We start from the raw sequence: 72,089 nt of genomic DNA, 5'->3' as shown, positions 1-72,089 counted from the left end.
CTAAAATGAATTGGCATTTATAACTAGAAATCTCCTTGGAGATGTTCTTCTGAAGATTAGGACCCTAAGTTTTTAATTACTTTTTTATAATGAGAGAAAATACTGTTTTCCCTGATGCATAATCTTTTTGCTTCTCTGTTTGACAAAGAAGATGAAAATTCAAGATTGAAACCTTTCTCTGAAAATTAGTATTTTTCATTCAATTTGAGAAACTGCTGAACCTTCTATCAGCTAGAGTTTGGTTTCGCTTATAGACACAGAGACCAAAAAGGACTGCTGTCAATGTGATAAGTCCTTCTTTCACAGTCATGTGAAAGGAATCTGAAGTTAGGTAGTCAGGGCTTATGTGACAATTCTTATTGTTTTGTTTTTCTCTAGCTGTAGTAAAAGACATTTATCCTCAAGGTCCCTGATTGTCCAAAATCACCACCAAAGCTTTATTTACCATATCTACATTCTACTAAGAAAAGTGTAAAAAGGTACAGGGAAAGCTATTTGCACAGCAAGGAGGCCTATGCCATCCCTTCACCAATCACCAAAACAACTGAAATTCTAGTCATACAGATGTTGACAGAGAGCTAGCTAGCACTGTGCCTTAGAACCCAGCACCTGACAAAATCTAAAGGCCTCAACCACCCAGCCAATGCTCATAGATTGAGGCTCTACACCTGCCTGACTTCAAGCAGACACATGTACTCCAGTGGGTTGAATACATTTCCTTTTGCATCAAGTCTTGGGTGGGCCCAGAGGTAACCCTGGGTGCCTTGTGAGTGACAGAGACTGAGCTTCTGGTGTGACCAGCATGGGGTCAATCTGGGCCATCAGAAACCTTCTTTTATCACCCTGCTCTAACTTTGAATAGACAACAAGAGACCAAAGGACTATATTTTAGAAATCAGTGTTGTGCTAGTAATGCATAATGGGTTTCCATTACTAGGCCAGTCATTGTCTGTGGGCAGTCTGGACTTGCCCCAGTGTCAATCACAGGCCTGCACCCTAGTTGGTTGTGTGGCACTGCCAGTCTCTTTCCCATCCAGTATGTCCAGTATTATCCTCAAAAACTTGTTGGCAGACAGGCTCTGGTGGGGTGGGGCTCTGTGATCCTGGTTGAGCAGTCATACCTAGGCCAGTCTCATTGTGAATGGATAGGCGTAACCTTGAGCAGTGATCCTAGATCAGCAGGAGAACATATTGCTCACAATTTATAGAATGACAGTCAAAAAGGAAGCCAAATTTCTAAAACTAATCCCTCAGTGTGCATACAACACCATATCCTTGTAAGCATCAGGGACTTCCAGGGAATTATGACAACACCTAAACCGCACAATAAGGTGCAAGAAGCCAGCCGTGCAGGAACTGAAGTTTCCCAATGCTCAGATAAAGATTTCAAAGTAGTTGTTTTTAGGAAACTCAATGAAATTCAAGAAAACAGAATGACTTAATATTTTAACAGATTGGTAAGAGAAATAGTATTAGATCAAGCACAAATGATTCAACTGAAAGGTATACTAAGTAAAATTTAAAATGTGATTGAATGAATCATAGAATAAATCAAACAGAAGAAAAAATAAATAAGCTAGAAGACATGCTATTTGCAAATACATAATTGGAGGAGGAGAAAAAAAGAAATGAGGAGAGCATAAGGGGTAGAATAAAAAGAGAAAATATTTGTGCTATTGGGATTCAAGGACAATAGATCTCAGCAGACATTTCTCAATGATAGACAAGTGACATGTATGTGGAAAAATGCTCAACATCACTGATCATCAAGGAAATGAAAATCAAAACCATTTTGAAATGTTTCCTCACTGCTGTAAAGCCATTATCAAACAGCAGGAGATACCATTAGTTGGTGAGGATGTAGAGAAAAAAGAAACTTTTTGTACTCTTGGCAGTAATGTAAACTAGTACAGCCGTTGCAAAAAAAAAAAAAAACAGTATGAGGTTTCCTCAAAAAACTAAAAATATGACTGTTATCTGATGCAGCCACTTCTAGGTATCTACCAAGGGATATAAAGTCTATGCTAAACAGACAACTCCAATCCTCTGTTCATTGTGCAACTACTCACCCAAGCCAGGGAATGGATGACTGGATAAAGATACCATGATACATATGTTTAGTCCTATATTAGTCAGAGAAAAGGATAAAATCTTGTTATCTGCAACAAAATGTACCAATGTGGAGGTCATGTAAAGTGAAATAAGCCAAGCTCAGAAAGACAAGTGATCTATCTCACATATCTGTGGACTTTCAATTAAAAAACAGCTACTCTTATAAGAGCTAAAAATACAATCGTAGTTGCCAGTGGCAGGAAGAGGGGAAGGAGGGATTGGAAAAATTTGATTAATAACTACTAGATTTTTACTTGGTAAGTATATTCTAGTAAGTAGTAGGACGCTCTGAGATTCTTTTGTGCAGTAAATATAGAGACTGTTAATTGACTGGGTATTTTTTATGAAAATACTAGAAGATAGAATTTTTGGATATTTTAAATGTAAGGAAATGTTTGCCTACAGTGTACACATGTAAGGAAACATCACATAGTTGATTGTATAAATGTACATTTTTATGTATCTGTCTTTTAGTAAAATACATATACACCATTAGTCTCCAAAAAAAGCATTGGAATGTCATAATGCAGATAATTATAAATATCTTTTTTAAAGTTTCTAGAAATTTTGTCTCTTTTAATTGTATTTTCCATAAATTTTTGTAGCTTTCTTCTTGGTATTATATTTTTGTCTTCTTTAAAAATGGATTTGACATCTCCAGCAAGGGATAAACAATCATTTAAAAAAAATCATGAAATGGGAATGAAAATAGGAAATCAGGGGAAAAATGGAGGCAATGTAGAAAATGATTAATAACTAAGATTCTAAGACTTCAAACTCAGCAGCCTTCCTTAGTAGGGCACAGAGAGAGTGTCTGTGCTTTCATTGCTCCACCTGGAGAGGGGGCTGAGAATATCTAACAGCCTGAATAAATGAGTGGGTGTACATAAAGCTTAGAATAATACATGGCAAATAAGAGAAAATTGATTTTCAGTGTTGTTACTGTAAATTTGAAGTTAAGCTACAGTATTGAGACGACATGTATTGAGGCTTATTACAGTGTCCTTCCTTGTTACTATTTTTCCATCTGTTTTCCTACACATGTGTAAATGGGCATTGCTTTGCTTCCTCACAAGTTGGTCACGAGGATCGATGAGATGGTGCCTAGCACAGTGCTTTCCACAGGAAAGGTGCTCAGAACAGGTTCTGCTTTCCCTTCTCTGCCATTCCCAAACTCCTTTGTTTAAGATCACTTCTGTGAACTTCACAGATGACTGACTCCCATCTCCCAGCACAGTCAGAAAGCTCCAGGAAGAACCTTTGACGAATTCATTTTGATGTCTACCTGACATCCTTGATATCTAATGGAAGCTTAATGGTACTTGAATGACTGTACATTTGGTAAAGGCAAAATAAAGACATGTTGAGGGGAAAATGGAGCAGGTTAGGGGCAAGAGGGGAAAGAAGGATACTCACATTGCCTGGAATCGAAGTTTTAACTATGGCTTACCTTATTTCTCTTGTCTTTTATAAAGTAGAAGTCAGGCATCTCTTTCCGTGCATTGACCAAAGAAGGCTGATTTGGAAAATGCTTGCTCCTCACTCTGGTATAATACGCAAGTAGTATGCCACCAAAGGATGACAAAACTGTCTGCTTGAGCTTGGAGCTTTTAGTCAAGAGAAAATTTAGTCATTGATTGCTCTTTTTGTCACGTGGAGTCTGTAACTAATATCCTGTGCGAGTTTCTCTGAAATTGCAGCTTGCATTAGCATATGTTTCTAAAGAGGATATGAACCACTTTTCGCTTTCTTACATTTCCAACCGGAGCTGACTGCATCCTGAAGCTCTGAAGTTGAGAGACTCCAGTCTTGGGCTATTAGGCCCTTCCCACGAAAGTGTTGGCTTTGACAAAAGATGCAATTCACTGCTAGAATGTCATGGCAGTGACAATAATGGTCATCATTGAGAATTTTCCTTACTGATGGCACAGGATTTTTAAAAATTTTATTTTTGATAATGTTTACGCAGTTGATTGGGGAGAGAGGTCGAGGATTAGGAGAAAGTGGCTGAGACCATTATTTCCACATTTTAGTTTCCTTCTTCCTGTATCTGGGGGAAGGGAAAGAGACAAGGGAGAGCCACACCCAACCTCCCAATCGCTTCAGTACCCAGGGATGGGGACTGTCCACCTGACGTCATCTCAGTGCCTTGATGTGGAGCATGCTCTGAGGGTTCTACTCAAGTATTGATATGTTAATAGCGTTAAAATGTCAATAGCTTTGACATGCTGTTGATATTGCAGATCCAAGGATGAGGAAATCCTTCCAAAGTCTACTGACTAACATACTCCAACTTAGGGTCTCTATTCGCCCAGAAATTTGCTATCAAGCTTCACTGGGGTAGTTAACCAATTTGTTTTGTCCTCCTTCCTCTGCTGTGGTACCTGATGTCCTCTGCAGGCTCCAACGGATTGCTAAATCCTCCATGTGCATCTGGCCATGCTGTCCACTGCACCATCTTCAGCAACTAAGGAGGCCAGTTCTGACATGCATGACACTGTTAGATCCTCGGTCCTGTCATTCTCCCCATGATTGGAGTTCTGGGTGCAGAGGTTTAGTTTGGGGGCCCTTAAAGAAATCTTATATAATGTGACCCCAGAACTGACTCCCTTGTGTGCCTGCCAGTGCAGGGTCTGGCTCATTCCATCATCCACATCAGCCTACATATACACATTGGCAGTTGCAATTGCTAGGTTAGATCTGTCTCCAGCCTTGTCTCTTACACAAACTGATGGATGCTGGGATCCAATCCAACCCTGCCCATGACATAGTTGGCCCTCACATACAACATTGGGAGCTGTGGCCCAGTTGGAGTGATCCCCAATAACCCTCACTGAGCCAGTCCCCAGCTCTAGTTCCTGTGTCTAGCAGCATGTGCAGTGGACTGGTCCAGTCTGTCCCACATTCCATTCAGTTCTCTTACACATCATTGAGCATTGGAGCCTAACTCAACCCAATCGATTCCACTCACCCTCCAGAGGGGCCACTGCCCATGTAGCCAGTCCTACCCCCAGTCCTGGTTTTCATGCTCTCCATTGAGAGCTGCAATCTATCAGAGAAGTGCCCACAGAATCCCTACTGGACTTACTCCCTACCCCAGATCTTGTACGCACTGGTGGTACTGCCCCTAGTCCCAACACTTGCCAGCTGATACTGAGGCAAAGCATGACCAACCTGCTGATATAGGATTAAGCAACTTACATACCAGAATACTTCAAAAAGTTATTGAAAGTGCAATTAAAAGATAAAATTATTGTAAAAAATTTTTGTGCACAAATGTTGAAAACTGAATATGAGAGGTTATTAAAAATGTTAAAATTACATATGGCTTTCAAAATGTTTTTGCACAAGAGGCTTATAATTTAATTCAACTTTACATTAAGTTTTTTAGGCATCTTTGTGATGATACAATATTTCATTTGGTCCTCCCAAGAAAAGGGTGAGGCAGATAACATTATTATCACTATTTTTCAAGTAGCAAAGCTGACGCTTTGAGGGGTTGAATTTCCTGCCCAAGTTCACAGCTAAATGCTGAGTTTCAGCCTAGGAAATTGTTTATTTCATTGGCTGTAGCCAGAATGACATCAACAGCAAATTCTTTTGGGTTAGATTCATATAAACTTTATTTTCAAAAGAAGACAAGGAAAAGTAGCTCAGAATTCAGGGTGCCCTTGAATGAAGATTTATGGGTGGCAGCTAAGAGACAAGCCAGAAACCCTGAGACCAGGGAGAATATGAGAAGGTACCAGATAGTGAATGTTGTAGGATGGGAAGGGGTAGGCATTTATTCATCTTCTTTGTTATCTGCAAATATCCTAGATGTTGGGAATAGTAGGGGCAGGAGAGCAAGGCATAATCATTACCTTCAGAAATGTATGAGTGTGCCTAGATATCTATTCTTTACACACTTCTACAAATAACTTTGGGATTATCAATGTAAAGAATGAGTGCTTCAAAGGGTAGGGACATAATGAAATGGAACCTAGATTATGAAGGAATTTGGGTTCTCAGGTCTGTCTTGACAATTCAGTAGCTCCTACCTCATTTTCAATGGTTTCAAAAGCAGATAAATGTCATTTACTATTATTGGGTAATTCCAAAATCTCTAAGCAAACGAAATCCATCGTATCTCTGCAAATAAAGGGAGAACTTTCCACACGTTGGTTTAAACACAATGACTTCTCAGGAATGTAAGCTCAGGGAATGATAATAGGAGAAATATTCAGGAAACTAACCCTGGAGAAAACCATCCGCCATACAGGCAGCTGGTCATCTATCCAAATAACTTAAATGTTCCCTTCCATGCTCTTAGAGGCAGACTGAAGAGCAGCCAAGGTCAGAAATCACACAAACTTGCCTGACCTTGCCTGTGCTGGGGAAATTGCCTGACTCCAGAACACCTGCACTCAAATTAGTTGAGGCTGCTGCAGACTGCAGACTTTTGGGGATGAGTTGCTTACAATTGCTATCTGAAACGAGGCCTGAAAAAATGAGAATGAATAGCACAAATCATTTAGGGTTCTAATTTATGCATGGAGTGTTTAAGATGTTGAGGAAGCTTGACCCTCCCAGACTACCTATAACACCCAGGGTACCTTTGCCCTGCCATGTCTGCTGTGGGTCTGGTTCTGTGACCTGGCCTGTTAGAATTCATGCTGAATCATCAGAATATACTTCTGTATTTTTTCAATTCTCTAACTTTTCCCTTTCTATTATGAATGTGTCACACGCATCAGGAAGTCATCATTCACATTATTTCCTTTGTGAATGGTATTCTCTGAAGTTGGACAATGTAAACAACATTGTTTCCGCTTCTTGCTCTATTAACTCCGGACTGCTATTAGCAGACACTGGTTTTTTTTTTTCTCTCTTTCACTTCATTCCTAATTTTTAATTCAAGATCCTTTTCTCCTGTTTTTGAAACACCCAGATTCTTTCATCAACAGTCCTCCTGCCTGTTGCTGTCAAGCAGGAGACTTTGAGTTCTTCTTTCTACAATGATGATTTTAGCATCAGACTGTCTTTTGCTCATCACCTTCTCGAATGTTTCCTTGCCCTGTATCTCTGTACATGTTCCATTCATCGCTCTGGCCACATTTCCCTCAACTATCCAATGTTTGCTCCCTATCCAATGTTCTATCCCTTCATCCCACCTCATTTATTCAGTACTGTAATCATTATGTTGTAATCTCCAAAATCTAAAATTTCAAGTGTCGTGTCCTAATTTTTTTGTTGTTCACCAGATATTTCTCTTCTAGCTCATTTTTCCAAAGTATTAATACTTAAAAGTACTTACCATCATCAGAGTCATCAGTTACACACACACCCCACATGATGCTAAATCTCAAAATCTCAAATAGTTCCAATAGTAGATATTGTAGTTTTTTATTTAAAATTGTTTTCTTACTTGTTAACCCTTGCTCTTTGAATTTCCACCCTTGATTTGTATTTATATTTCATAAGAAAATAGGAGACCCTACACAAAGAACTTTTCTTCTCATCTCTCAACTCCCAGCCTGCCTGCTTTTGAGATGCTTTTTTCCTCTTCATGTTAGTTTGGATAAAATATTTCTGCTTCTGGAAGGAGAAAATTGTACCTCTGTTTTTTGCAAAGACTGCACCTTCATCTTTGCTCAGGATCTCAATTGCCCACTATATCCTAGAATCTACTGTGATAATTCTTTCTGTCTTCTGTGTTAGAGCTTTTTAAATTCCCATTCAACATATAGTATGTTCAGGTATGTCTATCTTAATACAAATAGCAACAATAAAAATCAGTACCCATTCCTTCAGATTCTCATCTTTTTCCTGTGCTTTCTGGGTAGTAAGCTTCTTGATCTAGTTGACCATAGTCACTGCTCTTATTCCTTCCCTGATACTCTCTCCACCATCCATTGCAAAAGGGCTTCCATCCTTACCACACTAGCAAGACAGTTCCTACTGAGATCACTCTTGATGGGTTATTTATCTATACTTATCTGACTACTTTGCATCATGAATGTTGGCCACTGTCTTCTTCATGAAATGTTTCCCTCTTTTTGCTGGTGACTCTGCCCTGAATGGAAATGCCTTGTCTGCATTCTCCTCCTATGCTTGATCTCTAAATATTGTTCACTACTGCACATCCTGGGGTGTGTTCTCTTTTTTATCCTCGCAATTTCCTCTGGATAACTAATATCTGCTGTGGCTGTTGAGTAGATGAAATGTTATTACTCAAAACTGAAATGTATTATTTCACACACATCAAATTTCAAAGTCATATATATATATAAGTCATATATATATATATATATGACTAGGGTACAAAGGGTCAAGGGCTACAGGAAAGTGGGAGGACCATTGTTTCTACACTAATACCATTTTTTTTTCTGTATCTGGGATAAGGGGAGAGACAAAGGGAGAAGCCCAACCCAGCCTCCCACCCATCCCAGGTCCCCAATGTGAGGCATGCTCCGAAGGCCCTGCTCAAGCAGTTTTGATAGTTCAAGAGTTCAGAATTGCTGCCAATCTTGCCATTCCAAGCACGATGAAATCTCTTCAGAATCCACTGGCTGACATAGTCTCTTCATGGTTGGGGTTCTGAGATCAGCAGTTCAGTTGGAGGGATCCCCAAAGAAACTTCGTGTGAGGTGATCCCAGACCTGATTCTTTCGTGTGCTTGCCAGTACTGGGTCTGGCACAGTCTGTCACTCCAATCAGCTTATGCTGGTGGTTGCGATTGCTTCGTCAGTTTTGTTTCCAGCCCTGTCTTCCATGTGAACCAATGGGTGTTGCAGTTCAGCCCAATCCTGCCCACTTCATACTTGGCCCTCACCTAAACAAGTGGGAACTACAGCCTAGTTGGGGCGATGCCCCATAATCCCTACCAGGCCTGCCCCCTACCCTGGTTCCCATGCTTGCCAGTATGTGCAGCAGACTTGTTCAGTCTGTACCACATCCAATTTAGCTCTCATACATGTCAATGGGCATTGAAGCCTAGTTGAACCCAACCAGCCCTAATATTCTGCCCACACATACTGGCGCGATGCCAATCTATCTAGCCACCCCTGCCCCAGTCCTGGTTTTCATGCTTTCTAGTGAGAGTGGAACCCCAAGAGGGAGGTGCCCACTATTTTCCTACTAGGCCACTCCCACTCCCAGATTATGCACTCTCCAGTTGTTTCTGGAGTTTAACTTGACAGAATTAGCCCCCATTGCCAGGCTCTGCTAGCTGATGCTGCAGCAAAGCCCAACCAACCCTCACCCACTCTAATTTATATTTGCACCAGCCAGAACAGTCAGCCCACCCTAGTTTTTCCCTGATCTAGTTCACATGAGACCCACAGGTGTTGTAGCTCAACCTGGTCTGGTCTGTCCCCATCCCAAGTCATGCTCTCCATTGGGAGTGGCCAGCCAGCCGGGGAGCCTTCCACATTCCCCCTACCGGCTTTGCGCCCTCTCTTCCTGGTTCTCACATGTGCTGGTTGGGGGCTGAGGCCAAGTCTGGTATGGCCCACCTTATCTCAGCATTTGCCAATGGGTGTTGTAGCTTGGCCAGGCCCAGCCCATCCCCAACTCCAGCTCCCCACTGGTAAGGGTTACAGCCTAGCCCAGTCCAGCAGGCATCCAATCCCAGATATAATGTGCACTGATATATGTTGTTACCATACCTGGCCCAACTCACTCTGTCTGGTGCTCAGATTCGCCAGCAGGTGATGTGAAATGGTTCAGCCTGGTCTGCCCCCAACCTATGCCAAATGTATGCTGGTGGGTAAATTTCCCTGGCCTGGTCTGGGTTGCTCCCTACTGTGGTTTTTGCGCTCACCTGCAGGGACTGTGTCCTGACAGAGGAATTTCCCAAGCTCCTCCATCAGAACTCCTCCCTATGCCATATCTTGCACATACCGGTGGGTCCATGGACCCAGCACTACTTAGTCCACCTCCTGTCCTGGCAGGAATAGTGGCCTTTCCTTACTGGCCTTCAACCCATTCCAGTTCTTACTGTTAGATGTTTCAGCCCAGACAAGGCTCATCCATACCCAGACATGGCTCATACATGGCTCAGTAGGAGCAGACAACTAGCTTACTCTGTCCTACATCTACCCTGGTTCTCCAGAGCACCAGATTGTGCTGGAATCTAGCCCAGCTAAGTGTGCCCAGCCCCCAGCTCCCTTGTGCCAAGGGAGACTGCAGCCATATCCAGACCAGAATGCAGCCCCAACTCTGGCCCCTGCACTCACAGTGGGAATCCCAACCCAGCAAGGGTGTATTCTCATAGCTCCCCAATCGGGTCTGTTCCCAGCCCTAGATTATGCATGTGACCCAGTTGGCTTAGCCCTTCACCTGTCTCAGCCTTTGCTTTCAATGCTATGATCTAGTATCCCTGGCTCATGCAGACCAGTCAGTTTAAGAGCCTAGCTTGGTATAACCTGTGCTCCATTCTGATTTCTATTCTTCCTTGTGAGTTAAGGTTTGCTCTGCTCTGCCTGGTTCACCCCCTTCCAGTTGCAGCTTGGCCCACCCCATATCCTGTTTTAGGATGCACATTCGGGTGCTGCTGCTTTGACATGCCCAGATTGTTGTTGATTCCTTTACCCGTAATGATGGTAGGTTCCATGATCACACCTAGCTCAGCCCATCACCACCCCAACTCTTGAGCTAACTAGTGGGACTTATATTTCCACAGGGTTGGGCCCACACTTCCCCACAGAATCTACCCCCAGACCTGGTTCTCTCACTTGTTGGTGTCTTGACCCTGCCAAGTGTGACCCGTTCCCTGTTCCACCACTCAGTCAGGTACTGGTAGCTAGCCCTGCCAGACAGGCCCCCACCCATAGTTTTGTGTGGACTACTGTGTGGCAGTCAGCGATGCTCTATGCTAACAACCCATCTCAGGATTCCCAGGTGGGCTGGTGAATCAGTCTGGCTCAAAGAAATCTTATGGGATTTCCCCTCCAAACCACAAGATCTCAGTCCCCACACTTGCAAGCAAGTTCAATGATCCCGTCACTGGCAATCACCCAGAATTCGTCTCTTACCTACACTCACACTGGCCTTATCTGTGGATGTACCTAGGCAGCAACTACATACCCTAAAAACCCTAGAGCTCACAACTGGGCGGCCAGCATGCAGAGCCTGGTGCCCAATAGCCTAGGACTTGCTCAGTGTGTGGAGACAGTGTCCTTGAGCCAAGTCCCAAGCATTGGGTCCAACCTGACTCGGCACTCTTCACAGCTGCCACACTGCAAAGGGCTCCTTTCGCTCCATCCCACAGGCCAAACACTGCCCAGACTCTTCCTGGCGCAAGATGGTGGCAGCAGAGCAGAATCAGGGGCTTAATCCAGTTCCCAAGATTCCTTCATGGTATGCTTACCCTGAGGGAAGAAGTCTCTCAGACTTGGAATCACCAGGACTCGCTCACCATGGGGCGACAGCGTCCTTGGGCTGAGTCCCAGGCATTGGATCTGACCTGGCTCAGGCACCCTTCGCAGCAGCCACACTGCAAAGGGCTCCTTTTGCCTGAACCCCTGGGTGAACACTTCAAAGTCTAAATTTAATAAAAGGTGAATTATTTCATAAACAATTTTGTTTTCTTACATTTTCAAAGCATAATGAGTATTTGATTTAACATATTATATTATTGAAATTAACTAGTGAGTTTTAAATTTTCTTAATGTAGTTATTGTGAGATTTGAAATTGATACATGAGTCAAATGTGTGACTGCCATGTGACTACTCCCTTTATGTGGTCATTATGGCCAGGATCAAGTCAGGCAACAGGCAGGGTGCATAGACTCCATCTGGGTCACCCACACGGGTAGTAGGGGCTCAAGAATTTGAGACATTATCCATTGCTTCCCAGGCACATTAACAGAGAGCTAAATTGGAAACAGAGTAGCTTTAATTTAAACCAGCACTCTGATATGGGATGCAACCATTCCAAGCAGATGCTTAACCGGCTATACTACAATGTTGCTTCTATGCTTTTTCATTAGCTGATCCTAAATGTCAGGTCCATGGGTCTTGATTCTGAGGGCTTCTACCTTCTCCAAATACTTTAAAGCTTGTTTCTGGCATTTTGAGGGTTAAGGTGGAATAAAGGTTTCCCAGGCCAAAGCAGGGAATTGGATGGTATGTGAGAAAACTGTGTACAATCTCAGAAGGAGTAAAAGACAAAAACGAGAAGGCGTTAGGAATCTCTACCACTAGGAATCTAGGAAGAGGCATTTATTTAGCAATGTAAGGGACTCTGTCTCATCCTCTCCCTCTTTGACATAGGTGTTCAAGGAATTCTCATATAAAACATGCATGAAGAAACAAAGATCAAAATAGACTGGATTTCTGAGCCTGCATATCAGGGACAATTCCCCTAGACAGTCTCATGAAACCTTAGTGATGTGCACAGGTGTGGGAAATAAACTTTATCATGTCATGAAAAACATTTTTTTTGCCACTCAACCTATACTGAATGGTGTTACATCTATCCTTTTTTGATGTTTATATTCCAATTCTAATCTCATCCCACAATCCCAACTACAATTTCACGGTACCAGGTGGAAGTTAGGAGGTGTGCAATTTACATTTATCATATATTTCTTGGTTATTCTCTAATTATCCAGAACACATCAACCAACCATGCCAATATGAACCACTTAAATTCATTGGAATGGCTACTTAACAGTTTCAGGGTCATTTGAAAAGAAGTATGAAGTGGAAAATTGTTAGCTGATTACAAATATTAAACATGTTTAGAAGAGAGAAAATAGATTTGTAAAAGCAAATACATACAACCCTAACCCTTAACGAAGAAGTGGAGTGGTTGCTGAGTCAGCTAAACTGTGTCGAATTCATCCAAAGGCCCAATGCCTTTTTATTAGGTTGGTGATTTCCAAATTTCAGTCTGTGTGTCAAAATTACCTGGAGAGTTTGTTTTTTTGTTTTTGTTGTTGTTGTTGTTGTTTACAGATTTACACTCCCAGATGCTATGTCCAGGGTACAGGATTCAGTATATCTTGGATGGGGCCCAAGAATTTACATCTTATTAAGTGAATTCAGGTGAATCTAAGACACAGGTCTTTGGAAATGTTCCCTACAGAACGTGAAGCATTGAGGCATAAATATTTCCTACTTACGTGATCTTATGCAGCAAAAGGAAATGGGCTCCTTGTTATCACAGATGTGGACTCTTACTAATCTGCAGAGCTCAGTTAAATGAAATGGCTTAATGTTCAATGGTTCCAGAATGCCAGTGAGTAAAAGTCAAATGACATGGTCTAAATCTTACACACTACTTTCAGAAGAGGGAGATTAACATCTGGGACTGAGACTAAAAACTGAAAAATTCACCTTGAAGACTCAAGAATATTAGCTGTCTGTGATAAATTCAAAAAGGGGGAAGAGAGAAACTCCTAGAGCCTTTGGAACTGTATCATAAAATTAATAAATGAATTTTTTTTATAATCAAGATAGCAGAATATGGTAAGGACATGTTTAAACATATGGAGAAACTTTGGCTGGGGCAATGCAGAGAGGGCACATTCCAAGAAAGAAGAGAGGACAGACTGATGGCAAAGGAGCACCTGGAGACTGATGGACATGGGAAAGCAATGGAGACAATGGTGTGGTGTTGGAGTGACCAGATACCACAGTGGCATTCAGTGAGTGGCAATCTGAACTTCTATGGCAGCTGGAACTCCACCAGCCGCCAGGTGGGAAACAGAGTCCACTGAAAGTTCACGAGGTAAACCTAGACAGAGAACTGCCTGATCTGACCATGAGTAGAGACAGAGCAGCAGATCCCAAACAGGTGGTGCAGGCATAAGGTGGATTTCAGAGCTCAGACCCCTACTAGAACCGAATCGGGCACCATTTTGTGTAGGGAGGAAAAGGACTACGCATGCACTAAGCTGGGAGTGAACTCATTTCACTAAGCTCAGTGAACTGCAACAACGTGGCATCCTACAGGTTCCACCCAACATAGGTCCAGGTAGCCTCCAGACCTAATGGTCAGTGGATCAAAAAACTCCACGAATGACATATCAAGCACCATTCTGCAGTGTGGCAATGGCTTTGAGACTGCAGGGACAACAGTGAGCTGTGCATGCACTGAGCTGGGAGCAAACCAACTGAGCTCAGTGCATTGCACTGGTCTCATATAGAAAATATATCAACTTTGAAATTATATAACTCAAAATAGGTCCGTGTGGCCCTCAGACCTAATGACCAATAGGTTTCAGCAAGATCAGCACCACCAGCAACCTAGCTTTTTAGGACACCTGGTGTCTCCCTAACTTGAGGAACTGCTCAAACAGAAAGTAGGAGTAAGGCTGTACAGACAAAGGTGCAACCACAGCACGGTATCACAGGAGGTGGAAAGTAGTGAGTCAGGAGCTGGGGCTATGAAGACCATGGAAAAAAATCTAACATAAGAATCTTTTTTGAAACACAATGTTAAACTATTTTCTCTTTGGCTAAGACATGTGACTGCTTGTTCAGTATCCGTTCTACTTTAATGTTAAGAATGACCACCAAGGGTCCAGTGCAATAGACTAGCGGCTAAACCCTTGCCTTGCATGCACCATATAGGGACAGGTTCATATCTCCGTTGCTTCACTTCCCATTCATCTCTCTGCTGGCCTGGAGAAGCAAAGGAGGATGGCTCAAAGCGTTAGGACCCTGCACCTGCGTGGGAAACCCAGAAGTAGCTCCTGATACTTGGCTCCTGGATTTTGATCTGCTTAGTTCTGTCTTTGTGGCCACTTGGGGAGTGAACCAGCAAACAGAAGATCTTTTTCTCTATCTCTTCTTCTCTCTGTTGACCAAATTTTCCAGTAAAAATGAATAAATCTTGGGCCCAGTGTGGTGGCCTAGCAGCTAAAGTCCTTGCTTTGAATGCACCAGGATTCCATATGAGCACTGGTTGTAATCCGGCAGCCCTGCTTCCCATCCAGCTCCCTGCTTGTGGCCTGGGAAGGCAGTCCAGGACAGCTCAAAGCCTTGGGACCCTGCACTCGCGTGGGAGCCCAGAAGAGTTCCTGGCTCCTGTCTTCAGATCAGCATAGCACCAGCCATTGTGATCACTTGGGAGTGAGCCATTGGATGGAAGATCGTCCTCTCTGTCTCTCCTCCTCTCTGTATATCTGACTTTGCAATAAAAATAAAATAAATCTTTTAAAAAAAAAACAAATCTTAAAAAAAAATAAGAATGACCACTAAAGGTGATTAGACTTTCTAGTATTTTTGTGTGTCGTAACAAGTAACCCAGTTTTATTTATACAAATAGAAACAATAATTTACCCATGTTTTAAGAATAGCCATGCACTTAGCTAGAAATTTAAAAAAATATCTAATAATGATAGCATATTGCAAATATATTGAAAACTGCCCATAGTACTATTTCTGCCCCCTCAACTGATACTTTTTAAAAATAATTCCTGTTATTTGGTAAATACAGATTATAACTTGGATCCAGATAATTTGCCTTGCATTCCAAGAATTTCACCTACAAGCCAACATTCAATCCCCTACATTTGTGAATGACAGCAGGAAAAGCCTCGGAATGAAGGACACCTAAAGACTCTAGTTCTAGTCACTGCAACTTGACACATTGCTGAGAAATAAAGGCTGTGTCTGCTGTTATCCCATGGATCCAGTTTGGAGACAGCACTGTTGCCTATCACTTCTGTTTTACTTTAGTGATGCTCCTGACCGTGTAACAAAGCAAATCAACTCTAAAAACAGCATCAATGGACTTTTCCAGATCATTGCAACACCAGGATAAGAGTCTTCCAATGCCTCCCCACTTCATTTAGAATGAAAACTGATGTCTTTCTAACATCTTCCATTGCCTCTTCTGCTCTGGATCCCTAAGTTTTATTCCTTTTCACATTACTGAGTAATTTATTGAAACAAATGAATAAGCAAAAGATTTATTTAGCTCAACGTTTGGAAGGTTCTAGGGCCCATGTCTGGAATAGCCTTCTTGGGGGCCAGCGTCCTGAAGTGGCACTGTATTACAAGCTACATGGATGTGTATTGGTGTGTCTCTCCTCCTCTGTTTCTTATAAAGCCACCAGTGTTCAGTTCCCCATGATAAATGTATCTAATCTTCAGTACCTCACAAAGGCCCATCTTCAAATGACATAGTTGGGATAAGTTTTCTCTACAATGTATCACAATGGTGACCAAATTTCAATGCATGAGCCCTTTAGGGGAGCATACCCAAACCATTCTCATACCATAGTAGTGGGTCAACCATCCAACCTCAGGTCTCACTTGTCTCCCTGATTACAGTTTCCAGTCACTCCAATCTGAAATGCTCTGGGCACATTCCTAGCTTAGATCTTGGCACTATTCCTCACTCTTGCAAAGCTTTGCTCCAGATATTTACAGGCCTCTAGCCTTTGTACAAATATTGGTCTTTCTATTAAAACCTGGTCTTGCTATTAAGTTCAACCTGACCATTCCGTTTAAAACTACAGAAGACCTCTTTCTGACTCCCAGGCTCCTTTACTCTACCAAGTGGATGCTGATGACATCCTGCCTGTAACCCCTGAGCCCATCTTTGGATCTCAATCTCAGCTATAGCAGGCAGACAACCCCTGCTGGAAACCTCCCATTTCTGACTGTGTTCCTGAGAGATATCCCCACACTAAAACTTGTTGACCATGCTGGAAACAGCCCTGAATAATGGAGGGCTTAATGCCCACAAGGGTATCTCTCAACTCATGAGGCAGTTAATAGATAAATAACTCAGGTTTCCCAGCTCTCAGGAGAGTAATGCTTAGATGCTCTGTGAGTTCTGCAGCAGGGGCTAGCTCCCTGCTCAGTATAGAAAACTGTAAACCAACACTTAGTTGACAATTCTTCGTTCTGTACTTACTCCTCCCTCTAAACTTTCTGAGAACATCTAGCAAGCTGATATTATGAAAGTCCTTTTATCTTGGTCTTCTTTTGGGTGGACCAAACATGGATTCAAAGCACTTGCCACCTTCTAATATGTAGTTTATTGTTTATTGTATATCTCCTCCTCCCATTAAAAAGCAAGTCCCATGGTGATTTTGTGACATAAAAACAAACAAACAAACAAACAAACAAATAAATGTCTCCCAGGTCATAGTGAACACATCTCCACACACTTTGGGAAAAGAAGATAAAATAGTTTTTGATCATTAAATTAATGATCTGTTAATTAGTGATAAAGAAGAAAGTATATCTCTCTGGAACAGTACAAATATAGTATTAGCTATAGATCAAAACATAGGTGCAGGTACAAACATTTATGATAGTGCTGGGGTCCATGTCCTACTCTGGAGTCCTTAGATCACATTCCCAAAGCTGGCTCCTGACTCCACAACGGTGACGATCAAATGTTTGGGTTCTAAACCCATGTGGAACACCTGGATGCCATTTGCATATCTCAGGTATTGTTGGCTGTGAGCATTTACAAAGTGAACAGACAGATGGGAATGCTCGCATCTATTTGTCTCCTTCTGTCCTGCTGCTCAAATTTAATGGAAGTGCATAGAAGGTGTGATGTGTCATCAGAAAGGAGAATGGACCACAATGAGAAGTTAAAGGAAAGGATACTGTCTTCACCAGGAACCCAGTTCTTTTGGAGTATATCAATTGCCCCAATTTTGGATTCTACAAGAAGTGGTACTGCACAGTAATCAAGCATATCTGATTTAGTCATACAAACATATTTCCAGGGCCCAGCGCGGTGGCGCAAGTGGTTAAGGTCCTCCCCTTGCACGCCCAGGATCCCATATGGGCGCCGGTTCTAATCCCAGCAGCCCCGCTTCCCTTCCAGCTCCCTGCCTGTGGCCTGGGAAAGCAGTCGAGGACAGCCCAAGGCTTTGGGACCCTGCACCCGCGTGGTAGACCTGGAAGAGGCTCCTGGCTTCGGATCGGCATAGTATCAACCCGTTGCGCTCACTTAGGGAGTGAATCATCGGACGGAAGATCTTCCTCTCTGTCTCTCCTCTCTGTATATCCGCCTTTCCAATAAAAAAAAAAAAATAATAATAATAAAAATAAATCTTAAAAAAAACCAAACATATTTCCAAATCCTGCCTAGACTAGGCCTCATCCATGAATCTTGAAACAAATTACCTGATCTTCTGAGCCTCAAATAAGGTAGACCTATAATCACATTGCAGGCTTGTTGTGGGGTTTAAATCAAACCATATGAAATTGCTTGGCATGTGCTCCTACCATAGGATAGTTGATGCTGAATGTATTACTCTTCTGAACAAGGCTGAGACTTGGAATCCTGGAGCATTCAGAAGTCCCTGTTTTGCTAGGCCACAGTAGTGACACAGTCAATCTGTCTTCCGTGATCATTCCTGTACCTCATCATATGGTGTCCTTTTAACTTTTACCTCTTGATGAAACAAAATCTACTTAGGGATTAAGGCAATGGAGTGTGTTATATTCCAACACTACATCTGTCTTGATGACAAACTATGTATCACAGCGGCCGTTTCTGTGCCTGGTTCCTTCATTTATGTGTCCACATACAAGCCCTCTCATGTAGCCACAGGCACAGTATCCCATGATCTACTGATAATCCAGGCAGTTTCCCAATGAACAGAGCTCTGTTTAACAAAAATATAAGAAATAGACCATTGAAAACAAACAAAAGGAATCAATTTCATTTACCTGGCCGACTTTATCACCCTGTTTATACTGATTGTGAATAAAGGAATAGTTGCCCAAAATCTATGTTGGCTCTCTCTGGAATGTAAAGAAGTAAATGTATTATAACTCTACAGTATCCTTTATTGCATCGTACTGAAACAAGTAACAGTTTCCTTGATATTTTTAGACAATTTGATTACGGTAAGAAGTTCTTAATTAAGACCCACAGCTCCCATGCTTGCATGGTAATAGATAGTAAGCAGAGGAAAGGAACAGGAAGGAATAGAAAGGCTCTGAGATTTCTCCCTGCTTCATGTATTTGAGCTTAAGTATCCACAATCCTTACCAGTTTGGAGTTGGCTACTCCACTCTTTCTATAATGTTGCAACCCACAGATTTCATCCAAAATCATATTTGGTGAGTTTTCTGGATTAAAAATTAAATAAAATAGTACTCTCAAGGAACAGTAAGTTTTCCCGTTTCTTCTGTCTCATCATTCAGATAATCTATATATATCCTCTTCTCTGCTTTTCAGCTTTGCTTCCACTGTGTTCTATCTGTCCCGTGAGCTCCTGAATTAACAGGATTATTCTTATCTTGAGGTAAGTTATACTTTTCCTATCTGCATTTGAACACAGGATTTGGAAAACCCCAGAAGCTTTTACTGAAAATATCATCTATTCTAAGTGGCTCCTTTGGCCTTAGGAGCTGACACAAGGCATACAGGGTGTGCCTGTATGGGACAATTAATGGAAAACAGGATACTAGGGCCCAGGAAAGCATGTGGTAGAAAAATGACCCAAAAGGCTGTGAGTAGTCCACAAGCCTTATTGAGAGTGGCTGAGGTCACAGTCACAAAGTCAGTGACCAAATTTGAAGACTGAAACGTGGGGGGATAATAAATAACATGGAGAACTAGAACATGTAGAAGCTGAGAAGGGGTGGGGAAAGTCACCCCAAGACCTAGGTGATTTGCAAATCCTAGAAATGAGGAGAGCCTAAGCATAAAGTGACCAGAAGCAAATATAAGAAACTCGTGAACAGTGAATGATGCTTTTAAAAAGAAGAAAGAACAGAGTATAGAAAATTATTTTAATCACATGGGTAGGTAGAGGGGTAGAGTGTCCAGGACCCCGTGTCTGGGGGTCTCAAAGTGCAGAAAATATTATGGTATTAGAAAAGTCGGTGTGCAGATCATGTTTGCTGGCCCTCAACAGCCTGTTTCACAGATAAGGAACTAGATGTGGAGAGGTTAACTCATCTCCAGGTCATTAGAGCTGTGGGAACAGCCAGATGGTCTTTAAGCAGTAGCTGCAGCTTAAGGAATCCTACTGATAAGGTAAGGTCTGCCGCTAAAATCAATGATACCTCTTTTTATGTTTGATTGTATTTGAAAAAAATAGCAAGCATGAAAATAATAATATAGAACCTGAAGTTTCCAGAGGTGGTGTAATTTAGGTAGAAAAACTTGCTTATGAGTGGCTTCAACCAAGGAGTATGTGGAGTGGAATTGGCTCAATTTCTCTTCCCAGAGCTCCAGGAACTCAACTTTGTTATTTGAGATTACCGAGAGGAACAATCATGCTGATTATCACTAACATAGAGCAGCAATTTCAAGTGCTGACAACACTTGGCCTGCACACGGCCTATAGTTGAGTTCTCTAAACAAATTATTCTTTCATCAACAAGCATTTACTAAGAACATATTATATCCTGAAGGGGACTGGAATTGAAGCAGAATTCTCTGTAATCAAGGCGTTGACACACATGTACACAGGTGAAATCATGAGAAGACCTCAACTCTACTCTTAGGAATAACTAGAAATTCAGAAAAAGAGGCACAGATTGAACGAGCTACCATCTCCCCACCTTCCTCCTTCCTTCCCTTATTTGCTTCCTTTGTATCTTCCTTCCATAGTATCTATGGAGATCCTATGCCAAGCACCCTAATATTCAATAAACAAAGAATATGATGCTCTGCCCTCTGGAGCTTACAATCTAGTCTGGAAAGTTCATAGACTTAAAGCATTTAAAATTTCTTGTTTTCTTTTTTTTTCATTGTATGACACATTTTCATAGGCTCTGGGATTCTTCCAACCCCTCCAGAAAACCCTCCTCCCCTACTGAATTCCTCCATATTGTTGCAGTAATATAGTTCATATCTAGTCTTGATTCCTTCAGGGAGGCTGGCTTTTATGGCAGGGTCAGCTATAGGAACAGAGGCAAAACTGGAGACCAGGGATGAAGAAAGGTAAAGGAGTTGTTGCCACATGACCTGACAATAGCATTCTAGAACATGGGAACTCTTTCACAAGAAGGCTGAGTCAAAAGAACAACTTAGGTTTCCCCATTTATCTTCTTTCCTTCCTTGCTTATATCATCCTCAAGAGAATGATTTATTTCTTAAAGATTCAAATTGCCACTTGAGTTTTTACCTTCCTTACTGTATCTGCTTTATGTTAACTGTGTACAGTAAACCTAGGTAGTTAAGGATACAGTCAGACATAGTGGAAAGTACTGGTTGACCCACATAGATACCAGTGAGTGTGGGAATATGCAAAAACAGGAAGGTGAATAGCCCAGTCATTATAATTCAAACCAGGTGGTTCAGCAGCCAGTCACCTCCTCATTCACAAACAACAAAGGCCATGATAACTCAGTTCCATTCAGGTGCTTTAATTAATCTACATAATGTATTAAATGCCCTGCTAGATAGGATAGGAGGAAAGGCTGGTCCAAGTCTCCATCTTTGCACACCATGAAGACAAACAAGGAGGCAATTGAATAATTAGTGTTGTAGAATCTAAAGTATTTGAATGGCTTGAGAAAGACTGACTATTTCAGTCAGTGTAGAGAAGCTAGGAAGGAGGGAAGAGAAAAGCAAGGAGGCCATGTTGGTATCTGCACTAAACTGCTGCTATTCTTTGACATACCACAGAAGCAGCACTTATAACAGTGTGATGCTCAATTGGCTAATCTTTGCCTTATAAGCACTGGGATCCAATAGGGGCACCAGTTCGTGTCTGGCTACTCCACGTACCATCCAGCTCCCTGCTTGTGATCTGGGAAAGCAGTCCAGGACAGCCCAAAGCCTTGGGACCTGTATCTGCATGGGAGACCCAGAAGAGTTCCTGGCTCCTGGCTTCAGATCAGTGCAGCTCTGGCCATTGTAGCCACTTGGGGAGTGAACCATCAGACAGAAGATCTTCCTCTCTGTTTTTCCTCCTCTCTGTTTATCTGACTTTAATAGAAATCAGATAAATAAATAAATCTTTAAAAAAAGAAAACACCACTTACTAGGTATAACTGGTATATATCCATACTGATTGCCCTGCCGGTGTAATACAAATGTCAGTTGAGGGCATCTAGGTATCTCAGACATAGGGAGAATCAATTACAAATGCTACTCCATGCCTTATGGAAATTCAAACCATCTATCACAAAACTATTTCCGTTTCAGTCAACTTTTATAGAATTTATATGAATTGCAATGTACATTATTTCACTTTAGAATAATCCTGGGGCCGCTGCTTTCTGTCTGTCTGGCATGATGGCTCAGTGGCTAAACCCCTTGCCTTGAATGCCCCAGAATCCTTTGTGGGTGCTAGTTCATGTCCCGGCAGCCCTGCTTCCCATCCAGCTCCTGCTTGTGGCCTGGGAAAGCAATTGAGGATGGTCCAAAGCTTTGGGTGCCTGCACCAATGTGAGAGACCTGGAAGAGACTACAGGCTCCTGTCTTCTGATCGGCTCAGTTCCGGCCATTGTGGTTACTTGGGGCGTAAACCAGCATATGGCAGATCTTCCTCTCTGTCTTTCCTTCTCTTTGTAAATCTAACTTTCCAATGAAAATAAATAAATCTTTAAAAAAAATTTTTTTTACTATTAATTACATTGCATCATGTGACACAGTTTAGTTTTATAGGCACTGGGATTCCCCGCACCCGAAAATAAATAAATCTTAAAAAATAAATAAATAAACTGCATTGTGTGACTCTGGCATCAAAAGTAATAGGCACTGGTTCAAATCCTCACTGCTGAATTTCCAGTCTAGTTCCCTGTTAAGACACCTGGGAAAACAGCAGAGTTCTCCAAGTGGGGGACTTGGGCGGAGTCCCTGATTCCTGAATTCAGCCTGGCTAAACTCTGGTCGGTGCAGCCATTGGAGTGAACTGGTGGATGGAAGATCTCTCTCTCTCACTGTTAACTCTCTGCTCCTCTTTGTCCCTGCCCTTCCCCCATCTCTCTCTGTTACTGTCTTTAATCTAAACAAATAAATATTTTAAAATGATTAGAATAAGTCTGAAACAAACATTCCCTTTATTTAGAAAACAAAATAAATAAACCCCTTGGAAATTAAAACATTTGTTCATGTAATAATTATGACTTTAATATCCCCACTAAAGCACCAACAAAAACAACTTTAAGCAGAACATTAGTCATCTCCCTTCTAAAATTGCTCTCCAGTCTCCCAACCCTGGGGAATTTGAATTGGCTGTTTGCCCATGGTGTTCTCCCATAATCCACTCCCGGCATGTTTTCTTTTTTCCTCTCATTCTTTTTACCTCTGCCTCTGCGTCTGATCCCCTTAGGATTCCCCAAAGAATTCCAAATTCTTCTTTTCCCTCTTCTCTCCCTCTGCCTTCACCTCTTCTTTCTCCCTCTCACTTTCTTTGTTCTCTTTTTTGTCATCCAGAGACATTCAATGTTGAAAACTTTAGTTAGCCATAGACAGATTAGATAAAGGAATTCTAGGGTCAGTTTGAGTTTAGCTCATTAATAATTTTGAAAATATTGACTTCTAACTGCTGTATGCTGGACTTTGGCATATTTATCAGGCTTAGAAGAGAGTTTTATAAATAAAGAGGTCATCATTGAGCAGTAAATCAGGATACATCCATGCTTTCACCTCTACCCACCAAATTCCATCATCCTGTTCCCCTGCTTGCTCTGATGAAGAGTGAGTAGACTAACAAGTCATCCACATAATTAATGAAAAAATGCAAAACAGGGAGGAGAAGGAAAGGGGAAAAAAAGACTCACCGACCTTCATCATGCATCACAGCTGCTTTTGCCAGCTACGTCATTGATCAACCCACAAGCAATATCACATGTCTGCATTCAAGACCTTGGTTTTATTCTTGTAAAATTGAGACTCCTCAGAACCAAGAGTGTTGGACCCAGCACGGTAACCTAGTGTCTAAAATCCTTGCCTTGCATGCTGCAGGATCCCATAAGGGTGCTGGCTCATGTCCCAGCTACTCCACTTCCTATCTTTCTGCTTGTGACCTGGGAAAGCAGTGGAGGATGGCCCAAAGCTGTGGGACTCTGCCATGGGACCCTGCCATGGGAGACATGGGCAGAAGCTCCTGGCTCCTGTCTTTGGATTGATTCAGCTCTGGATGTTGCAGCCACTTAGGGAGTGAACCAGCAGACGGAAGATCTCCCCCTCTGTTTCTCTTTTTCTCTGTAAATCCAACTTTCCAATAAGAAACAAATAAATCTTAACAAAAGAGTGTTATCCAGCATTTTGTTGCATTTTATGTCAAAGCAGCCAACAATGCTTACATTTTCTATCAGTCTAGTATTGAGAATGAACTTCATTCTCAAGAATACTTCTAAAGAAGATGATTGGCTCATGATTCACAGACATGATAGTGGGTATATTGAAAAATTCAATGAAGAAAAATGTTAATATCTTTTGAAATATTACTGTGTAAGTGATTGCCCACTTCATCTACCTGTTAGACCATTCCTGACAGCATGAGACTGGTAGATATCCATGGATCAAGGTTTGAGTATTGAAAAAAGAAGCAGATCAGATTTAGTCCAGACTTGTAAGAAAACTCCAAAAGCACATTTGCCCATGATTCAATGGCTTGGTCAGAAGCCTGAGGGAGTTGGCCTTTTAACATGTATCCTCTGTCAAGTGTTAATATGGATTCATTTGACTTTTGAATCAAGGGCCTATACATAGAATGAGCAGTATATGAATATAGACTTCTCCAAAATCTTTGTGTAATATTCTCAGAAGTCCTACTTAAATCTTCGACCTTCTCCAAAGTGGTGGTGTTCTGTATAAGCACCACGCCCTAACCAACTGTACTGCTGGAGCTCCATGGTGTCATTCTATAACAGAATCCGGTAAGGCTAGAAGCCACGGTTAAACTTGGAGTCAGGTGAAGTGTAGCGAAACTTGCTGAAGCCAGATTCTTATCCACGAGCCTCAGCTCATTTAACGAAACTGCTTTGTGAGACAATTCTTGTTTTTGGCCTTCCAGCAACAAAGGAAAAGCAATTGATCAGCTTCTAACCTTTTATAGATCCATCACCCTTGTGGGCTAGAGGAATTGGTTCAAGCAGGGCTCTTTCTACATATATAGTTAATACTATGGCATAAATAATATTTAAGTTGATTTGAACAGGATCGTCTCACTTTCTGCAAGAATTCTGTAAAATGTAGCAAATGTCTTAAGCTAGAATGTAGAAAATGGCCAAGGGTCAGCTAAACTTTATTTCCATTTGGCCTGAACCAAATTCCTCTTCAGTCCTCAGAAATGCTTGTCCCAAAAGTGGTAAGGACCAAGTTGTTGGAAGTTGCCATTTTCCCCTGGGTTATCAATAAAGTCTTGCCTAACCTTTTGTTTAATTAGCCGTCAAAGTAGTTGGAAAAGCTAAATAAATTTAAATTTAAATGAAAAAACTTAAATTTAAGTGGCAGGATATGCCAGGTCATCTTTACTCAAATGTGGCATTCTTATGTATAGTTATTAGAGGAATCTAGTGTATTAATTGTATATATATAACACATTATATATAATAAATGTTATATAGTGTATTTATTATATATAATTATATGTAGTATATTATATATAACAAATAATATCTAGTATATTTTCTATATAATTATATATGTAATGCAATGCACATGTATGTATTTCTTAAAGTCAGGGACTGTGTCTTGCTCATTTTTGCAATTTTCTTAATGCCTAGGATAATAAGACTGTCATTCATTCAGTGTCCAGTAAAAATTATCTTTGATGCCGTTCATACATCGAGACACAATTTAACAAACTTCTGAAAGAAATTTTAATATCCTCATTTCTGAGAAAGGGAAAGAGATCTTAAAGTTCTTTAAGTTGGCAATTGGTATAAATAAGTAGGGTCAGAATTCAAAATCAGGTCTTTCTAATTGTAAGCTTATGCTCCTAAAATTATACTATACTAAACAGTACTTAACAAAATAGGCAAGCAACAAATAGTTGATTGTTGAGTTGAGAATAGGAGTACTTTTGTGAACAGGGATAAAACTGAAATATAAAGCCAAAAATGTACAAAATACTGTGGGAAGTACTACAGATATTCCTGGTGTATTCGTCCTGTTTCTTCAAGACTGAGGGGAAAAACTAGGATCCTGAGTTTCTGGCTTATATCATCAAGGATGCTTAAAAGACTGTTGCAAACTTAGTACATGATCTGGAAATTTTTATTCAGTTGAAGAGATCTAAAAACATTTAGAACCTCCAATGTTTAATGATAATCATTCCATTACAATAGCTATCCCTCAGCTATAGGCTATAACACCATTTACATTTAAATTCAGAAAAAAGAAAAAAAAAAGCTCTTCTTCCATCATTAATAAGGAGGGTGCCAACTTCTTCAAGTCATGCCAGTAATGGGGTTTTCAACACATCCTTGGGCATATAATGAACCTGCTCTGTCACATGCCTGCCAAGGCCTGTGTTTTCACCTGGAGGCTAATGTTTCACTTGCTGCATTTGCCATAAACATTGCTGACTTCATCAGCTTTTGAGAACCTGGCTCAGGTCTCAGCAAGTAGGAGGGCTTTGAACTCACCATCTGTGTTGTAGTGCAGATTCTGCAATTTTCAGGCACTTTGCCTTTCTGCTGCAGGGGCTTAATTATTGATTCAAATAATGGAGGAAGGGGGTACCTGGCAAAGGCTGTAGTTGGGAGGACGAAGGGAAGGAGTTTCCAAAACTGTTGAAATGCTGGGAAATTCCAGCTCCTTTGCAGGAGTCAAACATACCACCTAGCCAGGAACCAGTCAATCTGTAGCTTTCCAATTCCATTGAATGCTGTTTCATGCATTGAATAGCTATCCAAGAGGGCAGGAGAAGTGGGGTGGAGCGATGGCAGAAGTATTAGGATGAAGTGATGAAGCCCATGCTGCCTCTTTCATAAGGCAGAGAATCTTGGAAAGTGCCTTCATCTGAGTCAAGGGAAAAGGAAAAGGAGGCAGTGGAGAGGAGGAGGAAATTGGAAATAAAGGAGAAATTCCTCTTCATATTTAAATTCAGTGACATCATGATGAGATTGTCAGTGCCAAGGATGCAATCCCAAGGGTAAAAGACCTATGTTCCAGCATCAGAAGTGAGCACACACACCCTTGGAGACACCAATACTGCTCAGCCACTCAGTAGTCACTTTGGGCGATCACTTCACCTCTTTCAGCCTAAGTTTGCACTTACCAACATCAAAGACTAGAACCAAACTCGTCCTTTATACATTTTGTTTATAATTTTGTGTAATTGCATATTATGATGAAGCATAAGTAAATTAAGTAAATGAAAGCTGAACTGCTTTTGCAGAAGTAGAGGTCGGGTGCTGATGTCTGCCCTGTGTTTGCCATCATCTATAATCCTCCAACTAATAGCACACAGGGACTTCAACAGGGCTCCAAAGAGGAGTTTGAAAACTTCTAGCCTGATTACTCAGAACAGCCCCTGCCCAAAGTTTACTGTTTCATAGCCAGTGATTTCTGGGTCCTCATGACTCTTGGGGAGGTGTTTGTATGAGAGTGGTATTCAGAAAAACCTGTACTCCCAGCCGTGGCCCAGTGGAGAAACTATCCTGACAGGAAATTGAGTGGAAAATGGACTATAGCATATTTGTCACAGATTCTGACAAAAGCAGATCCAGTCCTGCTCTGTAGACCCATCACACAGATTGTAGAGAGAAGCAGATTCCTTCTCTCCAAGAATGTCGAATGGCACCATTTTAGAGCCTGGCCTGTTAATGTCTTAGAATGTGTAGATTACAATGGATTGGCCCCAAAGGGCATGTGCATTTGCCAGATGAGCTGGCTCTTTGTGAGTGGTGAGAAGCAGCATCAGTTTGTGCAGTGACTCGGCTGAGTCTGTGAGTGTGCACTTGTGTTTATGTGTTGATGGTCTCTAGGCATCACAAAGCATGCTTTTCAATCACTCCTCTATCTAGCAGTCCTCTCCAAATAAATTCTAACACACTTTCCAAATATTTAACAAACTCTGTGAAATTCATCTTTGCAAAACAACTTGAGTCCCATGAAGCCTTCTTTAGTCGTTCTTCCCTTTCTTATTTACCTAGCAGTTACTAATCACTTCATACCTAGAGCTCTCCAACAATGTAATCTTGCAGGGTACTTTAATTTCCCAACAGAGCCTATCTCTGCAGTCAAATTAAACTGCTATGGAATTGCAGAATATTTAGTAGGTTTTTCTGAGTCCCCATAGTGTTATGCACAAAATAGCTACTGCACTATTATTTTACTTTAAATTTTTCTTACCTTCCCCTCTTGGACATTGGTATTAATAACTACTCTGCAGAGGTGAACATTTGTCCCAACAGTTCAGACAGTTGTTGGGAAGCTTACATGCCCTATCAGAGTGCTTGGTTTAAGTCCCAGCTCTATTTCGGATTCAACTTCCTCGTGAAGCATCCTGAGGCACCAGATGACGTCTCAACTCTCTGGGTCCCTGCCACCATGGGGAGACCCGATCTGGGTTCCAGTTTCCTAGCTTCAGCCCAGTCCAGCTCCCAATATTGTAGGCATTTGGGATAGTAATCAGCAAGTGGAAAATTTCTTTCTCTCTGTTTCTCCCTTTTCCTCTCCCATTTCCCACTTCCCTTCTTCCTTACCTATTCTCCTCCTCTCTCTCCTCTCATCTCTGTGTCTTTCAAGAAAAGTAAAAATAAACAAAAAATTTAAAACCTACTGTAAAAAAGCATCAAAATAAAAGATAAAGCAACAGAATAAGATAAAATTCTGACAGAAAGCAGCTATTATTATAATTTTTGAGCCAATGCATTTACTATTTAAGTAGTGGCATGAAGACCCATGGGGGCAAAATGCTGAACTGAACGTTGATCCTTGTAACTGCTTTCCCCGAAAGGAGTCTGTACTTTCTTCTTTGTGAAAAGAAGGCATCCAATTATGAAATAAAATATGATATTGGCATAAAACAATTAGTCAGAGGAACCTGGAAATATGTATCTTAGAGAGGTTTGGAAAATGGAACCACACTCAAGGCTCGTGTAGAGAAGTCAGGCTGCGACTGTGAGATGCTCTGAGGAGAAAGGATAACCTTGAACTACTGAAGTATAAATTATAAATTGTTGACTCTGAGATGTTTGTTACAGGTCTGGAAGTAATGAGGGAACCATGACAGCTGCATGTAGCTAGTGGCATAAGCAAGTTATCAGAATTTGAAGTTGGAAAAGATGTTAAGAGTCGTATAACCTTCCTCCCCTGGTTTTGGAGCCTCAAAAATCCCCCTGTCAAAGTAAGAGTAGCTACAAATTCCAAGGCTAGGACAATGCTAACTCTAGATTTCACACAGGCTAACCTCATACTGTCATGAATTCACGCCTGATGGAACTCAAGGTTTTTTCCTTCCAACTTCTTCAATTTCTGAGCCAGTAAAACCACCAAAAGTTTTGACATGACAGGACTTGGCACTCATAATCATCGTTGCTATGGCCTCTATTGACTCAAATGTGGAGGTGTACTGATCACTGGTTTCTAGATATTCAAGGGGCCCATCTTTGGAGACAATGGAGATTTGCTTTCTTCTGTCCACCCAAAATCAGTAATTGCAAGGACTTTTATGTCATGACCATGATCCACACATTAATTCAGAAGGGCAGCATAACTCGTTCTGAGAAAAGGCACAGGATTTAAGTTTAAAGAAATCCCATGAAATTAGAAAATCCAGGGATAGTTTAAGCCTGTAGCTGTGAAAGATAAACTATCCCAGAATAAATTACAAGATGTTTCGAGGGAGGTCTTTGCCTTTGCCTCATCTGTCCACAGCATTACTTGGGTAGAAAAGGGGAAACCAGCCAACAAACAAGTGAAGATTTGCTAAGTCTCACTCATAGCTTAAAAAATGCAAATTAAAACAACAACGAGATGCAATTTCTAAAAATTTATCAGATTGGCCAAAGTACCAAGTTTAATAATACCCATTGCTGGTGAGGATGCAGTCCAAAAGTCATTTTCATACACATTCCATGAAATGTAAGTAGATGCAACTTCATGAAAATAAATAGCATCATGTATCAAAATTAGATGGGCATGTACCCATTCAGCTAATAACTTTCCTACTAATGTTCACCCTATGATATGCTCAGATTCGCATGTCTGTCAATATACAAGTGTTGGGATAGTCTTGGCTGCAGTTATGAGAGAATAAGAATAGAAGAAATCCAAATATCTTACTATAGGGCCTCCATAATATCAGATATTTTAGTTGGAAAGTGGAAGCTGAGAGTTTTTGGTGAGCCAAGATGTCTGGAGTTCACAGCACAGACTATAGAAAGGGAGAGAGCTTAGAAAGATAATGTAAAATCAGTATCAGTGTCCCCTCATATATTTAGAGGAATGCTGATCAACACATGCGAATGTAGATATTATCTGAGATTTGGGAAACAAACATGCAAGAGAGAGAGAATGCACAGCATTCACATAAGATTAAAAATAGTGACTGTTCAACTAAACTGAAAAACTCACAGCTCTTTAAATAGGGTATTCCCAAGGGACTTGCAGTAATTCATGGCAGAGAGTATTTAATCCTTGATTAGAACTGAGTTCTGCTACCACATAAAAAATTTTATAGGAAGACATTAAAATACAAAATATGCAGTACCCATTAAGGTTACATTTACAGTACCTGAGACTTAATAATAAATTTTCAGGCATGGAAACATGCAGGAAAATACAACTCACAATAAGAGGAAAAATTGGGGCTGGCATACCAACCAGCATCTCTTATAGGTGCTGATTTCAGTCGCAGCAGCTCCTCCTCTGATATGGCTACCTGCTAATGTTCCTGGAAAAGCAGTTGAAAGACAGCCCAAGTCTTTAGGCTTCTGCACCATGTGGGAGACTTTGAAGAGGTTCCCAACTTCTGTCTTTAGAATGGCACAATTCTAGCCATTGCTGCCATTGGGGAGTAAATTAGCAGATGGAAGACTCTCTCTCTGTCTCAAATCTGACATTTTAAATAAATTTAAAAAAAATCAATCTTTAAAAAGAAGAATCAATTCTGTGGTTCTAGCACAAAACAGATGTGAGAATTAGCAATAAAAAAAACTTTAAAATAGGAGAAGAAGGATATTAGGAGGAATGAAAAATTACTTGGCATTTGATAAATAAGTTCAATAATTTGATTACACTGATAGCTTCATAGATGTATATATGTCAAAATTTATGAAGTATACTTTAAATGTGTGTTCATTTACATGTCAACTGCATTTCAATGAAACTGCTGAAGATGAAAGAAGATAGGGCTATATGGACTTACATAGGAAGATTTCCAAAATACACCATTAATTGAAGAAAATGCTAAGCATTGTTTGTGCAGGGTCGTTTTGGGTCTTTTAACCCACATCTAGAATATGTATTGGCATATGAATGAAAATTTTCTGGAAATTTAAACAACAAATTAAAAATGCCTATCTTAGGAATCATTTTTTTTTAAGAACAACATTTGGCTTTCTCAAACACAAGCATTTTATTTAAAGTAAAGGGTAACTGTTTTATAAACAGCAGAAATAAGAAACTTTTATTGAAATATTTAAACTCCAAGTATTTTGAAAATATGCACACTTTCAAACTTTGAAGTTTCTTAAAAAGTTAAATATGCTTATAATAGAAGACACAAATTCCACCCCTGTGAGCCTATGTAAGAGAAATTAAAACCCATGTCCACATCAAGGCTATACTGGATGCTCATAAAAGCATTACTCATATTATACGTTGATAAAACTGCTAAAAATAAAAAGTAACAATTATAAAGCCAGGAGTAAAGGGCAGTGGTTATGGATGTCTGCTTTTTTTATACAAGTGGATGAGATGATGTCTAAATATTAAGATGCTCTACTGCTGTACTATCTGAAGCCAGTGGTCCCAGGACTGCAGCAGCACACCGGGCTACCCCTTCTGAGGTGGGCACAGAAAGTTGAACATTGTTTTCTTTGGGTGGATTGTTCTTTGTTCAGATATTTCAGAGAAGGAACTGACAGTGTCTGGTTTGGCCAAAACAGCTCAGAGAGCAGTTAGGAAGGCAAGCTCTGGAGACAGACAGATCTGCCCATGATCCATTTCTGTACCTCATGTGTTTCTTGGGAGGCTGCGGTGAAATGTTCTTTGTGATGGGCACTGCACAAGGCAGAATCGCAAAGTAGAAGCTGTGATTTGTATGTTCTTAGAGCAGTAGAGATTGCCTTGTGCTGCCGCACCCATACTTACCTTCTGGATCCCCTAGCTCCCAGACCAAATTGGTGGGAACAGCAGAGCTGAGGCAACACTCATACAAAACAGAACTTGATCAAAATCAGGACTCTTTCCCCAAGACCAATTCACTGCTTTATGCACGGTGGCCAAGTGTTCTAACATTTCTGGATTTTGAGCACTAACAGATGGTTAACATCATAGGAAGAATTAAAATACATTGTCAATATTTTTGTTTTATTTTTTAAAAGATTTATTTATTTATTTGAAAGCCAGATTTTACAGGGAAAGAAAGAGAGAGGTCTTTCATTTGTTGGTTTATTCCCTGAATGGCTACAATAGCAAGAGCCGAGCTAATCCTAAGCTGGATGCCAGGAGCTTCTTTTGGATCTTCCATGTGGTTGCAGGGCCCAAAGCCTTAGTTCCCAGAGAGCCGAACTAGAAGTGAAACAGCCAGGACACAAACTGGCACCCATATGGGATGCCAGTACTAGCTGGCAGAGGATTTGCCTGTTATGCCACAAGTCTGGCTCTTGTCAACATTTTTAAACTCAGCTTTTTAGTATAATTTCAGATTTGTGTGAAATTATAAAAAAAAAATAGAGACATTCTGTGCCCTGTTTATCTGCTTCTCCCCAGTGATAACAGCCCCTAGAACTATCATGCATTATATATTAAAATTGGATTCATTTTCAGTAAATTTTTGCAGAAAGTATGAGGTCTAGTTTTAAAGGTTCACTTTCTTCCCTATGCATTTCCAGTTGTTTTAGCAGCATGTACGAAAAGTTTATCCTTCTTTCACTGAATTGCTTTTGCAACTCTGTCAAACAATACTCACATGTACCCTTCTGGGTTCATTATTATGTTCTATTGGTCTCTGCCTGTCTTTTCCCAATGTCACACTGTTGATTATGTAGCCACATATAAGTCAGCCTTAATATCAGGTAGAATGATTACAAACCTATTGTGTTCTTTTTTTTCCAAAAGTAAGTTTTTTGAGTGTGTGAATGTGTGTGTGTGTGTGTGAATGTGTGTGTTTCTTTAAGATACAGTTCCACAGGTTCTGGAATTTCCTCTACATCCTTCTCTAAATTCCCTCTCCCCACTGATTTCTCCTGTATTATTATAATAATTTATTCCTTCAGAAATAGTCATAAACCCATCATTCTGCTATTCAAGTGTATATCCTGACATTGTAGGTATGGGTAATGACAGAGAGTCCAGCATCCTATTGTCAGCATATATTTAACAGTTTCACTGGGAGTCCAGCTTTGAATTCTTTTTTAAAGAACGATAAAGTTTATTTATTCTAGGATGTGCACATTTCCATATAAATTTTAGAACATTTGTCTCTATTTGCAAAAATATTGTGATTTTTTTTAAACAGAAATGAGTTAAGCCTATACTCAGGGAGAATAAACATTTTTAATACACCCGCTCTTTCAACACATTAAAATCCTGCCTCTCCATTCTTTCAGGGTTACTTTGATTTCTCCTATCAGAATTCCATACATTTTAGTATATGGATACTATAATTTATGACATTGCAAAATATTTTATTTTCTTAGAAAAACATGTATTACTTTGTTTTTAGTTTTATTCTGTGTCCATTGTCAGCACATACAAATGTGATTTCTATATACCGCATTTCCATTGTATTTGAATTGACCTTCTTAAAGAAGGTACCCACTTCATTGACTTCTAATAGGTGTTCAGACCATTTATACTTAGTAATTATTTAATTTTTGATATATTAGGGTTTAAACTTGCCATTTAACTATTTGTCTTCTGGTTTTTCCCCATTCTGTTTCTTTTTTGTCTCTCATTTTTCTTGCTTTTCTTTCCCTTACTTACATCTTTATAATCATTCCATAGCCTTTTATTTATGTTAATTTTAAGCATATTGCCTTCATAGTTTTCTTAGCACTAACTGCAGATATTGCTATGTACAAATGCAAGTTACCATATTCCACTGGTGTCTATGTTTTACCATTGCTTACAAACATCAGAAGTTTATTTCCACGTAAGTCTTTTTATTCTCTATACATTATAAATATAATTTTCTCAACTATTCCCTGAATATATATTAAGCACTACAACAGATAATTGTTATCATTTGTTTCAGTCATCAGGTATGGTTTTTAAAGTGCATAGTTCATGAAAATGGTTTATTGTGTTTACCACTATTTCTATTTCTATCCTTTCTCTTTCTCTTTTTAACTTTATGAAGTCCCAATTCTTCTAATGTCATTTCCTCCCTGTTTTAAGAAGTTCTTTTAATCATTCTTTAACTGTAGAACTACAAGTGAGAAATTCTCTTAGTTTTCCTTTGTCTTTTGTGTTTATTTATCTTTTATGGCTGAAGTTTCACCAGATACAGCATTTGCAGTTAACAGGGATTTTTTTCCCCCCTGTACCTGAAAAGTATGTTTCTTTTTCTGCTTAAAAAATGAAAATTAAGACTGGTATTTCTGTATAGAAATCTGTAATTCTGCCTAGCTGTTTAAAAGCTTTTTTTTTTTTTAGTCTTTAGTTTTTAAATATTTTGTATTGCATTCTGGCATGGATTTCATTAGATTTATTTATTTATTTGGGGATTTGCTTAAGCTTCTCTAATTTGCAGATTTATGCTTTTTGTCACATTGGGAAACTTTAAGTCATTACTTCTTCTGCTACATTTGCGGCACCACATTATTTCTTTTTCTTTAATGAGACTCTGATGTCTGAATGTGAGATATGGCATCTTCTCACCTTACATGACCTTGAGCCTCGGTTAAAATTTTTTTCAAATCTCCTTTTTCTCTAAATTCTATTGATCTTTCCTCAAATTAACTAATTCTGTCATCTTTATTCTGCTATTGGACCCATCCAATGGATTTTTTATTTTGGTTGTTACAGTTTTTGTTCCATAATTTCCATTCTTACAATACCTTTTTGAACTACGATTATCTAATTTTAATTTTTTTTGAAAGAATTTTACAATTACTTGTTGAAACACTTTTATGGTGGTTGCTTTAAAACCTGTCAGTGTTAACATCTGATTCATGCCAATACTGACGATAGTTGATTATTTTCTCATTCTTGTTGAAATTTCCCTGATTCTTGGTAAGCTCAGTGAGTGTCAGTTGCATTCTGGACATTATACAGAGAAAAAGAGAGACAGAAAGGAAGATCCTCCGTCCACTGATTCACTCCCCAAGTGACCACATCGGTCAGAGCTGGGCTGATTTGAAGCCAGAAGCTTCTTCCTGATCTCCCACACAAGTGCAGGGTCCCAAGACTTTGGGACTTTGGGCCATCCTCAATTGCTTTCCCAGGCCACAAGCCGGGAACTGGATGGGAAGTGGGGCTGCTGGGATTAGAATCAATACCCATATGGGATCCCAGTGTGTTCAAGGCGAGGACTTTAGCTGCTAGGCTACCGTGCTGGGCCCTTTCCCTTGTTTTTGAATCACCTAGTTCTATAGTACTGTTAGTGCTGCAAGCAGCAGGAAGATCTCATCTCAGTCTCCAACAGCAAGTGACTGGAAAACCAGAGGCCACCAGGTGCAGATGGCTGTCTATTTCTGGGGGATGACCAAGAGACAGAGATGACCAGAGGTGAATGTGGTATGAATCACAGATGGGAATCCCTTTTTAGGCCCTGGCTCTGCTGCTTTTGGGCATGGACCTCCCTGAAAAGTGCTGCCTGCACTTCTCCTTTCCCAGCCCTTCAGGAAAGAATGAGCTGTTACTGTTTTCATTTGCATTTTTGGTCTCTGCTTATTGACTCAGGTTCAGATTTCTCTAATGTCCGGTCTGAGATGCCTAAACCCAATGAGCTTACCACAGTGCCTTTCTTCAAGTCCTGAGATCCCTTGTAGGTCTACTTTCCATACGCCTTTTGCAATCCTTTTATTGTTCTGTGTTGAGCTAGTCCCACAGTACTTAGCATCTTTAGAAAAGAGGAATGGGGATTGAGCATTGGATGCCCCTTGGGACGCCTGTGTTCCATATCACGGAGTGCCTGGCTTAGTCCTGGATGCTCTGCTGCTGAGCCAGCCTCCTGATGCTGCACATCCCGTGATGTAGCAGGTGCTGGCTCACACACTTGGATCTATGTCACACCTGTCAGGTGCCCAGATGGAGTTCCTGCTTTGGCTTTGGCTTGATACAGCTCTAGTTGTAGAGGGCATTTGTGGAATGAATCAATAGATATAAAATATTTTCTTTCCTCCCTTTCTTCCTTCCAATCATCCTTCCTTCCTTAATACCTTTCTTCCTTCATTCTTTTCTTCCTCTTAGTCTCTCTAATAAAATGTCCTTCAAATAAAATGAAGATAAATTAAAAATTAAAATATTAGTATGAAAATAAGATCAGAGAAAATTGTGCCTATGGCATTGTATCTTAATATTTTATTGTTAAAGAAATTATAGCTTTTTTATTATTATTCTTTTTATTGGAAAGGCAGATATACAGAGAGGAGAGACAGAGAGGAAGATCTTCCGTCCGATGATTCACTCCCCAAGTGAGTGCAACGGCCGATGCTATGCCGATCCGAAGCCAGGAGACTCTTCTGGGTCTCCCACGTGGGTGCAGGGTCCCAAAGCCTTGGGCCATCCTTGACTGCTTTCCCGGGCCACAGGCAGGGAGCTGGAAGGGAAGCAGGGCTGCCGGGAAAGAACCGACGCCCATATGGGATCCTGGGCGTGCAAGGCGAGGACCTTAACCACTTGCGCCACCGCGCCGGGCCCGAAGAAGTTATAGTTTTTAAGTAGGACCAGAAATGTTTCTTATATTATTGTCATTTTACAGAGGATAAAATTTTAACAAATAAAAAATTGAAAGGTCAAGGTCATGATCTCAGAATGAAGGTGAATCATTTAAGTGAAATAGATTTAATTTTATGGAAAGCTTGCCATGCTGCTTTTACTTTTTCTCATTTCTCTTTGAACTTGTAAAAATTGTATTACCTCCCATATCAGTCATTGGCACAGTATGTGGCAATTAATGTCACAGTTGCTGTCTATGCCCTGGAGAAGGAGGATAAATGTGGAATACAACGTCATAGGTTCAGATCCTGATTTTCCACTGGCATGTGGGTGACCGTGGCATAAGTTATTAGTTGCCCAGATGTCTGCAAATCTAAGTAGAAAAATCAACTTTGTTACTTAATAACTGTAACTAAAAGTGAGTGATTAAGCTTTGACTCTTATCACCAGCATTCTAGTAGTGTGAATGCCATTGAAGCCTATTTGTGAGAAAGTACACAAAATATTCAGTACAGAGTTCATATGGTACATAAACACTTAAAGGTTGAGAATTCTCCCTCCAAGGGTGCGCACACATACAGGTGCTAATCAGGGATGTTGTGAAGATTCAGTGAAAAGATGTATAAAAATACTTCACAAAGGCTGACATTCAATAAGAATTCAAGTAATTGTTCTCTTTCCTCACACCTCACCCTCAGTTTACCAATGTGTAAATCTGCTACAATAAGGAGTTGGCACAAGATTTGTTTATGGCAACATACATGAGAGCATTTTGAGTCTGTTATGCACTATTCAAATGGAAGTTACTCTTAATCCTGGGCCCTTCCCACAACCTTTCAGAGTACCTCACAAGTTATTATCATGGTAAACACAATAATAAGAATTTGCTCTACTTCATGGAGCATATGAGTCCCAGTCTAGGGTTAATCTTGAAAGCAGAAACAAGTAAGTCTGGGAACCTGAAAACAAAATGAATAGATATTTAAATGCAACCCACAGATGTTGGCCTACATCCTCTCTGCCCTAGATCTTCATGCACAGTCTCATTGTGAGAAACGCTTGTGGGAAGCCACAGATCTGTGCTGACTGATAGAGTTAAAAGAGAAACGGCATGTATGAAATCACAACTCAGCAGCACTCTGCTGTCAGTCCCCAGCCTCCTGTGAAGCAGAAATGTTGGAGGTTGGCACACATGCTGGGAACTACAATAACTCTGGAATGTGTTAGGATAGCTGTCCTGACTAAAAGGACCTGGAATGTGACTTCCCAAAAACCTGACCATGCCAGAACTTGTCCTTCCCAAACTTGCCTTCCAGAAGGCACACAGCCAAAACAAAAAAAGTGATTGGATTAAAAAGTGCTGGACTAGTTTGGTGGGCCAATGCTTGATGAGGCAACCCTGGTGGGAACATTTCAGGAAGGTATTTGTGGCACCAAGATATAGAACTATCATTTTGTTTACCCTGGCCTCAACAAATAGGTAATGAAACCTATAGCCCGTTGTCTTAAAAAGTTTTTAAGTAACTAATTCATTTTGATTCAGTACCTACCATATACCTGGTTTTGTGTTGATACACGTTTGTAAAAAAAGAGTTAGGGAGAAAGACAAATCCCCACATTCAAACACTCACCATATCCCAAAGGCAATGGCTTCATCCATGAAAAAAACAATCATATATCTCAGTGAGCTTTACTCAATTCAGGTATATTAATTCACAGCAGTTTCCAAACAAGGTGAAAACTCTCACAGTGAGTTAGTAGGGATTACTTTTGATAGCAAAGTGTGGCGAGGAGTCAGAAATTCTCCAACATGGTCTGGGAGGATATGCAGACCAGTTAGTATAGATGGAGTGGAGGTTTCACGTAACATAGAATAGTGACAGAATGGAGAAAAGTAGAAAGGAGAAACACTGCAAAGGATCTTAAATGGCAAACTGAGGGGCTGACGTGATGGCTCAACTGATTAATACATTGTTTGCGAGTGCGAGTATCCCATGTGGGCTGCAGTTTGTGTCCTAGCTACCCCATCTCCCATCCAGCTCCCTGCTTGTGGCATGGGAGGGCAGCAGAGGATAGCTTGCATTGTTGGGCCCCTGAACCCATGGTAGGAGACCCAGAGGAAGCTCCTGGCTTCTGATTTAAGATTAGCTCAGTTCCAGCCATTGCAACCATTTTCACAATGAACCAGGAGATGGAAGATATCTCTCTCTCGGATTCCCCTTCTTTCATAAATCTGCCTTTCAAGTCAAAATAAAATTAAATCTTAAAAAATTCCAGCTTGAGAGGCTGAGATTGAGTGTCATGGGCAGAGAAGAGTATGGAAGTGTTTTTAACAGGGAGCAGTAATATCAGAATACAATTTTTGAAATATTATTCTATGATGCAGATTAAAAGAATGGAGATGACACAAGCAATTCTGAGTAACAGAAAAACCAGAATAGTGTCATCAAGCATAGGTTGGATAAAGGGAGATAGAGCAGAAGATGAAATACCAGACCATTGGTAACTGGAGACAGACAGGAACAATGACAGACTTAACAGATTTTAGAGGACCTCGTAATAGAATAGAGGTGATGGTGCCAAGGCAGTAACATCAATTGAGTGGGCAAGGGGAAAACATGTGTAGGGGATTTGCAGTTCAATACTAAACCTGCCTCTTTCTAAATGTGAGAGCAGGACAAGGTATTTGTTTATTCTTCGTGGATCACTATTTGCTCTTATATAAAACAGAGGTCAGAACACATACCTCAAAGGGAAGTCGTGAGGATTAAGTGAGAGAATAAACACAGATTATCTGGAAAAGAGTTTTGTTCATCAGAAAGCCTTGAACAGGAATCCCCTTTGCCCTCTTTCTTCACCCAGTCCCAGGAGGGACAGTCCCATTTCCTCATCTATAATACCTCCTTACTCCTCGTAGAGTCATAGGCAGTGGAGAAGGGCTCAGTAGTTGTTGGATACTTGTACTTAGCAGAATGAAAGGATGAGGGGAAAGGCCAGTTGATTATGTTTCAGGTCAGAGTCTTTGTGAAATGATATTTGTTCATCCGATCTTGTTCTAAAATAGTCCTTGGATGAAAAAAAGTCAGCACACATGCATTTTATGAGTAATTTTTAGGTCTATTGCAGGAGACCACTAATCAGGTTAATATAGCCCTGGGCCCTCCTAATGTTAGAAGACAATGGACAGACAATTCTTCCAAATTCATTACTAAGAAGTCAATAATAATAATAATATTGTGCAAGTCTTTAAGAATTCAGGTTGTTGGAATAGACAGAAAAATCTAGACATGAAATCCAAGGCCCCCACAGGAGCTGTCGGGTGAGTGTGCAAAGCAAGCTTCAAACAGAAGAGAGGAAGAAAGAAGAAGCTGAGGAAGGTCACAGGTATGCAGGCTGTCTGTACAGGTGAGGATCACCTGAGCTTCCTTTCATGAGAGGAGAGGCTGAGCAGGTCAGTGGGAGATGGGCTGGGTCTAGGTCATGGCAGCTTTAATAACAAAGGAGTGAGTGCTACCTTTGCCTGGACATCCCTTTTGGAAAGGACTTGGTGCAGCAGAGAGGCAGGATATGTCTGGCTGGGAGAAGACAGTAGAGAAGACATCTTTTGTGTTCTCACATTCCCAGCTTCCAGGTAGACATGCCCGAGAAATTCATCAGAGCTTGTAGGAGAATTCCCAGGAAAAACATGGGTCCCAGCAGGAGGAGCAGAGAAGCTTTTATATCCACACTCCCAGCAATAGCATTCTTACAGTATAAAAAAGTCACTGGATGACAAGTTCCCCAGTGGTCCTCATTGCTGCTGTCTTGACTCTTGGAAAATGAGCAGAGCTTAGCTCAGCAGACCAGGTCCTTCATGATTTTTCAGAACATGTCTCCAGGCTCAGAGCTGAACTCAATCCTATTCAACTGCGTAACAAGCTATATGCTTGGAAAAGGCATAAAATCTGCTCTCCTAAAAGGCCTATAAGAGTAGTATGGGGTTTTATCAGCACAAACTCATAGAACATTCTCGCCACAGTGTGAAGTACAAAGCTTAGGAAAGCAGATGTTACAAGTTTGCTCAACTACACAGATTCAGAAAGTAAACAAGTTCAGTTTCAGATCCAAACAAAGCCTTGTTTATTTATGCCACACTGCCTGGCCCATCAAAAACCTCTCCCTCCTGCTCCCCTCACTGCTTAGAAGCCCTACCTCTGGCTTCATGGCATTCACAATCGCTTAACTGATCTCACTAGACTATGCACTTCACATATTGTACACTACGTCTCCCTTGCTCACTCCCGTGTCTCCAGCAAGTCTGTCTTACAACAGAATTGTGATGGCAACAAAAATTGTCACATGCATTTCTTAGCTCTCCCTTCTATGGGGACATAATTGATGAATGCCCCTAGACTCTGGCTGATTATGCCCACCATTCTGTGCATGCTACAACCCTACTTCCCAAAATCTATGGGCTCCAACCCGAGAGAGTGATAAGAGAGACCAGCCCTGAAAGATGTATGGCTTCCCTATACCTTGACAAAATTTTCTAGAACTTCCCTACAGTCTAATATGTCCCGCCCTTTTGTTTCTCCTTCATACATATCAGATCTATATGATAGTCTCATGGCTCTCCTAGTCTCCTCAAGATAGATCCTTATGTTCCTTCACAGATATTTCTTGCAACAAGCATCTTTAATATCTAACCCTAACTTGGCATCTTGTTGTAAGTACAAGGTCTGAGACACTATCCCACAGGATTCAGTCTATTTATGAAGTCATAAGTCTCTATATGATGTTACATTCCTGGTAGGAAGAATCCTGAGTCTGAAAACTCAGAGATGAAACCAAAAGTGATCCACTTATTGTCATTCTTAATAATTTATTTGAGTGTTTCATTCTTCCTCTAACTAGAATGCTGGATTCTACAGAATTAGAAGGAGTATACTCTCTCAAGGAAAAGCCATAATAGTGTCTTTGAACTGTCAACTTCAACTCCACTAGGCTACTTTTGGATTTCAGGAGAGGAGTTCTCGTAATGGCAGCATTAATTGACCCTGATTCCCTGGAAGAAAAAGGCTGATTGCATGACAAACAAAGCAGGGAACATGTGAGGGATCTATGTCACCCACTTGTGGCCAAAGGGCTAAAGGTGGACGGAGATAGCGGGATGAAAAGAAGATGGAGATAGGAAGAACAGTCTGTCATTCTTCCGCATCACAGGGCTAGCACCACTGACCGTGTGCTGGGGTCAGCTATTCCTTAGGGTCACAGTCAGTCTGTTCTTGAAAGATGTTATGTCTTACACACAGTACCTGATATATATGTGTGGTCAGTAACTATTGAATAAAGGAATGGATTAATAAATGAATGCTTCTCTGTTGACAGTCATTTTGTGAGTCGTCCAACAAGACAATTTCCTATTTCCACAGAAGGAAAAAAGTCCTCAGTTTTTTTCTAAGTCATATACTTCTATACTGAATGAGACTCGTTGGAGTTTCTTTGGTTAGTTTTGCCTTTTGTCTTTTGGGTTTTGTTTGTTTACTTGCTTCAATGAAAAAAATGTACTCTTTTCTTGGTGAAATTCCCAACATATGCAGAAAAATCTGAGTTTCACAGAAAACTGATGTTTATCACTAGCCAGCCATCTTTAGTCTGTTGTTGCCTGATGGATTTGTGTTTTTGTTCATTATTGCTAGGTACTACAATTCTTCACCTTTGCTGGGGGTGGAGTAGGAGCCTGGGGTTGGTGAGGGAGCCTATCCCAGGCCTTGTCCTTTTCAGGAACTCTTAATTAATCAGGTCATGTTGCAAACAACAGGAGCCTTAAAAGCATTAATAGAGGTCTTAGAGCCTGATTTGATGATACGAAGTCAAATCCCTGCTCCTCCAAGTGCTGCTTGTATGTTTCTGAGAAAGTCACTTTAACGGTGTGAGCCTCCATATTCTCATTTGTAAAATGGCAATGAAAATAATCCTACTCAGCAAGGTATGGAAGATTTCTCTGCACACCCCTCCTAAAACTGTTCCGCACCTCGATTGTTGAATTGTCATTGAAGGCCTTGCATCCAATTTTGACATATCGGTTGCTCAATACTGTGTCAATTTATCTCTTAACGTTATATATTGTTGCTGATGTTATGTTGGGGCTTTTAATTGACCGGGATTTTGCTTTGTTGGCTTTGCCTTTGGACCGGGGAGGGTCTCCCTAAGAAGCCGCTGAACTTGACCAGACAATAATATGCTGGACTCTATCCTTGGTGTATGCTTGCAATGAAGGGATTTCAACTAAACTTGAACTGTGGTTATGCAACCGGGGGGGGGGGGGGGGGGGAGAAACCCACCATGGGGGGAGGGTTAGGAGAGGAGTGGGAGGAATCCCAGTGCCTATAGAACTGTGTCACATAATATAATGTAATTAAAATAATAATAATAAAAAACAAAAAAAGAAAATAATTCTACTTTAGAAAGTTGCTGTGAGTATTAAATAAAACCTAGCACTTATAGAGTGTACCCTTCCACATGCTATTCTAATTGCATTGAATAATTAATTAATTCTCACAGTTATATGAATTGGTAATTACTATAGCTCCTATTTTATGAATTAAGGGCTATACTACTGCACATTTAGTCATTATTTGGAACACCTGTATTCCATATTGGAATGTCTGGGTTTAAGTCCTGCACCTACTTCTAATTATGCTTCCTATAAAAGTCCCTGCAAGTGATGTGTGAGGTTTGGCTCTGAGCTTCAACCTTCCCCAGACAGGAGGTGAATGAGCAGCTGGAGAACATCCTCCCCTCCCCTCCCCTCCCCTCTCCTCTCCTCTCCTCTTCTCTCCTCTCCTCTCTTCTGCTTTTTCTCAGTCTTGCTCTGCCTTTAAAATAAAATTTTAAAAACCAAACCTTTTAAAGTTATGAAAGAGGAACAGATACATTAAATTTCTTGTCAAAGATCACACAACTAGCAAATGACCTAAATGGGTTCCAACCCAGGACCTATGTTCTTAACTATTTATCTTTGCAGGCCCTCAATGGGTGTTATAAATTCAAAGAACTGGAAGAACAGCATAAATCTTTAATGGATAAGTACATAATTAGAAAAAACAAAAAGATACTTAATACAGCAGGAATTAAAAATGTAAATACCAACCTACTCTTACCTGATTCCAACTATTTATATTGCATCACATCATTGCCCCAAGCAGAATTATCTTTGTCTCTCATCTTGGAGTCAGAAACCTGCTGAACTGTCTGGCTTAGACTGGACTTGGGTATTCAAAAGAATGTCCTGGCTCCCCAGAGCAACTTGGTGTCCTATTACAAACAAACTGTATCTTGAGTACTTTTACAATCTAAAGCTGTTGGTTGATTGAAATGAATGTTTTTAATGCTTTTGGCTTACCAGTTGTGAAGCTCCTCTCTGGGTAAAGAGCAGAATCTCATCAATTTAAGCAAATGTTTCACACATTTATGAAGACATTAGGGAGGTGTTTTTGTTTTGTTTTGCTTTTTTTTTTTTAAAGAGCCTAGGTTTTGTACTCAGACAACCTGATCCGGAAGTCTCAAATTTTCTGATTCCAGCTTCGCTTAGAGCCTAGAAGCCCGCCTGCCCTTGGGTTGAGTGAGGTATTCCTGGATGCTAAGAACTGGGAGCATAAAATTTTTGCCAGCTAGGAATGAAGGCAAGTGACCATTCAGTAAGGGCAACTGCATTAACAAAGCCATAGGTATACACAAGGAAAGACCATGTGAGAAAGCAGTGTGAATTGTGTGATTTAAACAAATGACAAATGAAAGAGTTTAGCTTCAAATTTGTGCAAAACTAAGTCCAGCTATAGCCTTTGTTTCCAGGCCATGGACTTTCAAACTTTTCTCCTGTGGATCTTAGGAGGCCACATGTATTTCTGAGCAATAGAATAGTGGAGTCAGCAAGACACTCTAGAAACCTCTCAGAAGCAGAGTTTAATGGAGCAGAGGCTGGCAGTGAAGCTGGCTTTTGCAAAAATCCACAAAGAGAAAACATCTAACTTTAGATAGGGGAATGGAAATGGAAAGAGTTCAAGAGATGTTCATTGAGATAATTCATCAGCCTGTAGCCTGAGTTGCTCATGTCATTGGCTAGGGTATGAGTCCAAATTAGATAGCCTATGTTACAGTTTGATTAAATCTTCAAAAAATAAGGCCTGGCGTAGTAGCCTAGCAGTTAAAGTCGTCACCTAGCAAGCCCCAGGATCCCATATGGGAGCTAGTTCTAATCCTGGCAGCTCCACTTTCCATCCAGCTCCCTGCTTGTGGCCTGGCAGTTGAGGATGGCCCAAGGCCTTAGAACTTTGCACCCATGTAGGAGATCCAGAAGAGGCTCCTAGCTTCAGCTCCAGCCGTTGCAGCTGCTTGGGAAGTAAATCAATGGATGGAAAATCTTCCTTTCTGTCTCTTCTCCTCTCTGTATATCTGACTTTCCAATAAAATAAAATAAATCTTTTAAAATTTTTTTAAATCTCCAAAAACTAAGCATTAAATAGGGTGTTGTAACTGTTATGATCATGGTCTTCCCAAAATCTTTCTGTAAAGATTAAGTAGTTTCTACTCTTTATGCAATTCTATGTGTCAAATAATCCAGGAGAACCAGTCATGCAATAAAAAAGATGGACTTTATGTACATTTCTTTAAATATTTCCATTTCTGTTCCACTTACTTTCTTGAGTTGTGATTGTTTCTTCTTGTTTGAGATTTATTGTGTACTTGCTATGTAGCCTGAACAGCAGATAGTATTACTTACCCTTTCCTGTATTCTCTTCTGTGTCTACTAAGTTTCTGGATTATTGAAAAGGCTAAATAAATATCCAAGTATTTGACAGCCTGATTGTGGCAAAAAAAAAAAAAAATCCTGGCAGAGGCAAGTTTATTCTTGTGCTCTTTTGATCTTTGGAAAGATTCACCTAAGCATTCGTGCTCTAAACATATAAATTTGCATTAGGCAAATAATCTCTTGGAGATAGGCAAGTTGAAAACAATAGGCAAAACGTAGGTTGACCTTGTTTTGATGTGGGAAGGACATGCAACTGTGATAATATCTAAAATAAGAGGAAAGATTTCAAGAGAAGGGAAACAATGAGTTGGAAAACACAGGTCATTTCTCTAGAAGAACAGGGCAGGCACTAAATCATGGAATAACAAGACCATACAATATTGTAGCTGAAAGGAGCTATAGAGATCATCTCAGCCAGCACCCCATTTCAAGGTATAAAGCTGTGCAACTGAACCCAAGAAGATCTGGATTTGGGAGCCAGCAAGGATAAAGGAATTAACTCAGAAAACATGAAAAAAAAAAAAAAGACAAGTTTTGAACTGATTTGGATGGAGGGAGTGCAGTCATACCTATGAGTACCATTTTTTAAAATTCAGTTTATACCTAGACTGGAAATCTTCTCTTGATATTTCTATTCCTGGCAAGGAAATACTCTTCCTTCTCACTCAAGTCCCATCTCAAACATCAATTGTTTTGTAAAGCCTTCCCCATCTCCTCTCTGGCCATTGTTCCTTTGGACTGTGAGTTCTTAAACATACACATCCATTCAACTCCTTACCAGACATTACTGTAATAGTAGATTATACGAAAGCTCTCCTGTGAGGGCTTATAAAGCAGACATGGTATGATATTTTTGTCTACCTGTCCCCCAGATCTGATTCAGTGCCTGTTGGCTTCTCCACATTGTTGAATGAATGAATGAATGAAACAGCAGTACTGGAGAATCAAGATGGCAGAATAGGGTAAGAAAATGTTTAAGCAGACGGAGAAATAATAGCCAGTGTGCAGCACAGAAGGCACATTCCGGGAAATAAGAGAGGATAGAACAACTGCAGAGGGGTACCTGGAGACTGACAGATGCAGGAAAGCAACAAAAGCAATTGTGTGGTGTTGCACTGACTGATATCCCAGTGGCACTCAGCAAAAGGTGATCTGAATTGCAGCGGCAGACAGAACTCCACCAGCAACAAGGTGGGAAGGGATGTTTCTGGGAGCTCTGGAGGTGAACCCAAAGAACTGCCTGTACTGCTAGTCTGTTTGATTTGGTCAGGAGCAGAGACAGAACAGCAGATCCCAGATGGGCAGTGCAGGAACAGAGTGGATTTCCAAGACCACTCAGTTCCCTATGGCCGAATAAGGTGCCATTTTGTTTAAGGAGGTAACAGCTATGGGGCAGGACTGTGCGTGCACGGAGCTGGGAGTGAACTCATTTCTGGCTCAGTGAACTGCGACAACATGGAATACTACAGGTTCCACTCAGGACAAAACCAAGTAGGCCTCAGACCTGAGAGCAAGTAGATCAAGAACTCTAGTAGCACATCAATGCCATTTCTTACAGTGTGGCAAAGAATTGAAGACTGCAGGGGGACAATAGTGAGTTGTGTAGACACTGAACTTGCTGAGAACTCACTGAGCTCAGTGCATTACACTGGTCCCACAGGGAAATAATATTAACTATGGCATTGTACTGGTCTAAATAGGTCCATGTGGCCCTCAGACCTAATGGCCAACAGGTTCTGATAAGATCAGCACCACCAGCAACCTAACTATATAGGACACCTGGTGTCTCTAATCCTGGGACCTGTTCCAAACAGAAGTGGGAGAAAGGTTCTACAGACAATGGTGCAGCCATAGCATGGTATCACAGAAGATAGAGACTGGTGAGCCAGGAGCTGAGGCTACAGAGGCCATGGTGGAAATCTAACATAAGAACCCAGACCTGTAATGCACTGGAGGAAGTGGCACAAGTGACTGCAAGCAAAGAGCCATGTACCAACTGCAATAAGTAAAATCGAACTGCAGACCTCTGGGTGACAGAGCTTAGAAACCTGCTCCAAGGAAAATAACCTGATAACCAGAAGTACAATGACCAAGAGCAAAAGAAGAGACAGAGGCACAATGAATATTACTGAAGACTCCTCTGCAAAGGAGCAAAACCCTTTGTCAACCTCAGAGTTCACTGAGGAAGACATTGAGAAAATGGGAGATACAGAATTCAAAACACTTGTTATAAAACTTCTTATCAACAACGAGAAGCTCGTAAAGCAGACATTAAAGGAACTCAAGGAATATGTCATAGTGGGAATGCATCATATGAAAGTTGGTATATCAGCAATGAAGAATACAGTGGAGCAAATTAAAAGTACAGTGGAGAGTCTCCAAAATAGAATGAAGGAGGCAGAAGAAAGAATCTCAAAATTGGAAGATATTTCCTCTCACCAGAGGGAAACAAACAATAAGCTGGAAAACAGAACTGGATCAGGCCAAAAACTGTATTCAAGAATTGAAAGACACTATTAAAAAGCCAAATATAAGAGTTATGGGAATCCCAGAAGGTGCAGAAAGAGAAGCTGGGTTTAAAAATGTATTTAAAATAATAATTAGGGAAATTTTCCCTAATCCATAGAAAGATTGGGAAACAATATCCAGGAGGGGCATAGAACTCCCAACGGGGTTGACCAAAAGTGATCTTCACCAAGACGTATGATAATAAGATCTCCTCAACCGAACATAGGGAAAAGATCCTTAAATGTGAACGTAAAAAATATCACTTGACATATAAAGGAATGCCACTTAAACTCACAGGAGATCTCTCACAGGAAACTTTACAGGCCAGAAGAGAATGGAGTGACATATTCCAGGCTCTAAAAGCAAAAACTTGTCGGCCCAGGATAACATAACCAGCAAAACTTTCCTTTGTCTTTGAAAATGAAATAAAATTTTTCCACAGTAAAGAAAAGTTAAAAGAATATGCCTCTTCCAAACCTGCCCTACAAATGATACTTAAAGATGTTCTCTTAACAGAGAAAAGTAATAGTGCCCACCCAAACCAAAGGCAAATTTGAAGAACATCCCAGTAAAATAACAGAAGACTAAATCAATGAACATTCTATTGCTAAAATGACAAAACCAAATTACAAAGCCCTGAATGTAAACAGCTTAAACTCATCAATCAAATGTCATAGATTATTAGACTGGATTAAAAAACAAAACCCATCTATCTGTTGCCTACAGGAGACACATTTCACCAACAAAGATCAGTGGAAACTGTATCTCATGGACTTTGAGTTTTTTTTTGGAAGATCTATTTATTTTTATTGGAAGTCAGATATACAGAGAGGAGGAGAGACAGAGAGGAAAATCTTCCGTCTGATGGTTCACTCCCCAAGTGACCGCAACTACTGGAACTGAGCCAGTCCGATCCTAAGCCAGGAGCCCGCAACTGCTTCTGGGTCTCCCACGTGGGTGCAGCGTCCCAAAGCATTGGGCCTTCCTTGACTGCTTTCCCAGGCCACATACAGGGAACTGGATGGGAAGCGGGGCTGCTGGGATTAGAACCAGTGCCCATATGGGATCCCAGTGCGTTTAAGGCAAGGATTTTTACCACTATGCTATTGTGCCAGGCCTGGATTTTGATTTTTTTGTTAGTTTTATCTCTTCAAAACACTTTCTTCTGATTAAATTATTCAATGACTCATAGATCATACAGAAGCATCATTTTCTTCGAGAAGGTACTTGATTTTGTTTTTCGTTTCTTTAGTGACATTGGTCATTTAGTAGCATGTTATTTAACTTCATGGTCTTATCAATTGTTTTTTTATTCCTGTTGTTTATTTTGTATTGTGGCTTTTCATTTAAGGGGATGTATAGTAGCTGTGTAATGGAGACTATCATATCTAGTAACATGTTATCTAACTTCATGGCATTATAAATTTCTATTTTTCTTCCTTTTGTTGAATTTGTATTGTGGCGTTTCATTTAAGGGGATGTATAGTAACTGTAATGGAGATTGTTTATTCAGATGTGATGGTACAATGCAGTATGCATCTCTACTTCTAGACAAAGATGGACTCCCAGTGAAACTGTTTACTCTATCTTGACAATAGGATGTTGGACTCTCTCTCCACGCCCGCAAAGATAGACATATGTCTATGTATGAAAAACTATACTATACTAATGATATAGAGGAACTCAGTTCGGGGCGAGGGATTTGGGGAGCGAATGAGGGAAATCCCAGGATGTATGGAAATGTATCAAAAAATGATAATAATAAAAAGAAGTAAAATTTTAAAAAAAGAAAGAAAAGTACTTGTAAATTTGTTCTGATTATGAGCTGCAACATATGGGAAGAGTATACACTTATCTGAAAGAGCAAAGACAAGCAACATGATTTGTGTTAAATATAAAATATTAGATTTTCAATAACATGTCAGACCATGGGTTTATATACCTACAGATTATTCATGCTTTACTCTTTCTTTTTTTTTTTTAGAATTTATTTATTTTAATTTTAAAGGCAGATTTACAGAGAGACGAGAGACAGAAAGATCTTCCATCTGTTGGTTTACTCCCCAAGTAGTCGCCTCAGCCAGAGCTGAGCCAATCCGAAGCCAAGATCCAGGAACCCTCCTCGGAGCCTCCCGTGTGGACGCAGGTCCCAAAGGCTTTGGGCCGTCCTCCACTGCCTTTCCAGGTTACATGCAGGGAACTGGATGGAAAATGCAGCAGCTGAGACAGAAACTGGCACCTGTATAGAATCCTAGCAGCTGCAAAGTTAATATTTAGCCCATTCTTTATACTTGATCTTAGCCAAAGGCCAAGAAGTGATTCAGGCCCATTCTTCATTCCTCTGGAAAAAAAAAAAAACAGTATTACTCTTAATAATGATTGTCCTATTGGAAATTGTTACCAATATCCCAAGCAAAACTTTCTATGCCTCTTTTTTATTCTTTTGTTCTCATAGCGTTAGCACTTTCAAACCGTTCTATATTAGTTCTTCAGATTTATTGCTTATCTCCACCCACTAGAATGTAAGCCACCTGAGGTCAGAGATTTGTGTCTGCTGTTTCACTATTGCCTTCTAGGCAGCTAGATTTAGGACTTAGTAATTGTCAAATGAATGGATAACTGAATAAGCAAATGAATGTCTAAACATTTTCACATGGTGCACACATTCCTGGTTGATACCGCTTGCCATTTCCTCCTTCACCTAATTTCGCTCTTTTTGGTGGGTCACACTTGAGTATTTTTCCTCTTGTGTTTTCTATCAAGTATCACAACTGTGGGCGGGGTATTAGGATTATATGCTATTAGCATCTAATAGGTTGAAATGAAAGGTGCTGCTGAACAGTTCACAGTACACAGAACAGCCCTAAGCCACAAACGGTAATAGTACCAAAATTCAAAAAGTTCTTTTTAATGCAATATTCTGCATCATTTACTTCAAATACACTGAATTACTTGTTGTTCCTCCAAATACTGTATTTTTAAAAAATTTTTATTTTTATTGGAAAGGCAGATACATGAAGAGAAGGAGACAGAGAGGAAGATTTCCATCCAATGATTCACTCCCCATGTGACCACAATGGCTGGTGCTGCACCAATCCAAAGCCAGGAGGCAGCAGTCTCTTCTGGGTCTCCCTCGTGGGTGCAGGGTCCTAAGGCTTTGGGCTGTCCTCAACTGCTTTCCCAGGCCACAAGCAGGGAGCTGGATGGGAAGCAGGGCCGCTGGGAATAGAACTGGTGCCCATGTGGGATTCTGGCTCATGCAAGGTGAGGATTTTAGCTACTAAGCTACTGTGCCAGGCCCCAAATACTGTATTTTTAAAAACTAGAACGTCTTTGGCTGGTATTATACCATGTGGGTTAAGCTACTGCTTACGATGATGCATTCCATTATCAGATTGTGGCTTACAGTCTTGGCTGCACTATTTTCATTTTCATTTTTAAATATTAATTTATTTTTATTCGAAAGGCAGATTTTATTGAGATAAGAAGAGACAGAAAAAGAGATCTTCCATCTATTAATTTACTCCCCAAATGGCCACAATGGCTAAAGATGAACTGATCTGAAGCCAGGAGCAAGGAGCTTCTTCTGGATCTCCCATGTGGATGCAAGGGTCCAAGGACTTGGCCCACCATCTGCTACTTTCCCAGGACATGAACAAGGAGCTGGATTAAAAGTGGAACAGCCAGGACTAGAACCAACATCCATACGGGATGCCAGCACTGCAGGTAAAGGATTAGCTTGTTGAGTCACTATGCTGGCTCCTAGTTACAGTGTTTTCAATCTAGCTTCCTGCTAATGTACTCGGAAAACATCAGAGGATGGCTCAAGTAACTTGGGTTCCTGCCACCCATGTAAGAGATCCAGAAGATGTTCTAGGTTTCTAACTTGTCTGGTTCACATCCCAAGCAGCCACAACGGCTGGAGCTGAGCCGATCTGAAGCTAGGAGCCTGGAATTTCTTTCGGGTCTCCTATATGGGTGCAGGGTCCCAAGGCTTTAGGCCATATTCGATTGCTTTCCCAGGCCAGGTGCTTGATGGGAAGTAGGGCACCTGTGTGGGATCCCCGCAGATGAAAGCAAGGATTTAGCCAACAGCTATTGCATCAGGCCCAATTTTCATTTCCCTTTAATCCTTCCTTCTCTCCTAAACTCTGAGTTAATATAAATAAAGTTGGGGTGATGATTGTGAGTACTGTCAGATGCTCAACAGACAAGCACAAGGCCATGAAAACAGAATGTGCTTGAGTAAGCCTTGTTGAATGAATGACTAAATCCTTTGACTGGTGGAGGCATCCGTTAAATTTTCCTCCAGATGTCCATCTTAAAATATTCTCCCTCATTTCTCAGCCACTATAAACTTTCATACTCACTGCCACAAAGTGTATGCCTAGTAACTGAGTATCTATATATGGTTTTTTTTTAGATTTATTTTTATTTTTTTTTATTGGAAAGGCAGATATACAGAGAGGAAAGACAGAGAGGAAGATCTTCCGTCCGATGATTCACTCCCCAAGTGAGCGCAACGAGCCGATACTATGCAGATCCGAAGCCAGGAGCCTCTTCCGGGTCTCCCACGCGGGTGCAGGATCCCAAAGCCTTGGGCCGTCCTCGACTGCTTTCCCGGGCCACAGGCAGGGAGCTGGAAGGGAAGCGGGCAGCCCGGATACAACCGGCGCCCATATGGGATCCCGGGTGTACAAGGCGAGGACCTTAACCACTGCGCCACCGCGCCGGGCCCTCTATACGGTTTTAATTGCTTGCCAAATTGCCAACTGAGCTACTGGGAAACTTAGGGTCATAGTACCTTCTTGGTTATCTCCCTCACAACAGTAGGAGGTGGTGGCATTAAGGTTGAAACCCAATAAGCTGCTTGATCTGTCTCTATTAATGCCAGACATAACACATCAACAGAATCAGAGAAAAGTAACTTGATCTGATAAAGTCATGTGGAAAAACCCATCGAGTAACCTGTCTTTGGACATGCCACTTGGGGCCTGGCAGTCATTTCATGTGTATGGTCATATCCACAAAGGCTGTGAAAGGGTTGACGCTCAGTCACTTCACTAGATCTAACATGAAATAAGTTCTCATACTGGCAGCATCTGTGTAAATACAGTTTCCATGTTTTGTTAAAATTCAAAAAGAAAGGCTCAATTTGAGCTTTTGCGTGTAGCATAGACCTCAATTCTGCATGAAATGAATGAAGCACTGAACATAATATTGATGCTTACCAAAAAATCATTACAGCTAAGAGAAATATTCACTATGTGCTTGTGAAATGGGCAATGAAATTTTGCCAGCCACTAGAAACAAGCAGTTATTGAACATTGATTGAAATGCATTCTCAGTGTAAAACTCTGTGGAGGGGCTGGAAAGAACACTGCTCAATTGAATCAGGTGCATTTGAAGATGTAGTTGCTTCCTAAGAGATAGGACATTTCAACAGCTACATGTGTGTTGCCTAAGCAATCCACATGCCTCTGTGACAAGAAAAACAGCTGGCTCTATTGTCACTCACTATATAATCATTCCATTTGGCCACTGCCTGCTGATTTCCCATAATTCTCTAGGATAACCTCTGGGCTTCAGATTTGTATGCTATCTTTGTAGCCTGGTATATTCAAAGGTGTTCAAATATTCTAGCACTTGGCAAATGGTCTAGCTTACTAAATTCTCTGGTTAACCTTGCCTGATAATAATGATTTTTCTCATCTACTAAACACTTGTTCTGGGCCAGTGTAAAAGACCTTGAAGATGTGATCTCATTTAATCTTGAATAAGTTTTGAGATCTAATTCTATTGCTTACCGGCTATATTATTATGAGTAGTCTATTAAATGTCTTTAAATCTTTTTTCTCACAAAAATGAAATGAAATCATGATGAATATTGTCAGCATAGGTTCAGGACACATGGTGAATTGCTTTACAATTAACTATTATGTTAGATAAAACAGGGATTTGGGCTGGGTTTTCCTGGAAACAGTAAGAGGCAGAGATCCATAGGTCAGAGCTGGGACAGCACCTGTGAGGGAGTGCTGCTGGAATGGGTAGAGCAAAAAGCTGAATTGCAGTTCAATTGCAACAACAGCAAGCCTCAGCTCCAACCATTGGGTACTGAACAGCAGAGGCAAGTTTTTTGAATTGAGCGCAGCAGGTTGTCCCTGTGCACCCACAGCAGCTGGCCACTGAAAGCAGGCCTCCCACAGGGTCGGTACCTGTGTATTCCACCAAGGAACAAGCAGACAGCAGACAATACTCCTGACAGTTCAGAGAACCATGCCATCATCAAGGAAGGATGTGGGTGAAACACCGTAGTAGCCATACGGTAAGATTTTGTACATTGTGGGTAGAGACAACATGTTCTTTCCACATCAGCTTTCTACCAGTGTCAGGATACACTTAAATAGTAAGATGGACTTGCGAGACTCTTGCTGAGGGACTAAGCAATTGTCACAATAGAGAGGAAAACAAGTGGGGGAGGGGGTACAAAGGGAAATCCCCGAGCCTTAGAAACTGTATCATGAGAAATAAAGAAGTTTAAAAAAATAAATAAAACATTAGAAGCAGATAAAAATCATGATAAATGCTTACTAGTTAAGTCTTTAAAAACTCCTTGTATTAGAGTGTCAAGGTCATCTATTATATTTACTACTTGTTTCACATGTGTTTATAAGTAGCATTTTGCTGTAAGGTGTAAGGTTGGAGGGAGCTGAGCTCTCCTTCTGCACTCTCCTGTTTGTCCTATTTTCTCTGATTCTATTGCTTAGTGTCCCAGAAATTCTTCTTGGGTAGCATTCATCCCTTTCTTTATAAACTACCAAGCTGTCCTGCTGGGTGCCCTCCCTAACTTTAGAATTGAATGTGTATCAGAATCTCAGAAAGCTGGACTTGGGACAATAAGTTTACCTTGATCCCAGTTCTAGGCCCTACCACACAACCAACAGTGAATCACATTCCTGATTGGAGTACTGACATTCAGGGATTTTCCACTTGACACATCAAGGTAACTGTAAAATTACCAACTTATTGTGAAAGCAGATTTCACAACAAGAACTTCTATTTATAAATAGGGCTTAAAGTGTGATGTGAAAATCAGAGTGCAGGGGTCTTTAGCTATCCTGAAAACGGCAACTGCTTTCCATTAGCTCTAAACATTGAATATAACATGTCAAATGTCTCAAAAGAAATGCAAATATTCTGTGGACCTAAAAGGAGGAATTAGTACTCACACATGTGTTGGGGGCTTAGAAAAGCATTCTTAGAAATGTAGACAATTGGGGCCAGCACCGTGGTTAAAAAGGCTAATCTTCCAGCTGCAGCAGTGGCATCCCACATGGATTCCAGTTCATGCCCTGGCTGCTCTGCTTCTGATGCAGCTACCTTGCTATGACCAGGGAAAGCAGTGGAGAGTAGCCCAAGTGCTTGGACCTCTGCTCCTGCATGGGAGACCTTGGAGAATCTCACTGCTCCTGGCTTTAGATCAATTCAAATCCAGCTATTGTGGTTATTTAGGGAGTGAACCAGTACATGGAGGATCTCTCTCTTTGTCTCTCCTTCTTTCTGTAAATATGCCTTCTAAATAAGGATAAGGAAATATTTTCTTTTTAAAAATGGAGAAACCATTTATGGAAGATCTTTTTAAAAAAAATAATTATTTATTTTACTTGAAAGGCAAAGTTACAGAGAGGAGAGAAAGAAAGAAAGGGGTTCCACTTCCTGGTTTACTCCCCAAGTTTCAGCAATGACTGGAGTTGGAACAGGCCAAACCCAGGAGCCAGGCATTTCATCCAGGTCTCCCACATGGGTGCAGAGGCCCATGGACTTGGATCATTCTCAGCTGCTTTCCCAGGCCATAATCAGGGAGCTGGATCAGAAGTGGAGTAGCTGGGAATTGAACTGGAACTTGTATAGGGTGCTGGCATAACAGGCAGCAGTTTAACTCATAGCATCACAATGCCTGACCCTAAACAGGGTCTTAAAACAGAAGAGAGGACTGTATCAGGCACAGATGGAAAAGGAGGTAGTTTGTCTCTTCATTATTGCATGTGCACACATGAATGCATATACATGCACAGTTTGCTCTTGTATTCTTTCATACATCCAAAGCAAGGAATCATTCCAGCTGTGATTCTATGACACACAAAGTCATCAATAAGCAAACAAGTGAACCAAAAGTCAGAAGAGTAAGGAAAAAAGGAGGAGGTTGGGGGAAGAAGAAAAATTAGTTGTGTACAGGTTATGGTAGGCAAGAGAAAACATTACTTTCTCATAGTTCTGCCTGCAAATGATAGATGACATTTCAGAGAGCAGCACTTTTGGGACTACTAAATATCAAAATAATAATAAACATTTTCAGCATCTTTTATGCGCCAGAACTCTAAGCACTCTTCTTGTTTCACCCTTTAGATGACTCTACGGGGTAAGCACTAGTGGCTTCCTAATTTTCTGTATAAGGAAATTGTGCTCTTGAAAGCTCAAGCTAGGCTTGCACAGCTAAGGGCAGCTCTTCTCCAAGGAATTGCTTTCTAGAACTCAAAGGCTTATAACCATTGCTGTATTACATTGCAAAGCAATAACAACAAAAAAAGGCAAATGTGGATGGATGGATGGATGGATGAATGGATGGGTGGGTAGATGAATGGGTGGCAGGAGGAGTGAAGGAAAGAAGGGAGAAAGCAAGGGAGGGAGGAGAAGGGAAAAAAAGAGAGGGAACGATTGCTTTGTCCCTGGGTCAGCACAGGAATTTGCTGATTGGGACTGAAGCCATCTGACCATTCTCTAAGCCAAGAACAAATAACTGACTCTGGGAAATATTCTGGGTACCATTAACCTAGCTCTTAAAAGAGAAAATTCAAGGATTATGGTAAATGGTGGCCTGTGGATCCTTACATTTTGGTGTAAAAGTTCCAGCTGTCCAGTCTGTTGAGAATTTGGCCCAGGACAAATTAGATTAAATGTTTATGGATAGGAATTTACATGGTCCACTCCAGAAACAGCAAAGAACACAATCATAATGGATTGTGGGTGATTTTCTTTGAAGGAAAAAGAAAGTAACATACTTAGTTCTGGACAAATAATCCCATAAACTATGCTTCCTTTATAAGCCAGAACACTGGAGTGGTAAGCGGCCCCGAGGACCGTTCTCGAAGATTCCTCTCTGCTGATATTCAGGCCCTTGTAGGCTCTCCTCCTCGATGAATTACCAATTCTGTTCTAATACAAAGGCCACAGCAAGAAGAATGAAATTATGGTAGAATTGTGACTTGCAAGATGAGAGCATATTAATACCATGTCTCCTGTTTTGAGTGTTCCTGCTCTTTCACTTCTCAACTGCTTGCTGTGAATCCAAGTTGTTAACCAGCTAAAGAAGACCATGTAAGTGAACTTGGAGTGGATCTTTTGAGGCCTGCCAACAACCAGATAAACAATCGTGGAAGCAGATGGTTGCCTAGTGAAGATCATATCCCCAGACAACTACTTGATGACAAACTCATGAAAGATCTTGAGCCTGATGTACCAGCTATGGCACAACTGGATTCCTATCCCAAAGACACTTAGAGGTCACTGTTGTTTTAAGTTGCTAACTTCTGGGAGGTAATTTTTTAATACAATCCTAGCTCTGTGCCTGATACTAGTTCTGTGAAACTTCAAATAAAATACTTGAAGTAGACTCAGATTCCTAGCTCTGCTGCTGCATATTCTTTGAAATAACTAAAGCTCAGTCAACTGAAATAAATTACTAGGATCACAGCTAATCAACAGCAATCAGTTGCTAGTCAAGAATCAGTGTTAAGAACCTATCTTCTCGGGCCTGGTGTGGTAGCCAGCAGCTAAAGTCCTCACCTTGCACACACCAGGATCCCATATAGGCGCCGGTTCTAATCTTGGCAACCCTGCTTCCCATTCAGCCCTCTGCTTGCGGCCTGGGAAAGCAGTCAAGGATGGCCCAGAGCCTTGGGACTCTGTACCCACGTGGGAGACCCAGAAGAGGCTCCAGGCTCCTGGCTTCAGCTTGGCTCAGCTCTGGCAGTTGTTGCTACTTGGGGAGTGAATCAGCAGACAGAAGATCTTCCTCTCTGTCTCTCCTCCTCTTTGTATATCTGACTTTCCAATAAAAATAAATGAATCTTTAAAAAAAAAAAAAAGATCCTTTTCTGATTTGGGGCTTTATAATCCTTCCCATTATTTCCTTCCAGAAAAGTTATGAACACATCTTATCTATCTTTAGAAATGTAACTCTCTCCATCTCGGTGACCCATCACCTTAAATATTTACCTGGAAACTGAGGTGTTACATTTACCTCCATCTTGAATTCATCTCCAACACTTACTGGTTTGCTTCCAAAAAAATACCTCTTAATCAAGCCCATTCACTTCTGCCTATCTGTACCTGTCACGCTCAACTGCCAGCTATATCAAACAGAAGAGGCTAGTTCATGCTTTGAAAACAATAAATCTCCAAATTTCAGTGTCTTCATTTAGCCAAGGTTTGTTACTTATATCACAGTTGAGTTTAAATCATGCATCCCTACACCATCCTGGAGCTTGCCATGTGGAACTCAGGTAGTCTAACGTCACCACAGCAAGACAAGTGAGAGACTCGGGCTGCCCACCTGTTGCTTAGGTCCACACATGGCACACTTAGTCATATGAACAAATTTAACTGCAATATGCACTAGAAAATACATAGGAATAATTACATTTTTGTCTGTATCCTTAAACCCTACACAGAACCACCATCCTCTCTGGTTTGGACCACCACAGTAACCTCTACTGGTTTCTTAGCTTCCAATAGTATTTATCATTTAGCTTTTTTTTTTTTTCTAGAAAAATCTTTTTGACCAAAGATCTGAATGCTCACCATGGGCTCTCCATTTTTCTGAAGATATAAACATAATTCCATAATACAGCATGTATCGTGATACATAATACAGAGTCAGGTGGTTATCTCTGACTCTTTGAATTGGTCTTGCTCCATGCTCTTTCTCACACACCATTGCTTTTCATGTCAAAATACACTGACCTTCTGCTCCCAGGTTTTTGGCTGTGCCAGGCCGGTCAATAAAGGTAGTTCTGGGTTTAAGAATACAATAAAGTGATACATCGATATTTGACTTTCTGCTGTTAGTAATTTAAAATCAGTTTACTAGTGGTCCAGCAGACAAGCAGAGTGAAGGATATATACAAGACAAAACTAGAAGAGAATGGATGCTTTACCTCTTACCTCCCCAGTTCCTCATGGCAGGAATGAAAGTTGTTTTGTCAATTGGCCACTGAAAAACACAGTGAGAGGAGCTCAGACTGAGGTTATTGCAAATTATACCATTTGGCTGGAGAATGATCACATTTGCACCCACTGTTCTATTACTATGTAATGGAATTTTTCATGCACATCAATTTTATACATTCCTATCCCATTTATTTCTGGGTCATCTGGCCTCCTACATCTTTCACCACAGGATCTTCACATAATGTTTTGTTTCTTTCAAAAATATCTTCCTTCCTCTCTGAAGAGAGACTGAAATCTTTTAGATTCTCCTGCTCATTTCTGAACTTTCCAACCCCATGATATATTCTTACAGCACTAGTTACTTCCCTTTCATAGCACTGTCAAATTTCCAAATTCACAATTATCTTGTTTGATTATTGAAAGTCTTTCCCAGTAACCTATACACTCTGAAAAAAAAAATCAATTTGGGTTCTGTTCACATTGAACATTTAGCCCTGTGGATGTGTGAACAATTGACAGCTCTCAAACAAGATTTATTGAATGTGTGTGTCTTGTAGAGGAAGGGAATATGCAGCCCATGTGTTCGGTAAGGTTCTCAAAGTCATTTGGCGTGACCTTGGCAAGCAACCACGTGTGAGATAAAAAAGAAAATAAATCCATAGCAGTAGAAGTTTTAAGTTGATAGTCTCATATGATCCACAAATGATGTTAAAAATTACTCAGATGGCCTTTGACAGTAAAAAGGTTTCCCAGCGCAATTAGTGGATAAAGTTTCCTTTGACCTCTCATATATATAATAACTTACTTGATATTTAAACCTTACCATTGTCATTTTTTTTTGCTGTAAAGTGCTCAGTGCTTCCCCATCACTGAGAGGAGATCTGAGTTGTGAGATGAAGCCTGTTAGTGGAGTAGCTAGAAGTCTGAGTTTACCTGTTGGCATCTGAGGTTCTGACATGAAGTGTCTTCCTCTCCTTCCCAAAAGTGCCCCCATTTAAATGGTGAGTTTCATGATAACCCTACAGAAGTGATTTCTAATGACCGGCCCCTTTTAAATCTCCTTGCCTTACAACTGAAGCATCAAACTGTTTAAAATCGGCAGCCAGCCACCATGCTGCTGCACACTTTTGGGCTTCACTAGCATGGTTCCCCCAGCCAGTACTCCCTTCTCTGCCCTTTGACTCCTGTGTGAGATACAGTTCAGCCTCCAATCCTTCAAGAAAGTCTTCTCTGACCCCTATACTCCAGACCAGGGGAGAAACAACCCTGATTGAATCCCCTCAGTCTTCTAATCCTTTATACACTATTCCATCATTTCATTTTTACTTTAAATTATAAATACCAGCATGAGTCTATCTTCAGCCTCCACTCCCACACATATAGACCTTTGTCCTTGATCACAGAGACTTTGTTACCACTGCTTGGCACAATAATTACTGGTAGAATAAATCAGTGTTTTTTGTAGATTTTATTTATCCAGCAAATGAAATAAGTGCACAGTCCATTTATTTTTATAACTTTATTAACCCAAATCAATTGTAACTTTTCATCTGAATCTTACTCAGCGTGAGTGATACCCCCCACTGAGTTAATATGATTACAGTCCAAATCAAGGAGGCTGTTGTTTAAATTATCTCATGTTAGGCTTTACAGAATAAATTAAAGAGGCCTTCATACTTGTAAGACTGTGAACTTGATCTGTTCTCCAGCCCCACCTCCTCTCTTCCTTTTCCCTGTAGATAATACCTGGACTCTAACTATAATCCTTCCTTCATACTCCTCTTTCCCTCGCCTGCTTCTTCCCACTCTGATATATCCCACACATCATCTACAAAGCTAATGGGGCACAGCATGGTTCAAATGATTTAAAACATTTTTTCACCTTTATATTAAACATGAATCAGAGGCTGCCTGTCTTACCAGGTTTGATGAAATAGATTTCTGAGATGAATTATTTCTCTCTCTCTTTCTCTCTGTTTATTTAACTCAGAGTTATAAATAGAGGAAGAAACAGAGAGAATCTTTCATCCATTGTTTCACTCCTCAGATACCCAGGAGCCAGGATCTTCTTCTGAACCTCCCGTGTAGGTGGCAGGGTCCCAAGCTCTTGTGCCATCTTCTGCTACCTTCTTAGACCAATAACAGAGAGCTGGCTGGAGGTGAAGCAGCTGGGACTTGAGACAGTGCCCACATAGGATGTTGGCATCACAGGTTGTAATTTTACTCACCTCACCATGGTGGCAGTCCTGAATTATTCTGTCAGTCATTTAAGTTTAAACATCATCGTCTTAATCTAAGACAACTGGCCTATTAACTCCTAGATCCACACACACTTGCCTGTACCCATGTTTCTTAGGCTATAGACTGGAGTGAGTTGAGCTGTATTTAAGTATGTCTCTAAGTAAGATGCTTACAGGGAAAAATATTTTCAAGGATGTCCTACTGTTGACAGAAATTTTTTTATTGCAATATTACTTAAATATGAATAAAATAAACAACAAATTTAAGTTCCTTAACTCTACTGCTGTTATAAAACTAGATAAGTAAATTTATAAATTAAAAACAAAACAAAGAAAACAGTAGACAAAGTTACAAAATAAATGTAAGGCAAATTACAAACTAAAACCAATGAAATGATAGATTCTACTTTAATCTGGTAGTACATGCTATGAACTCCAAATCTTCACTCCTAGTGTGCAAATATTATATTCTGCTTTTCTCTTTATATAAGTTGTCTTATATTTTCAACTGTAAAATAGAGAATTCAAAAATATAATAAGAGATTTGATTTTTAAATACCATAGAGCTAAGATTCACAAATCAGTTGAGACATTTGATAACAAATGGAAACTGGAAGCCAAACATGTTTTACCACAGGACAGAACTCCAGGGGAAAGTGAATGAACTTGGTACTCAGATGAACATTTCATACCTGAATTCCACACACTATCCCACAAAGATATATGAAAACAATGAAAGGCTCAGGATGTGGAATATGATATGCATTTGAATTCCATTAGCATCAATATTGGGATGCTTAATCTGAAATCTTCAAAATCATGGGTTCCCTACTTTTCTAAGGAAGGAAATACTCTCACATTCAGCTATCCCACTCCTGGGAATATATCCAAAGGATGTGAAATTCACATATGAGAAAGTGACTTGCAACCCTCTTTTTATAGCTGTATAATCTACAATAGCAAACACATGGAAGCAACTCAGATGCCCATCAAAAGAGGAATAGATAAACTGTGGTACATCTACTCTGTGGATGTAGTACTCAGCTATTAAAAAGAACGAAATTCTATCATTTGCAACTAAATGGTCCCAACTAGAGACAATTATGATCAATGAAATAAACCAATCTTAAAAAGGAAAACATCGTATGTTCTCTCTGATATAAAACAACTTTTATGCAAAATACAAAACAGATAGATACACAGGTAAGCATATATATGTATGTATATATATATATATTCTCATAAATGAACTGTATAATGGGGACTAGCGTGCCAATAAATGAAGATGCATTGCAGTTTGCATCTCTACTCCCAAATAAAAAGAGGACTACCAATGAAACCGTTAAATATACTTTGACAGGATGATGCTGTATTTTGCACCATTGCCAGTGCCTACAATACCATGATGCATTGCATAGCAGAATGTTGGACTTGTGACTGTTGCTGAAGGACTACGCTAATAATATTGGGGGGAAATGGTGGGAGGCAGAGGATGAGGAGAGAGAAAAGAGAGATGGAGAATGGAATTCCTATATCTGCACAACCAAAAATGAAGTTTCTATCTCCATTGTCATAATAATGAAATTGAATGTCCCAGATAGTTATCTTTCTCACTTGCACATGTAGCTTTCTTTTAAAGGTTTTCATATCAAGAAGAAAAACAGCTCTCTGTTCCCATGAATCTTTTTAGAGATCTTAATGCCTTCAAGAGTCAAAAACATGGATGTGGGATAAAAGTTATACTATAGAGAAACCGAAGTTGAGAGTGAGCTGAGAAGAAAGAGGCAGCTGCTGTGGCTCCTAGGCTCCTGTGTCCAGAAATTTAGAGAGGCCTGTGTTGAAGGACAAGGAGTACAAGTTGGAGGGAACTGGACAAACATGCATTTGGGGGAGTACAAGAACAAGCAAGGTCATTTGAGACCAAATGAGGAGATTTAGCATGATATTTAAGAAACAGCACTTTCCCATGTTCTCTTGGGACCCACACCATTGCAACCCCTGAAAATGGACACTTTGGAAGCTCCTGGAGATACTGCTCCGCCAAAGGCATGTTTGTGCTTACTGTCATCTTCAGGTCGGTTTCCCAGCTGGGAAGGACAGCATGGATGGCCAGAGTTGGAGAGGAAGGAAGCAGATGCCTTGGGTAAATACAAGGGCAGGACAGGCAGTGAAGCCAGAGGAGGGAGTCTGCGAGTAACCAGGGAGCACTTTTAGAAGGATGGGAATCATGGTTTATGTGGGGGAGAGAGTTTAGTTTGAAAGGCAACTTGACAAAAGCCTATTCACAATATGTATAAAAGCTAGACCATCCGCAAATCAATTTAACAAGAGAATTACAGGGTTAGTAATGAAGAAAATCATGAAACCTCACTACAGGATGTGGAACAACTTCTGAACAAATGAACAGTTAAACCATATTCTTAGAATAAATACATATTTGTGTTGAACACAGCAATCCTTTCAAAATTAATGCACGTTCAATCAGAATCTTAATGCTTTTGGAATTGTATAAAGAAAGTTTAAATTTCTAAAAAGAGAATAAAAGTGTAAGACTAGCCTCCTCCAAACTCCTCCCAGAAAAAAAGAAAGAGAAGGATTTTGAGGGTACACTTGTCCTAGCAGATATTAGATATTTCCTAAAGTTGTTACAGTAAAAATATTATGCCTTTAGCTCAGAATAGCAAAATGCAATCAGTTTAGAAAATAAATATAAGTATATATGGAAAATTAATATATGAAAATGTGGACATGTACAGTCCACTATTTTATTAAATGAAAGAGAGAGTTCATTTAATCAATGCTGCTGGCATAGTTGACCACACATCTAAGAGATTCAGAAAGTCACAGCTCTTACCATACATAAAAAACTAATTCCAAATGATTAAGAAGTTAGTGGGAGAGCTATGTATTGGAAGAAAACTTAAGGGAATATATATGTAACATTAAAATATGAAGCATTTTCCTAAGATAGGTGATATGGGGGCAGACATTTTGGCTCGGAGGGTTCAGCCACCACTTGAAATGCCCACGTACCATTATCAGAGCACCTAATTCGAGTCTCAGCTACTTTGTGCTTCTGAACCAGCTTCCTGTCAGTGTCCCTGGGAGGAAAAGGGTGATGACTCAAATACTTGGGTCCCTATCACATGTAAAGGAGACCTAAATATAATTCCTGGCTCCAGGTTTCAACCTGGCTTACCTCCAGCTGTTGGTACCATTTGAGGAATAAACCAATCAATGAGAGATTCATTCTCTCTCTCTCTCTCTCCTGGATTCTAGATATCACTGCCAACAACCAACCAAACAAACAAACAAATAAATAAATCTTGAAAGATAAGAAATCCAAAAAGCCAAAAATGAACATACTAGTATGTTTCACAATTCAGAAACATTTGTTTATTTACTCAGTTAATTTCAAAAGCACTGGAAGAGAAAGAGAAAATCACCAAATACCCACAAAACTAGAGCTGGGCCAGGCTGAAATGAGGAGCCAGGAGCTTAATGCAGGGCTCCCACATCTGTGCAGAGACCCAAATACTTGGACAGTTGTCTGCTGCTTCGAAACTGAATTGGAAACTGAGGCGGGACTTTATCCTAGGTATGCTGAAGTGGGATACAGACATCCCAAGCGGTACTTTAACCCACTGTACCACAAATCCTGACCTTTAGGCAATATTTTTGGATGTTAAAATATTAAGTAAACAAATTCAAAACATCAATGATGGATAGTACCAATGGTGAAGAAAATTTTATAACATATAGGATCGGCAGAGGGTTAAGATCTCTAATGCAAAGTGTTTTTAATTTGCAAGAAAAGAGAAAATCAACCCATTATAAAAATACAAAAATAAGAATATTGATAGGGAAAGAAATCAATATTTCCATGAAAGGATGATCAACATCAACTTTAATCAAGAAAACATGTAAAGAAAGATATATCACTTTCTGTCTACACAATTATCAGAAATGAAAAAGAGAAAATGCAGATTGGCAAACATTGGGCAAAAATGTTCACTATCCTATAAGTATTCAAGGGAAGCTTTGAATTGGTACTGCCTTTAGAGAAGACGAACTGGAACTGTCAACTACATTAAAAAATACACAAACTAAATAGTTTGCTTTTGAAAATCCATCCTGTAAAAGTAAAATTTTCTTGGGGCTGGCACCATGATATAAGTTAAGCTTCAGCCTATGTTCTGCCATATGGATGCTGGTTTGTGCCAGATGCTCCACTTCAGATCCAGCTCCTTAATTAAAGAGTGACAAGGCAGTGGAGGATGGCTCAAGTCCTGTACCTTAGTGGGAGACCTGGAAGAAGCACCTGGCTCTTGGCTTCAGGTTAGTTGAGCTCTGATCATTGTGGCCAATTGGAGAATGAATGAGCAGATGAAAGATCTCTCTCTCTTTCTGTCTTTCCTTCTCTTAGTAACTCTGACTTTCAAATAAAAAATAAACTAAACCCCCCAAAATAAAAGAAAAACATTGCCAGTGCATACCTATTTCAAGGAGGTATATTCTCATATTTATTTATTCTATTTATTAATTGTACATTATAAGAGTGTTAAAATGATATATTCTTAATATGAAATATTATACAGTTGTGAAAGCTAAAATTATGGTATGCATTAACCTGGAAAGAGACCAGTGATGTCTTGTGAAGAAAAGCATACGAAAGAGGCAGGCAGTTGGCACAGCAGTTAGATGCCACTTGGTAATTCCACATCCCTTGTTGGAAAGCCTGGTTCAAGTCTCATTTGACTTCTGACTTAGCTCTCAGCTAATGTGCACCCTGGGCTACAGCAGAGGATGGCTCAAGCACTTGACTCCCTGAATCCAAGCATGGGAGACCTAGCCTGTTTCCACACTCCTGACTCGGGCCTGGCCTAGATGTGGCTGTTGTGATCAATTGTGATGAATTGAGGCATGATCTAATGAAGATCTTTCTTCTCTGTAGCTCGTTTTTCTGTCTTTCAAACAAAATGAAAATAAAGACTTTAAACAAGCCAAAAAAGGCAGGTAGACCTACGCTGTGGTGCAGCGTGTTAAATTGTTGTCTGCAGCTCCAGCCATTGTGACCCTTTGGGGAGTGAGCCAGGAATTGAAGATTCTTCCTGTAACTATTGCAAATAAATAAATATTTTTAAAAAGAAAATAAACAAAAGCTTTTAAAAGGAAAGAAAGCCACAGAGCAACATAGCAGGCAATTCAGTCTTATGCACCCACCATTGTACATGTGGCCCATCACTGATTAAAGAATCATTAAGTACACAGCTGTACTTCCGCTTCAGCCTGTAGGAAGCCCTTGTAGGGGTGCTGGGCTCTCTCTGCCGGTGGGCCGGGTTTGCTTCTCATTATCTAACTGTTTTCTTACAGTTTCTAGGTCGTACATCCTGCCTACTTAGGTGGTCTAATTTAGGCCATGTGTACACACTTGAGGATGTGTCTGTTGCTGGTATATAGCATTTTCACATTTACATCCCTTAATAGTCTTCACTTGAATCCTAGTTCCAATGGACCAAAAAGTGACTATGTATGCATTGATGTTTCTCAAACTCTACCACCCAAGAGCTCATTAGCATCTGAAGATCTTGGCCAGATTGGGGGCCCTGACAATAAGACAGCCATCCATCCTAGGCTGAGGCCAAGCCTTTCCAGGCCTGAGGTAAACTTACATAGAATAAACTTTATATGTGGAACACACTATGGGAGCAATGCTTTAAATTATTTACATTTGTGCATATCCAACAGCCAAACACAGTCTCCAGGATGCAGCATTGGAGACGGTATCTTCCCACTGAGATACAAAGGAACATCTTGATTTTATTACTGTTCCCAGATATCCTAGAAGCCTAGCCAGGGCATTAGACACAGAGCAGAACTCTAGTCGCTTCAGAGGACTCAGTTGTGCTCCTTTGACTGTTGTTGGGGTGTAGAGCTCTTGATATTTTAGTAAAGCAGGGGTGGAGGCAGGGCTCAGAAAGTCCCAGAGGAAGAATTCTGGCGTCCTCCCTCTCAAGATGTAAGGACAGAGCACACATGTGACACAGTGGAGAAGATGCTGCTCAGGACACCTCCATCACCTACCAGGGTGCCTGGGTTCAAGTCTGAGCTCTCAAACCTCCTACTTAGGCTCCTCGTGCTTCCAGCCTCCTACTGATGCACACCTTGGCAGGCAGCAGGAGATAGCTCAAGTATTTGAGTTTCTGCCACTCATTTGGAGCACCTACACTGAATGAGCTGTGGGCTGCTGGCTTCAGCCAGCTTCCACACTGACTGGTGAGGGCATTTGGAGAGTGATCTACCAGAGAGGACTCCCCCCACCCTTGTCTTTCAAATTCATAACATGTTTCGAATACATGTCTATGAATGGAAACACTTCCTTCTCAATGCCAGTTTCCTCGCCTCACTGTCTATCAGGCTAGAGTGCTGTGCATCTCTGGGGAGCAAACTCCAACTGCATGTTAAGTCTGTCTCCTCCATGCTGGCAGTGGATGGGTTGGGGGAGGTTGTTGAAGAGAATTGACTGGCATTGTGTTTGCTTCATCTCATACTTGAGCTAAGTAAGAAATCCTTGACTGTTAATGAATCAATAAATTCTTTTCACAGAGAAGTACATTTGAGAATTGGAGGAGAGGATCTTTTTTAAAATGCAAGACTCGGGTTGCTGAGACTTGCCGAGAGGCAGCAGCCCATCAGTGGAAAAATCAGATCCAGAATCCCCAGCGTCCTGCCTTAGTCGCTACTTCTTGCTGCTGAGAATCCTCTAACCTGACCTTGGCGGGTAATTGGGGAAGAGAATTCTGAGCAGAAAGGACATTGTTCACTTAGAAATAAGACCTGAGGCAGCACGAATGTCTGGGGAGCTTTGGAAATTTAATACGGCATAACAAGAGCACAGAGTGTGAGGGAGCAACTGGGGAACAGGCTGAAAAATCAGCCCTGTAAGTAGGTTATAGGGCTTTAGATTTGGTATTCCTGACGCCACTTTCAAGGTCAACAAACCCAAGACCAAACTGAGTTAAGCAATACTAGTAATAAGAACAATGAAAATAGTTCACACTGGGCACTTACTTATATCTATCTGTGTACTAAGTTTACTGTGTGCATTAATGCATTTAAAAGTCTAACCCTATGAAGTATGTACTATTATACTCATTTTAGAGATGACAGAACTGGTACACAGAAAGCATAAATAATTTGGCCAAGATCCCATAGGCAATAAATGGCAGCTTCCCATACCGACATGGAAAACACATTCTTACATGGGAGCAGCCTTTGGACTCAACAGGCTAAGCAAGCATTGTATTTAGAGTGTCAGTTCAAGCTCCTCCTGCTCCTTATCTGATCTTACTTTTTGCTGATGTGCCTAGGAAAGGCAGCAGATGATGGCTCAAGTATATGGGTCCCTTCACCTGTGTGGGAGATCCAGCTGGAGTCCCTAATTCCTGGCGTTGGCCTGTCCCAACCTTGTTTGTTACAGGCATTTCAGAAGTGAGCCAAAAAATGGAGGATTTCTTTCCCTTTCTCCGCCCCCCCCAATGATGTTTCAAATAATAGATTTTTAAAAAGATTTATCTATCTTTATTGGAAAGGCAGATATACAGAGAGGAGGAGAGACAGAGAGGAAGATCTTCTGTCTGATGGTTGGTTCACTCTCCAAGCAACCACAACAGCTGGAGCTGAGTCAGTCTGAAGCTTGGAGCCTGGAGCTCTTCCGGGTCTCCCACGCAGGTGTAGGGTCCAAGGCTTTGGGCTGTTCTTGACTGCTTTCCCAGGCCACAAGCAAGGAGTTAGATGGGAAGCAAGCCCGCCAGGATTAGAACCAGTGCCCATTTGGGATCCCGGCGCGTGCAAGGCGAGGACTTTAACCATCACTCCGGGTCCTCAAATAATAAATTTTTCTTTTAGAAAAGAAAGTGCGTTGACTGCTTTAATTTGAAGTCTATAAGGAGCTTAAATAATTTCCTGAGGTTGCACTTTAACACCACTGCCTTTTATGTGTACCTTCATCTTTAGAGAGATTTCTCTCTAGAAAGAAGAAAATTGATATTTCAAGATCCCCAAGCAAGAGGCAGACCATTTCCTTCTGAGGACCTTTACACAGATGAAACATCTCCTTGTGCCTGGCTTGCTCCTCCTGGAACTATTTGCCTTGGATTGGATTGTAGAGTGCATAAGAAAGGAGTTAGGTCTGGATTCACTACATGGGAGGAGCTCCTATGAAAAGAAGACCCAATACCCCAAGAAATATGGTGTTGCCAGACAGAGAATGCAAAGAGCAGAGAAACTCAATCAAGTTCTGCACTTTGGAAAAATTAACATAAAAATGTGTCTAAGGAATGGGCAATTGGAGACGGGGAAGCCACTAGAAAGTTGGCTGAGTTTTCCAGTTGAGAAATGAAGCTAAGACTGTGGTGATGGCAAAAAAGAAACACACTTGAGAGGTATTACAAGGTAGATATGGCTATAAGGGTTGAGGAACAAGAGATAACTGATGGCAAATCTGAGGCTTTTTAAAAATTTGCTTATTCTAGGATTTAGTTCCATAGGTTCTGGGATTTCCCCTCCCCCCACTGATTTTCCCTATATTACTACTGCAGTATTAGTCCTTCAAAAACAATCATAAGTCCATCATTTTGCTATTTAAGTGTATCCTGACATTATAGGTATAGACAACAGCAGAGTCCAGCACCCTATCGTCAAGATATGTGTAACAATTTCATTGGGAATCAATTTTTGACTTGAAAGTAGGGATGCATACTGTAATGTATCTTCACTTCTTGATATTGACAGTCTCTATTTTATAGTTTCAAATTTTCAAGTTTTGTTAACTGAAATCTAGAAAAGAGAAAGCAGGCTAAGTCTGATGCTGGATCAGCTCATCTGCAGCCTTCCCTGCTGAGCAGCAGTCTCGCCTAGGTGGAGCCTTCATCTGTCCTGTCCACCGTCATCTCTACCCGAATTGTGTAAGTCCCCGCTACATTGCAGGCACTCACTTGTAAACAAAAGGCTCCGAGTGCGTGCACTGATTAGATTCTTAGAAAACCAGAAGAGAAGTCTGGCCCAACGATGTAAACTTGGAGAATAACTAGAAACATGCACAACAGAGAAAAACAGAGAAGTCGAAGAGATTTCTCAAGGACAGTGCGGAGCAGAAGCATAATTGCAAAGGCAAAGGAAGAACATGGAAAGGATCTGGAAGTGATCAAAGGTGTCAAAGAGGCACTATGGTGGGGGCAGGGGAGCCAGCCTGGAGAGGAGAGAAGCTGGCGAAGACCTCGACTCTTCCATGTCCCGTCTGTGTGACCACAGTTTCCTTGTTTTTAAATTGGGAATAGCATGACTACTTACTTTAAGGTTGTTATGAGCATTTTGTAAGAAAATATACATAAAGGACTTAGATAATGTTTATGTCAATATGTACGTAGGGCCTGAGTAATGTCTATTACTGAGTATCACACAGTGGTCAAGCAAGACAAAGACGAAAATGTCCTCTTTGCATTTGGCACATTGGAGAAAGTCAGGCTCACAAATAGATACTTGCAAAGCTGGAAATAAAAGAGCAATGTGATATTAACAGTGATAGAAAAAGAAAATAAAAGTATTGTCCACTGTGGATTCTTTTTTCCTTTGGAAATCTCATCTATTTTGCTTGTCTTATCGGCTGTGTCCTCAACTAGAATTTAAGCTTTCTGAGGCATGCTCCATGCACAGAGGGTGGAGTCCCACAGTTGGTGACAGCACAGATGGGCATGGTGACAGGACTGGGTCAGAAGCCAGGACGTTTCACAGTCTCCGTCCCCTACCCCACTCCTGGTATGTTAACATCTCTAGGCTTGCATATGGGAGTTACCTTCAAAGTGGCAACTCTGAATGGCCATCTCTATTAAGTGGTGCAAGATGAGGTCCAGACGGGATTTTTAAAAACTATTCCTAGGCATTGTGATACACTCTTGTCTGAAAATGAGTACCTTATGCCATAATTCAAAGTGTAACATAATGTGGTACTAAAAAGGGAAATCATATTCTAACCTTTAGTCATCGTTTCTTCCTCCAGATTGTAAATCAAATTACTGTTTCTTTCAAATGTGCTCACATGTACCAGCTGAAATTTTTAATAAAAAAAATTCCAAAGAAATTCATTAACAAGGAAGTCTAGGCAGAAGGAGTGCATTGGATTTTATGCCCAGCAGGCAGGTTATCCCCATTACCATGTGAGCCAGCTGTCAATCACGGCTCACACCTGTCCTCACAGCACACTGGGACCCATTAAGAAGAGCCAGTATCTCCCACAAAAGAGGGCTGGAGAAAGACAGGCAGAAAG

Source organism: Ochotona curzoniae, unplaced genomic scaffold, assembly GCF_017591425.1.
Source record: "Ochotona curzoniae isolate NIBS_2020 unplaced genomic scaffold, NIBS_Ocur_1.0 contig_2723, whole genome shotgun sequence".
Classification (NCBI taxonomy): domain Eukaryota; kingdom Metazoa; phylum Chordata; class Mammalia; order Lagomorpha; family Ochotonidae; genus Ochotona; species Ochotona curzoniae.
The sequence above is the reverse complement of the archived record's forward strand: the minus strand, read 5'-3'. Positions refer to the sequence as shown.